Source organism: Oryctolagus cuniculus, chromosome 1 (genome assembly GCF_051225735.1).
Source record: "Oryctolagus cuniculus isolate XC-2025 breed Fujian yellow rabbit chromosome 1, ASM5122573v1, whole genome shotgun sequence".
In the NCBI taxonomy this organism is placed as follows: domain Eukaryota; kingdom Metazoa; phylum Chordata; class Mammalia; order Lagomorpha; family Leporidae; genus Oryctolagus; species Oryctolagus cuniculus.
This window is the reverse complement of record NC_142867.1, coordinates 17010478-17082566: the sequence shown is the minus strand read 5'-3', so window position 1 is coordinate 17082566 and position 72089 is coordinate 17010478. Positions and strand designations below refer to the sequence as shown.

The window sequence follows — 72089 nt, the reverse complement described above, 5'->3', positions numbered from 1 at the left end:
ACATTCATGTGCAGGTGATCATTAGGAAATTATTGTCAATTTGGTTATCATGAAAGAAAGAAACTTGGTAGTGAGTTTTATATAAAAGTAAATGTGTTCAATTAAGTGATTTTTGTGATATTTCTTGCAGGTTTTCTTGTTGTTTTTTACCATCTGATACTTCGTATTTTTCATGTCACTCTTGCATTAACACAAAGAGAACAGATTCTCAGCTACAATTCTAACATAATGGTATCACCTTTCTCCCTCCTATGCCATTTCCCTTTCTCATTTACATGAAAGAAGAACAAAGAAATCACCTTCAGATTTGATAATTATTAATAGAATTTTTTAAAATTATAGAAGTGAAAATTATTGTTTTTTATTTTATAATATTTTAAACATTTTTCCAAATTCACCTCTAATATATATTATACACATACATAAAGACACACATATATATTATTTTTTCTTAAAATCAAAGATAATAATAGCATAGAGTGAGGGATTGATGACATTGATCACAACATGGATAAAGAAGGGTACATTGTCATTTGCATGGTATGATTCAATAACCTTGGTTGTTGGTGTATTCAAATTTTCTTTCTTTTTTAAATTTTATTTACTTATTTTTTGACAGAGAGAGTGGACAGTGAGAGAGAGAAACAGAGAGAAAGGTCTTCCTTTTGCCGTTGGTTCACCCTCCAATGGCCGCCACAGCTGGCGTGCTGCGGCCAGCGCACCACGCTGATCCGATGGCAGGAGCCAGGTACTTATCCTGGTCTCCCATGGGGTGCAGGGCCCAAGCACTTGGGCCATCCTCTACTGCACTCCTGGGCCACAGCAGAGAGCTGGCCTGGAAGAGGGGCAACCAGGACAGAATCCGGCGCCCAGACCAGGACTAGAACCCGGTGTGCCAGCGCCGCAAGGCGGAGGATTAGCCTAGTGAGCCGCGGTGCCAGCCAAATTTTCTTTCTTTGTGCCTCTATTTTGGAAAAATATATGTGTGCAGAAATCTCTCCATTTCTTCTAGATTATCCAAATTCTTATCATATAGCCATTTTTAATAATTAATTATCATTCTTTATATTTCTGTGTTATCAATAGGACCAGCAGAGACCAGTCTGTCATGCTAGACTGCAGGAATGTGTCTAGGGCCTCTGGAAAGAAGATAGGCAAGAACTTCTTGCAAGCTGGTTCTCTCTCAAGATGGCATCTCCCCACCACAATCCATGCTCTGTGGAGTGGAGGAGGGAACCACACAGGATCTCTCTCTGAAGTCCAGGATTGCAGAGTACTTAAGAGAACACTACTTACCCCGCCTCTGCTCTGTGGCAGAAAGATTCGTCTCTGGGCAGGATCAGTAGGTGAGAGATGGGCTCGCTTACCATGCTCCTGTTCCCTGCTGCCTCCGATGCTCTTCCTCAGGCACTGACAGGTAAAAGTGGCTCCTTTGGACTGTCTCAGTGGAGGAGGGAGACACTGGACTTCTCTATTTGCCCATCTTCTAACTGCTAATAGAATTAATTGTATTAGGACACTGAATGCATACATACATATCTATTACTCTTAAAGTATACTGATAATTCACTCAATAACTATTTGCACTATCTATAAGCAATATTTATTCTCTGGATAAATTGCTCTGAGTTACAAACTTGAGTTTATACTTGAATTCTAATGAGTCAGGTCAAGTTATTTTACTTGATTTACATTTGTACCATTTTCAGCAAAGTTTTGGAAATAAAAGAAATCTACTTTTGAGAAATGAAAACTAATAAATATGTATAGGTTTCCAGAAAGTGCTCAAAGGCAGCAATAAATGGACAGAGAACATACATGGAAATAGGTACAAGGGAATTCTCTGCTGCCTTTTAAGTTTCTGCAATCTTATCTTTCTCCCTCTCTCTTATGCCCCCTCATTCATTCTCTCTCTCTCTCTCTCACCTCTTGAATATGTATCTCTGTTTCCTATTCTCTTTCTATTTCTAATTTTCTGTCTTTTTGTTCCTAGGCTCCAATGTCCTTTCTTTTTTGCTTTCCCATCTATTGGCCTCTAATCTCTAAAGAAGGAAAAAAAAAAACAAACCTTACTTTCCTTAAAATTTATAATATTTATTCAATAATTTTTAATAAATTTAATCCAATATTTAGACTGTTTAAGAATGAGCTTACTTTTTATATGTATCTGCATATTAGGACATAGCTAGCATATATATATGTTGAAATATTGCGCTGTATTCCATAGAAATAAGCATGCTTTATGCTGATCAAACAAATGAAAATGAAACCAAAAAAACCTGCAGCTTAACTTAGAATTTGAGTTGTGTGCCACCTTGTGGTAAATTTGCATAAGGGCAAATTAATTAAAGAGTAAAGCTTCAGAAATTCTTTTGCTATAATTATACTCTTTTTAAATCTTTGATAAACATTTAACGTGTATACATTTCATGAAGTAAGGTGCAAAATTTCAGCATACATATACATGTTGAGAGACTATCTTTGAAAGGTCTGAACGGTGTTAAGAATAATAGTGAGTGTCTGACAATGGTCAGTTTTGTACTTCTTCCAAATAAATGTTCAAACATCCCAAATCTTCAAGCAGCACAGATGCGGAAGCTTTGGCTGCTGCCCTTAGGAATGGTCTGAGGCATAGTTACTCCTGATTTTAACCCAAATATTATTTCTAACTCTTGTAGTTAACAAAACCGTATTGTACCTTCCAGTTTTATGTTTCCCTAGAGTGCAGCACAATTCTAAGGCCACAGGGCTGCCCGTGAACTTCTTTGGGGGATGACTTCTATTACCAGAGGACTGGCAAGTTACCAACATCAAATGTTATCTGCTAAACCAAAATTAACGGAATATAGACATAACCCTCGAAATCTCTACTGTTTTTCTTGCAAGAATATCTTGATATACTTTTATCTTTCCTACTCCATGAGGCTTTAAAATTTACAGTTTTTTTTTTAAGTTTATTTATTTATCTGAAAGCTAGGTTACAGAGCAAGAGAGAGAGACTTAGAGACAGAGAGGAAGATATCCTTCATCTGCTGGCTCACTTCCCAGATGGCAGCAAGGGCCAGGGCTGGGCAAGGCTGAAGCCAAAATTCAGGAGCTTCTTCTGGATCTCCCATGTGAGTGGCAGGAGTCCAAACACTGGTGTCATCTTTTGCTGCTTTTCCCAGGCCATTAGTAGGGAGTTGAATGGGAAGTGGAGCAGCTGGGACTCCAATCATTGCCTATATGGGATGCTCACTTGTAGGCAGTTGCTTTACCCACTGTGTAACAATGCTGGCCTCTATAAAGTTAGCTATGAGCTTATCTGGGGACTGTTTTATTTTGTCAGCACAACTTTCATGGGACTTTAGAGGGGCTCTGGCTATATTAGGTACACCTTTATTTGAGAGTTTATTAAGTGAATATGGATCATGAAGTATTAAGGTGAAAGTTATTGTTTGTGGAAAATATGAGAAAATAATAATACAAAGAGAACATGAGTCAATACTGACTTTTGCTGACATAGAAATCACATTACTTGCATTTACACATACATTTATCCACCACTCCATCTGAAATTATTTCCTTTTTACAGTGGGATATATAACTTTTCTTGTAGTGAAATCTGCAAATCTCTCATTTATCTTAAATATTTATTTCACCTTTGTTTTTAAAGATATTTTTGCAAGCCTTGATTTGAGGTTGATGATTTTTGTTGAAAAATTTTTATTGTATAAATGTGTATGCCTAATTTCAAAAGGTTTTTGCACCAAAATAATTTTTTAATTGAATTTTTTCATGAACTTTTGAAATATCTTATACTTAAGGCACAAAACATGATGTTCTGACAAACTTACCATAAGATCAATACTACAGTCAATCAAATTATCAAATATATTATCTGACATAGTTACTCTTCTCTTGTTTGTTTTTGTAAGCACATTATTGTCCTAGCAAAAATTCTGAATACAGTATATTAACTATAGTTCTTACATTGCATATTATATTTCTAGATTTTTTATCATGTGTGTCCTTACATGTATTCAACCTTGTATCTATTGATCTACATGTCGTAATCTCCCCCCATCCTTCACCTCACACATTTGATTTTCTGTATTTTTGTATTTTTGTGTACAAGTTTTTAGAAAAGATTTCATACATAACTGAAGTCATGCAATTTTGTGTGTGCTTGACATAGCTTTTAGCTCTGTAGTTTATTGGGTTATGTTTATTTTTTCTTACAGGAAGTCACTGTCATCCTTACCTTTATTCCTCTATATATAAAATATCTTTTCTCTTTGGCTACTTTGAAAATTTCCTCTTTATCATCTCTTTAAACAGGTTTATTGTGATGTATCTTTTCCTGAAGATTTCTTCAGGATTTTGTATTCTGATTTGTTGGGTTTTTGGATCTCTGGGTTTATAGTTTTCAGCAAACTTTAGGTATCTTTCTATCCTTTCTCCTACCTTAAGTTTTGAGGATTTCAATCACTGTAGTGATTTCAATCACTGTAGCATTCTTGATTTGTTTTTCAGCTTTTTCTCTTTGTTATTTAATTAGTTAGCTTTTATTGTTGTACATTCAAGTTCTCTAATCTTTTCATCTGCAATGACCAGGCTTCCTTAGTATCTAATTGCCTTTGAATTTGATATCTTAGGTGTTTCCAACCTTAATAATTGTATTTTCTTCTTTTAATTTACTCATAAATTTTGGATTTATTTGTAGTGCTTGCATATTTTAAAAAGTACACTGCCACATATCTCTATTTTATCTATCTATCTATCTGTCTATCTATCATTCTATCTATCCATCCATTCACACAGCACAGGTTGACAACGTGTTCCTTAACCTGAGAGAAAGTACTGAGCCATTAGAAATGTTTTACATCATCATCACTTCCTAGTACTACCTGTTTTTCTTTTTTTTAAACTTTTATTTAATGAATATAAATTTCCAAAGTACAGCTTATGGATTACAATGGCGTCCCCCCCGATAACTTCCCTCCCACCCGCAACCCTCCCCTCTCTCACTCCCTCTCCCCTTCTCTTCAAATTAAGATTCATTTTCAATTATCTTAATATACAGAAGATCAATTTAGTATATATTAAGTAAAGATTTTAACAGTTTGCACCCACACAGAAACACAAAGTGAAAAATACTGTTTGAGTACTAGTTATAGCATTAAATCACAATGTACACACATTAAGGACAGAGATCCTACATGAGGAGTAAGTGCACAGTGACTCCTGTTGTTGACTTAACAATATGACACTCTTGTTTTTGGCGTCAGTAATCACCCTAGGCTCTTGTCAAGAGTTGCCAAGGCTATGGAAGCCTTTTGAGTTTGCTGACTCTGATCATATTTTGACAAGGCCATAGTCAAAGTGGAAGTTCTCTCCTCCCTTCAGAGAAAGGTACATCCTTCTTTGATGACCTGTTCTTTCCACTGGGATCTCACTCACAGAGATCTTTCATTTAGGTCATTTTCTTTTTCTAGGATGTCTGGGCTTTCCATGCCTGAAAAACTCTCATGGGCTTTTCAGCCAGATATGAATACCTTAAGGGCTGATTCTGAGGCCAGAGTGCTATTTAGGACATCTGCCATTCTATGAGTCTGCTGAGTATCTCGCTTCCCATGTTGAATTGTTTTCTCCCTTTTTTTATTCTATCGGTTAGTATTTTCAGATACTAGTCTTGTTTATGTGATCCCTTTGACTCTTAGTCCTATCATTATGATCAATTGTGAACTGAAATTGATCACTTGGACTAGTGAGATGGCATTGGTACATGCCACCTTGATGAGATTGAATTGGAATCCCCTGGTATGTTTCTAACTCCACCATTTGGGGCAAGTCTGATTGAGCATGTCCCAAATTGTACATCTCCTTCCTCTGTTATTCCCACTCTTATATTTAACAGGGATAACTTTTCAGTTAAATTTCAGCACTTAAGAATAACTGTGTATTAATTACAGAATTCAACCAATAGTATTAAGTAGAACAACCCAAAAAATACTAAAAGGGATAAACTATTAAGTTGTTCATCAACAGTCAGGGCAAGGGCTGATCAAGTCACCATTTCTCATAGTATCCATTTCACTTTAACAGGTTTCCTTTTTTGTTTTCGGTTAGTTGTCATCAATCAGGGAGAACATATGATATTTTTCCCTTTGGGACTGGCTATTTTAACTCAGCATGATGTTTTCCAGATTCCTCCATTTTGTTGCAAATGACCTGATTTCATTAGTGTAAGGAAAATATTTTCTATCTCAAGGAATATCAATTTAAGGCCACTTGTAGAAGTTGCCTCTTGATGCCCTTTTTAACTAATGATCCATTTTTTCTTCTCATTTTCTAAAACTTTTTTCACCATTTGTGCTTTTTTTTTTCTTTTTCCCTTGTGCCTTTGTGTATCTGAGGCACCTAACAACTCCAAACCTTTCTCTCTGGTTATCATATAAATGGAGGGATAGAAAGTTCACATATATTTTTAATGTGAGATAACTCAGCAAGATAAATTCTAGGAGCTATGAATACTATGAATTTAGCAAAGATTAAACCTGATAAACAATTAGAAAGATTGCTAATAGAGAAAAGTGACCTTGACAACAGAACACTACTGGAGAATGCCAGCTTTTCTGTATCCAAGTAACAATTCTGAGTAGAGTGTTGTATACAGCAAAGAAGTATTATTCTTTCCGTGTTTTTAAATGTTGTCATAAGAAAACAATTTTAAGTTGATGCACATGCTAAGATTTTGTTTGAAAAGTTGTGCAACTGCTCCCAGAAAGTGTTTACAGCAAACATGGAAAGAAGGAGATCAACTATTTATGTTCTGGGATTGAAAGATAATGTCAGCCAGCGCTGTGGCTCAATAGGCTAATCCTCCGCCTGTGGCACCAGCACACCAGGTTCTAATCCTGGTCGGGGTGCCGGATTCTGTCCCAGTTGCCCCTCTTCCAGGCCAGCCCTCTGCTATGGCCCAGGAGGGCAGTGGAGGATGGCCCAAGTCCTTGGGCCCTGCACCCGCATGGGAGACTAGGAGAAGCACTTGGCTCCGGGCTTCGGATCAGTGCGATGCACCGGTCGCAGCGTGCCGGCCATTGGAGGGTGAACCAACAGCAAAAAAAGGAAGACCTTTCTCTCTGTCTCTCTCACTGTCCACTCTGCCTGTCAAAAAAAAAAAAAAAATAATAATGTCATATGTGTGGGACAGGTATTGTGTAAAGTAGACTGAGTAACATTGTTCCCTTTTTATTTTTTCAAGCTGATAACATTTTATTAAAGCTACATTAAATTTGATGATTCCATTCATTTGACAAAAAACTAACAAAAATATGCAATGCACTATAATAGGCACAGAACAATGATGCTTATAACACAGCAGGTAATATAGTGGTAATAACATGTTACTAATTATAAATTTTGTTGGTTTTTTAAATTAGAAACTGATATTAAAATACTTTAAAAATACGAAAATTATGTTATGAAAATTAAAAGCCTCATCCGTACTTCATGAGTTCTACAGAGTGCATATTCATATAGTGATCTGCACAGTCTACATGTAAAATGGTCCTAACACCATGAAAGTTCCCTTATGTTTATTTTTTAATATATATTTTATTTAAATTATACAAGTTTCATATATTTCCTTTATATCAATATAGGAACATGGTGGTACTTCCCCCAGCCTCCCTCCTGTCCATGCTCCAAACTTTTCTCCCCTCCCCCTCATATTCCCACTCTTAATTTTTACAATGATCTTTTTTTAGTACACTTAATACTTGTATAAGCAAAAGAGTTCAATAAATAGTATGTAGAGAAAACAAAACAAAGCAAAACAAAATATTGTTCCTCAACAAAAGAGATAAGTGCTATAAACCATCATTGATTGTCAAAATGTCTATTTCACTTCAATACATTATATTTAAACTACTTTGTTCATTACCTCTGATCAGGGAAAACATATGGTATCTGTCTTTTTGGGACAGGCTTATTTCACTCAGCATAATGGTTTCCAGTTGCAACCATCTTGTTGCAAAATACAGGATTTCATTTTTTTTTTTTTTTTTACAGCTGAGTAGTTATCCATAGTGTATGTACACAATAATTTCTTTATCCAGTCATCAATTGATGGACATTTGGGTTGATTCCTTATCTTGGCTATTGTGGATTTCACTGCAATGAACATAGAAGTACAGATAACTCTTTCATGTACTGATTTCTTTTAGTTTGGGTAAATTCCCAGGAGTGGGGTAGCTGGATAATACGGTAGGTCTATATTCAGGTTTCTGAGGTATCTCCATACTTATATCTCCATGCCTTCATACTCCATATCTTCCACAGTGGTTGTGCCAGATTGCATTTATACCAACAGTGGATTAGGGTACTATATTCCCCACATCCTCACCAGCATTTGTTGTTTGTAGATTTCTGTATGTAGGCCATTCTAACTGGAATGAAGTGAACCCTAATTGTGGTTTTGATTTGCATTTCCCTGATGGCTAGTGATCCTGAACATTTTTGAAGTGTCTGTTGGCCATTTGAATTTCCTCTCTTGAAAAATGCCTGCTCAGAGGCTGGCGCCATGGCTTACTGGGCTAATCCTCTGCCTGCTGTGCTGGCACCCCAGATTGTAGTCCCGGTTGGGGTGCCGGGTTCTGTCCTGGTTGCTCCTCTTCCAGTCCAGCTCTCTGCTGTGGCCCAGGAATGCAGTGGAGGATGGCCCAAGTCCTTGGGCACCACACTCACATGGGAGACTAGGGGGAAGCACCTGGCTCCTGGCTTCAGATTGGCGCAGTACACTGACTGTGGCAGCCATTTGTGGGGGTGAACCAATGGAAGGAAGACCTTTCTCTCTGTCTCTCTCACTCTCTAACTCTGCCTGTCCAAAAAAAAAAAAAAAAAAAAAAAAAAAAAAAAAGCCTGCTTAAGCTCTTTGCCCATTTCTTAACTGGATTGTTTGTTTTATTGCTGTTGAATTTCTTGATTAACCCTTTATCACTTGTGTAGTTTGAAAATATTTTCCTTATTTTCTTGGTTGACTCTTTACTTAACTTAGTGTTTCTTTTGCATTGCAGAAGCTTCTCAGTTTGATGTAACCCCATTTGCCAATTTTGGCTTTGATTGCCTGTGCCTTGGGGTTTTTTCCAAGAACTCTTTGACTATGCCAATGTCTTGTAGGGTTTCCCCAAAGTTCTCTAGTAATCCAATGGTGTCAGGAAATGGATTTAGGTCTTTGATACATTTTGAATGGATTTTTGTGTAAGGTGTTTGGTACAGGTCTAGTTTCATACTTCTGCTTGTGGAGATCCAGTTTCTCCAGTATCATTTGTTAAAGAGACTGCCATTATTCTAGAGATTGATTTTAGCTCCTTTGTCAAAAATAATTTGGTTGTAGATGCATGGATTTATTTCTGGTGTTTCTGTTCTGTTCCATTGGTCTACAAGTTTGTTTTTGTGCTAGTAACAGGCTATTTTGATTATAACCACCACGTAGTATGTCTTGAAATCAGGTCTTGTGATGCCTCCAGATCTGTTTTTGTTGTATAAGATTGCTTTAGCAATGTGGGGTCTCCTTTGTTTCTATATGAATTCTACCATCCTTTTTTATAGATTCACAAAGGACATTGTTGGTATTTTGGTTGGGATTGCATTGGTAGTATGGACATTTTTGATGTTGATTCTTCTGACCCATGAACATGGAAGATTTTTCAATTTATAATGTCTTTTAATAATTATTTAGTGTTTTATGATTTTCATCATAGAGACCTTTGACATCTGTGGTTAAATTTATTCCAAGATATTTTATTTTTTGGTAGCTACCGTGAATGGGATTGATCTTAGCAGTGCTTTCTCAGCCATGACACTTTCTGTGTATACAAAGGCTATTGATTTTTGTGTGTTAATTTTATATCATGTCACTTTACCAAACTCTTCTATGAATTCTAATTGTCTTTTAGTGGAGTTTTTGGATTCTTTAAAGGAGCATGTCATCTGCAAATAGGGATTGTTCAATTTCCTCCTTCCCAATTTACATCCCTTTGATTTCTTTTTTCTTGCCTAATGGCTCTGGCTAAAACTTTTAGTATTATGCTAAATAGCAATGGTGGCAGTTGGCATCCTTGTTTGGTTGTGGATCTTAGTGGTAACGCTTCTAGCTTTTCCTCATTCAATAGGATGCTGGCCATGGGTTTGTCATATTGCCTTGATTGTGTCGAGGAATGTTCCTTTTATACCCAATTTGCTTAAGGTTTCACCATGGGAGGATGTTGTCTTTTATAAAATGCTTTCTCTGCATCTATTGAGATAACCATATGGTTTTGTTCTGCAGTTTGTCAATGTGACATATCACATTGATCGATTTGCGAATATTGAGCCATTACTTCATACCAAGGATAAATCCCACTTGGTCCAGGGGAATGATCTTTCTGATGTGATGTTGGATTTGATTGGCTAATATTTTGTTGAGGAGTTTTGCATCTATATTCATCAGTGATATTAGCCTATAGTTCTCTTACTCTGTTGCATCTTTTCCAGGTTTAGGTATTAAGGTGATGCAAGATTTGTAGAAGGAGCTTGTGAGGATTCCCTCCTTTTCTGTTGTTTTGAATAGCTTGGGAAGAACCTGAAATTAGTTCTTCTGTGACATCAGTGCAGCCATGCAGTCTTGGGTTTTTCTCTGTTGGGAGAGCCTATTTTTTTAAGATTTATTTATTTGTTTGAAAGTCCAAGTTACAGAGGCAGAGAGAGAGAGATAGAGGTCTTCCATTTGATGGTTCATTCCTCAAGTGGCTGCAACACAGAGCTGGGCTGATCTGAAGCCAAGAGCTAGGAGCTTCTTCTGGGTCTCCCACGCAGGGTACAGGGACCCAAGGCCTTGGGAAATCTTCTAATGCTTTCCCAGGCCATAGCACAAGAGCTGAATCAGAAGTGGATCAGCCGGGACTCAAACTGGTGCCCATATGGAATGCCAGCACTGAAGGTGGCGGCTTTAGCCTCTACACCACAGTGCTGGCCCTGGATAGGGAGGGTCTTTATTACTGATTCAATTTCAGTCTTGGTTGTTGGTCTGTTTAGGTTTCCTATAGCTTCATGACTTAATTTTGGTAGATTGTATTGTTCTAGGAACCTGTTTCTTCTAGGTTTCCTAGTTTGTTGGCATATATCTCTTTGTAATAATTTATGATGATTCCCTTTATTTATGTGATGTCTGTTGTTACATTTCCTTTTTCATTTCTAATTTTATTGATTTGGTTTTTTTATCTGTACCAATTGTGTATTGATTTTGTTTATTTTTTCATAAAACCAGCTTTTCATTTCACTGAATTTTTGTATTGCTTTTTTGCTTTCAGTTTTATTTCTTCTCTAATTTTAATTATTTTTTTACTCCTACTAATTTTGGCTGTTTGTTGTTGTTTATCTATGTCCTTGAGTAGCACTGATAAATAATTTATTTGGTACCTTTCCAGTTTTTTCATGTAGGCACCAATTGCTATGAACTTCCCTCTTAACACTGCTTTTACTGTATCCCATAGGTTTTGATATAATTTATTGTCACATTCATTTGTTTCCATAACTTTTTTTGATTTCTCTTTTGATTTTGTTCTATGACCCATTGTTCATTCACCAACATGTTGTTCAGTCTCCATATTTTTACATATGTTCTAGAGATTCTTGAGTTGTTGATTTCCTGTTTTATTCCATTGTGGTCTAAGAAGATGCATGGAATAATTTCGATTTTTTGAATTTGCTGAGACTTGCTTTGTGGCCTAGCATATTGCCTGTCTTAGAGAGTGTTCCATGCACTGATGAGAAGAATGTACATTCTGCCACTGTGGGGTGAAAAGTTCTGTGGATATCCACTAGGTCCATTTTTTCTATAGTGTCAATTAACTGTGTGGTTTCCTTGCTGATTTTATGTCTGGTTCATCTGCCCATTGCTGGAAATGGGTATTGAAGTCCCCTGTTTCAATTGTGCTGGAGTCTATATCTACCTTTAGATCCATTGACATTTCTTTTAAATAGCTAAGAACCTTGAAGTTGGGTGCATAAATATTTATTATAGTTACATTTTCCTGTTGAAGTGATCTCTTAATTATTACATAGTGACCTTCTTCATCTCTATTCAGAGTTTTATGATGAAGTCTATTTTTTCTGATAATAGAATGGCAACTCCAGCTCTTTTTTGGTTTCTGTGAGTATGGAATATCTTTTTCCATCCTTTTACTTTCATTCTGTGTGTATCTTTGTTGGTGAGATGTGTTTCTTGTATACAGAAAATAGGTGGGTCTTGTTTTTTAATCCATTCAGCCAGTCTGTATCCTTTAACTGGAGAGTTGAGGCAATTTACATCAACTCAAATATATGGTTTCATATGGACCATTCTATGATGAATTGAAAGAGGAGGAGAAGATTCTGCTGTGGTTTATTGACAAGGCACAATACATTATCATTTATCTTAAATATTATCTGCCCAGGATGGTTCAATTTGATGATGGCCTGAAATGTAAGTAGCATAAGGGAATTTTAGCTAGTGGCAAGTCCAGAATAGTAAACATTTTTTTTCATTTTTTATAGAGGAAGATATTTCCTGGATCATGGGTATGTATCGATTCAGGTTCAGTAGCAAGTGCTTGAATTATTGATCAAGGGTCTGGATGAAAAAAATAATTGGAAAAGTGGTCTGGAAAATATTCACATGAGTAGATCTGTCAAAGTGGAGTTATGCAAAAAGATCTGTTAAAGTGAGCTCCAGTTAGCAAACATCCACTGAAGAGTAGGCTTTAAATATTCATGTGATGTTGATGAAATATTCTCTGTTGCAATCCATCCTGAGGATCTTCTAATGACGACACAACATGCACACATGTGGAGTGTCTGTAGTTGTAAGGACTGGTGTGGTTTCCAATTGTAAACACTGACCTGCCTTTATCCACTTCTGAATATCAGTTTTCTGGTATCAGCTTCCATGCTTGAGCACTTAATAAAACATCCGCCCTTGGGGGAACTGTTTTCCACCTGATGACAGGTTCATTATATCATATCTCTGACACTTGAAGTTGGAAGCAAGTTTTTCTTATCAGAAATGATAACTACTTGGGGCTTTCACTGTGGCGTAGCTGGTAAAGTTGCCGCCTGTGGTGCCGATATCACATATGGGCGCTGATTTGAGTCCTAATTGCTCTACTTCTAATACAGCTCGCTGCTAATATGCATGGGAAACAAGCAGAGGATGGCCCAAGAGCTTGGGCTCCTGTATTTACGTGGGATACCCAGAAGTTCCTAACTCCTGGATTCTGATCTGCTCAGCTTTGTCCAGTGGGGACTTTTGGGGAGTGAAACAGTGGATGGAAGATTCTCTCTCTCACTGGCCCTACCTCTTGCTTTCTCTGTAACTCTGACTTTCAGATAAAATAAGCAAATCTTTAAAAAAAGAGAGAGAAATGATAAATGATTTAGATATAGGTCTGTTTTCTGTCTATTCTCAGCTTCTACCTAGTACAATATTTAAGTGCTTGCAAACTATCTAATAACATCAACATAATATCTTATAAACATTGCTAAGAACATGGTAACTTTTGAAGGCAAAGAAGATGTGGAAGTGTTCTTATGATTTCAGAGTTCACTGAGTTTACAGTGTTAACTTTCAGCCACAAGCAGTAAGGCTGAAAAAAGAGAGAAAATACCTGCTAAGAGCTCTGCTAAGGATTGTGCTGGAAGTCAGCTCGGTGAAGTTGTGAGATGTTATCCTCTGGATTCAATAGATGCAATATGTACTGAACCAATTCCTAACATATGTCATTGTGTGATCTAAGAGGTGAAGTTTTCTTTTGTAAAACTCTCAGGAACTCAGTTCCCTTGAGCACCTGGTTTTTGGAAAAAAGTGACCCAGGTTGTTGGAAGAATATAACTCTTCTGGTCTGTAGCACTTAGGCCAAGATTTCCTTGCTGGATATCAGTTTTGGGTCACTCTAATCTCTTAGAGGTCCTTGCAAGAAGCTCCTTCATGGTCAAAGCCAGCAGTCATTGATGGAATTCTTGTACTTCACATCTATCTGAGTAAATCTTCTGTAATCATCCAGGGAAAGCTACCAGTTATCAAGGAGTTTATGAGATTTGATTGTTTCCAACAGTATTACTTAAAGTCAGCAGATTAATAAGCTTAATTACAGTTTTGAAATAATCTTTTTTGTTTTTTTTTTAAACTTTTATTTAGTAAATATAATTTTCCAAAGTACAGATTATGGATTACAATGGCTTTTTCCCCCAATAACTTCCCACCCCCCCCGCAACCATCCAATCTCCCGCTCTCTCTCCCATTCCATTCACATCAAGATTCATTTTCAATTCTCTTTATATACAGAAGATTAATTTAGTATATATTAAGCAGAGATTTCATCAGTTTGCACCCACACAGAACATAAAGTGTAAAATACTTTTTGAGTACTAGTTATAGCATTAATTCACATTGGACACACATTAAGGACAGACATCCCACATGAGGAGTAAGTACACAGTGACTCCTGTTGTTGACTTAATAATTTGACACTCTTGTTTATGGCGTCAGTAATCTCCCTAGGCTCTAGTCATGAGTTTCCAAGGCTATGGAAGCCTCTTGAGTGCGCTCACTTCGATCTTATTTAGACAAGGTCATAATCAAAGTGGAAGTTCTCTGCTCCCTTCAGAGAAAGTTACCTCCTTCTTTGATGGCCCGTTCTTTCTACTGGAATCTCACTCACAGAGATCGTTCATTTCGTTTTTTTTTTTTTTTTTTTTTTTTTTTTTTTTTTTGCCAGAGTGTCTTGGCTTTCCATGCCTGAAATACTCTCATGGGCTTTTCAGCCAGATCCGAATGCCTTAAGGGCTGATTCTGAGGCCATAGTGCCATTTAGGACATCTGCCATTCTATGAGTCTGCTGTGTGTCCCGCTTCCCATGTTGGATCATTCTCTCCCTTTTTGATTCTATCAGTTAGTATTCGCAGACACTAGTCTTGTTTGTGTGATCCCTTTGACTCTTAGACCTATCAGTGTGATCAATTGTGAACTGAAATTGATCGCTTGGACTAGTGAGATGGCATTGGTACATGCCACCTTGATGGGATTGAATTGGAATCCCCTGGTATGTTTCTAACTCTACTGTTTGGGGCAAGTCAGCTTGAGCATGTCCCAAATTGTACATCTCCTCCCTCTCTTATTCCCACTCTTACATTTAACAGGAATCATTTTTCAGTTAAATTTCAATGCCTAATAATAAATGTGTGTTAATTACAGAGTTCAACCAATAGTATTAACTAGAACAAAAAAAATACTAAAAGGGATAAAGTATTAAGTTGTTCATCTACAGTCAGGACAAGGGCTGATCAAGTCACTGTTTCTCATAGTGTCCCTTTCACTTCAACAGGTTTCCTTTTTTGTGGTTGGTTAATTGTCACCAATCAGGGAGAACATATGATATTTGTCTGCACCTTAATGTTTATTGCAGCTCAATTCACAATAGCTAAGACCTTGAATCAACCCAAATGCCCATCAACAGTAGACTGGATAAAGAAATTATGGGACATGTACTCTATAGAATACTATACAACAGTCAAAAACAATGAAACCCAATCATTTGCAACAAAATGGAGGAATCTGGAACACATCATGCTGAGTGAATTTGAAATACTCTTTCCATGTAATACAATGTAGGTGTGATATATTACGATATTTATAGTCCAAGACTTAGGGCATGAAACTTGGTGAGCATTGTGGCAGTAAGCTTACCATAGTGATTAAGGAGCTTTGAAAATTTTTGGTTTTAGCACCAGAACCAGAGAATGTAGAATTTTATTTCTTAAATGAGAATGGTTTTACTCTTTCTATTAAGTAAGCCATGTTTGCATACTCTACCAAAAATCTTATCCATAGGAAAATTCACATTCCCTAGGCCTGGTAGAGAACATTAGATTGAATATCAATGTTATTTTAATAAATTCAAAATTTTGTTTCAAATAAATATGATCTTCATCAAATATCTTTATTTTATTTAAAAGATTTATTTATTTATTTGAAATTCAGAGCTATGCAGAGAGAAGAAGAGGCAAAGAGAGAGAGATCTTCCATCTGCTAGTTCACAATTCAGTTGACCGTAATGGCCAGAGCTGTGCAGATCTGAAGCAGAAGCCAGGAGCTTCTTCTGTGGATCCCACAGGGTTGCTGGGGCCCAAGGACTTGTATCATGCTTCACTGCTTTCTCAGGCCATAGCAGAGAGATGGATGGCAAGTGGAGCAGCCAGAACTTGAACCAGAGCCCATATGGATGCCAGTGCTGCAGGGGGCGGCTTTACCTATAGTGCCACAGCACCAGCCCCCATCAAATATCTTTCACAATCAATTCAGTAATAACGAATTATCCACATGCATGAGCATGTGAAAATCATATATGCGGACTTAAAATGGGAAAAGGAATTTCAATTTCAGGTTTGTGTACTATGTTATTGTATTACATTGTTCTGATATACCGTTACATCACTTTAGAGACTGTGATCTAAATGCTTTATCTTTGAAATGTTTCTAAGTTTGCTAAGCTACTTTGTAGAACAAATTACATTGGTGAGTTTCTAATAATAACAACAATAATAATTGTAATAATAAATTCTTAACATATTCCTTATTACATGTGAGAAATAGATATTATTATTTTATTTATATATGAAGACTGAATTCCTGTAAGAAATCAATAGCTGGTTAATGGTAGATATGGAATTCAACCTCATACATCCTGTTTTTCTGAAATGATAAACATTCCTGGATATCTGGTAAACATACATCAAATAAAATTTTCTCTTATTCTTTTGAATATTTACTATATTTATAATTTAGCTTCAACATTATGTTCCATTTGCGCCCTTCAGACATTTCCTGTAGCTATTTACACACATGCACACACATACACTTGAAAATGATCATTCTTTACTACCATATTTCTGACATCACAATTAAAAAGATGGATTATATGGTCAGTGGATTTAAGTCAGTGAAGCACAATTATAAATGTAGTTAAAGAAAAAAATAAATAATTGAAAGTGTATGTTCCTTTGATATCTTCAAATAATTAAATCTATGAAAAATTTTTCAATAATTTTCTTTGCTGTTGCTATGGAATTTCAGCTATGAATGAACTATTTGATTTGGAGAAAATACATAGCTGATAATCCTTAATTCCAAGGAACCATATTTGAGAATTTTATGTGAATCCTAGGCATAATATTCAAAAATCAAAATGGTTTAGAAATACTCAGTACATCGTTTTATTTTCTGTGGTTTTATATATGTTTGTTTAGTTATTTGAAAAGCAGAGTTATCTAGTGAGAAGGAGAGACAGAGAAAAAGATCAGCCATTTCTGGTTCATTCTCCAAATGGCAGCTATAGCCAGGACTGGGCCAGGCAGAAACCAGGAGCCAGGAGCTTCTTCCAGGTCTCCCATGTGGGTAGCAGGGATCCAAACACTTTGGCCAATTTCCGTGGCTTTTCCCAGGTCATTATCAGTGAGGCAGATCAGAAATAGAGCATCCTGGACATGAACAGATGCCCGTTTAGCATGCTGACATTCCTGTTAGAGTCTTAACCCACTATGCCGCAACATTATCAGCTATTACTGTCTTTAAATTGAATATTCAGAAATATTTATTAAATGCCTACTATGTATAAAGTGTGGAAATGTAGTCATATTATTGACAGACATTCCTAAGTTAGCATATTGTGCCTAAAATGTGTTATGTAAAAAGTGTATTCAGATTGGTCATAGTCATTGTAATGTCAGTGAACTATCTTAGCAGAAGTGAAGTTCTGACTTATATATTATTTGCTTCATTGTCTTTTCAAACTATCTACTGTTGCTCAGTGGAAAAATTAGTTGCCTCATATCATAGGGTCATTGAATGCACTAAACTTCAAAATCCTTTAAAATTTTGGAACTTTATAATGTTCAAAATTATTGCTATTACCCTTGCCATTATAAAGTGTAAATTATTACATAAAGGAGAGAAAGAGTAGATCTAATTTCACTTTTTAAATAATCTATTGAGAAGTTGGTAGAAGAACTCTAATATTAAAACCAGAATATCAGACTATAAGAATAAGGGGAATCAAGTGATCTGGATAAATGAAGTATTGGAAATACAATGGAATGACGGGGTGTGGACTGTGGTTGTAGGAAAGATAGTAAAAATGAGGATATGCTTTATGGAAATGAAGGCATTTAAGTTTGACCTTAATCATGTTAAGAACAAATAAATGCCTTTAATATGTTTTAATTTTTTAACATTTATTTGAAAGGCAAAGAGACAAAGAGGGGGAGAGAACGCCCATCCACTTACTTACTCCCCAAATGCCCACAAGGACCAGGACTGAAGCTGGGAACACAGACCAGGTATCACAAAGGGTGGTAGGAAGCCAATCACTGGGGCCTTCACCACTGCCTGTCAGGGGCTGCATTAGTAGGGAAATCAAGCCAAGAGACAGCTCCAGGAAGCAAATCCAGGGACCCTGATAAGGGTGATGGGTGTCTTAATTGCTGGCTAACTGTCTACTCACATGCATTCAATAGTCATAGATGATCAACCTCATAGTGGAAGCAGAGAAAGATTATATATAATACAATATAAAAGGTATATAGGTTATTTGCATACACACACATAACTTAGAACTTGACCTTTGCTCTTGTGTGTACTATAGATCATTTATCTCTCCATCCTTCTATCTATAATATAAAAGGGTTTATTTCCTGGATAAATAGTGAGAAGACTGCTTTAAACTTTTTAGTATGTTTAAAGCAAATTAAAATAATTTGAAAAAATGCATTTGAAAAACCAACAGCAAGTTAAAATCACAACAGCTTATTTTTACACGTATCCAAGAGTTACCATGGGGATTATCTACTGGGGTTGCATCCAAGTCCCTTTTCAGGTCCTTTAAATGCTCCTTTCAGTGCTACTTGCAGCTTCTCCAGGAGTCTCTGAGCCTTCAAACTTTGTTTATTCTGGGGAAAGAAGAGAGAAAAAAGCAAAAGACCCACATACAGCTGGGTTTCCCCTGAAATTTTGTGATGTAACTTTGAGTACATATAATATTAGTTTTTTAAAGTATGCTTATTTGAAATATATGTGAAAGATAGATACAAACCACAAAGCTTCTTTATTGTTTTTCCTCCTAATTATCTATTTATTACATTGGATTAGGATGGATTTCTTTTACCATTTTTTGGTCATGAGTTCAAGAAATGAACATATCACTTCGAATACTGACTGGAATTGATTGAAAGCAAGCATGTGAGTTCTTATAATTTTATTTTCCTATTTCCACATTTTATTCTTCCTTCTTATTTTCCCATGCTTAATTTTAAGTAAAATTAAGTAAAGTCATCTTTTTGAATATTCCTAGAATCATCTATTTTTATTTCTGATTTTCTGAGAAAATTATTTTTTATGAATGTGTATTCTGACAATTTTTTGTGGCTGAGAATCATTTTATGATCTTTGTATTCTTCTAGTTTATTTCATTACTTAATGTTTTAATAATGTACCAGACAATTTCAAGCACTCTGTTCTAATATCAAATTGACACTGAATACTATTCAAATTTGTGACTGTCTAGGAAAGGAGGCTGAGAGAACTGTGGCATGGGTTACTCTACTTCAGATAGAAAAACAATGATAAAAATTATAAGTGTTTGAAACATCAAATAAGTTAAGCAATAGCAGAATAAAATAGGAAGTCAAATACAGAAATCAATTTTGGTAAATTAATTGTTGCACTATTTAGTAGATCAGAACTTAAACATTAGTTTTTTACAGCTGAGAGAATTTAGGAAGGTTGCTGAGGAAATAGGTAGCCATAGAATTTGAGGGGCTTTTCCTAATTCACATAATGGGAGTGCAGATCAAGACTTGTGTTAATCTTTTGCCTCAGTGTATCATCTGCTGTGCAAGATTTTACAATAGTCTCTGACAGTTAGCTTAAATGTGTGCATTATAGCAAATTATCTTAGTGGCCATATTTGGAGATGTTAGAATTATAAAAAAGGTCTATTTCTTTAACAAAGATTTTATATATATATATATATGTGTGTATACACACACACACACACACACACACACACACATATATATATGAGATCTTCCAAGAATTCATGAAAAAGCATATTATGAAAATGTTATTCATGGGTTCAAAATTTTTCATTAACACAAACAATGGCCACACATATTAATTTCTTACCACAATACATTTATCTTTTAGCTACTTTCCACAAACTTTTGAATTTCTCAACACATACAAAATAAATTCAATAAAATCACAGAATGAGGCCGGTGCCCTGGCTCAATAGGCTAATCCTCCGCATGGAGCACCAGCACACCAGGTTTTAATCCCGGTCGGGGCACCAGATTCTGTCCCAGTTGCCCCTCTTCCAGGCCAGCTCTCTGCTGTGGCCAGGGAGTGCAGTGGAGGATGGCCCAAGTGCTTGGGCCCTGCACCCCATGGGAGACCAGGATAAGCACCTGGCTCCTGGCTTCAAATCAGCGCGGTGTGCCGCCACAGTGCGCTGGCCACAGCAGCCATTGAAGGGTGAACCAACGGAAAAAGGAAAACCTTTCTTTCTGTCTCTCTCTCTCACTGTCCACTCTGCCTGTAAAAAAAAAAAAAAAAATACAGAATGAACAGGTAGAATATACGGATATGATTAAAATGAAAATTTCCTAAAGCTTTTTATTTAATTATGTCTCTTTAAAAATATGTCTCTTTATAAAAGATAGATAGATATGCCTTTTGGATAAATGTGTTACTTTGATTTCAGTTTTCTAATATGTGAAATGGGAAATTTTATTGCCTACCATGCCTCCTAGTGCTCATTTTAGGTTTTAGTAGAGATTAAATACCAAAATGCTTAATAACTTCTGTAGAAATTTATTTAGTGGCATGCTACACTCACAGAGAAAATTAATTCCCTGAGCTTTCTTTGTTTACAAATGTCATGGAAATTGTTAGAGTAGTAATACTTCTTAAACAGATAATGAATGAAATAATACTTAGTTAATTCTGAGAATGTACTAGATACAAATATGTATGTACAAATTTTGTGTATGGGTATTTTCATTTGATTCCTACAAGAATCCTCTGTGGTAGGTCAGCTTTACAGATGAGATAGCCAAGGTACAGAGTGTTATGTGACTTGTCTGAGACTATTAGCACTTCAGTGGTAGACCACAGGTTGGAACCCATGGATTCTACCTTGAGAACTCTCACTCATGGCAAAAATCTGCCAGCCTGTGAACACAATGAACAGTTTTATTTTAAGAGCTGAAAGTTGGTGCTGTTTTTTTAGAATGTTCTATGAGACTAAGGAAACTAAATGGCCTTGAAAATCAGAGGATGAATATTTTCCTTTATTTTTTCCCCTTTTTAACAAGTGTTGCTGTGGGGAATATATCCTCACTGTCCCTTTGGATTTCGTCCAGTGTAGATTTTATTAATGGTCTCCTTACAACAGACTTGGTAATTTTCAGTCGTCAGGAGCTTTAAGTACAATCATATCTCCATTTAGCACACATATTTCATATGCATGACCCACCTTGATATTAAGGCATCTTTCTTATCTGTTGCACATGAATATTCTATTTCCTTTAAAACTATAAAAAGAACTAGTGTGAGTTCAGCAAAGCAAGGAGCCATAAAAAGCAAATGATAAATTGAGTCCTTAAGATTATTTATTAGATTTAACTGATCATCTTGTAATTTATTCAAAGTACATCAGGAATCTAAAAGTCTAATGAGATTTATACAGGATTTATTCAACAGGCATCAGTAATCTAAAAATCTAATGAGAGTCATACAATTTAATGCATATAAAATCCAAATTCAGTTAGAGGTATAAAATGAAATACGTATATTATTTCTATTATTGTCAAATGTTTAGATAATTTCCTTTTCAAATAAGAACAGGGTCCCACATATATACTCTGAATGTTTTTTGGGTGGATTTCTAGGCCAAATGCTTATTCCCTCAATCATCATCAAATTTTATACTGATAGGCTTTTTAATTTTAATTTTACAGAGCTGATAGATGAAACTAGTGTCTTATTCTTATTTGCATTTTCCTGATTCCAATCAGCTTGAGAATTTTTATATATTCTCTTAGCCAATTATAATTTTCATTATGTATATTCTCCATTCAAATATGTTTCACTCTTAAATTTGGTTACTTATGTTCATTTTAATGATTTCTAAAAGTTATAAATGCTTATTGCCATTCTGGCAGTCTTGAAAATACATTACTCAATATAATTTTGTCATATAGAATATTTAAAATCATTATGTTTTATTTATGAATTTGTGGGTTTTTTTGTGCTTTGTAAAAACATTCTACCAGTCGAGATATAAATCTATTCTCCTAATTGTTCTTTCAATATTTATTCTTGTTTTATTTGATATTTTTGGATCTTTCAACATTCTGAAATACATTTTTTTGTGACTAAGGAGATTTTTCAGACAGAAATTTGTAAGTTCTAACTGAATTACCGAAAAGTTTATTATTTTGAAATGTTATTTTAAACATCAACTGAAATCCACTACCTTATCTGTTTACAACTGTCATTGGAACTGCATTATGTCTATTGTAGCACTTCTTTAGTGGCCATAGGCTTATAATGCCCTTCAATATCTGTAAAGCTATGCCTATCCTCTTTGTTCTTCCTTTAAAAAGTGCTAAATTATGACAGGTATCAATTATCTGTTCATTTTGTTTTTTTTTTAATGATTTATTGATTTATTTGAAAGGCAGAGTTACAGAGAGGCAGAGAGGAGGGGTAGAGAGAGAGAGAGGGAGGGAGAGAGACAAAGAGGTCTTCCATCCGCTATTTCACTCCCCAGATGGCTGCAACAGCTGGAGCTGCACTGATCTGAAGCCAGGATCCAGGAACTCCTTCCGGATCCTCCACATTGGTGCAGGGGCCCAAGGACTTGGGCCATCTTCTACTGCTTTCCCGGGCCATAGCAGAGAGCTGGATCAGAAGTGGAGCAGCAGGAACTTGAACTAGTGCCCATATGGTATTCCGGCACTGCAGATGTCGGCTTTACCTGCTATGTCTCAGCTCAGTCTCCTCATTTTGGAATATTCAATTTTTCTAAAAGCTTTTTCAGGTTTTGGTTTTAATTATTGATATTATTGCTTGGCTTGTAAAGAACTAACTTCTTTGAATCTGTACCCTCCTTAATCAAGAGCCATAAACAATGAAAAATCTGATTTTTATTTTTATATATCTTCCAATAAAATTCTATATTTGAAGTGAGGCTTCCATTTTTAAGGACATTATTGTTGACTCAAAGTTTAGAATTACTTTTAGTTTTGTATTAATAATCATACCACAGCTCAGGTTCATTGCAATTGGGCTTATGTTTATGTGACAATAGATATTTTTGAGATTTTGCATAAAATCACTCTTAGGTCCACAGATGGAATTTAATCACAGGTCCATGAAGTCTCTAAAATCTTATGAAAATCCTATCAAATTGTCTTTGTATGTCAAATGTGGTTTTTCTAAAACATTTCGTAGGAACAACATAAAAGGCATGATTAAGTCATTCTAATCTTTTACAACAATTCTGACAAGTTTGCATCAATGTGCAGGTTTTATTGTTTTTAGAAATACTAGCCACCAAGTTAGTAGTACTTGGAGAAAGGAAGTGAGATATACAGTGTCATATTTTTTGTTAAATATTTTCTTTTTTAACTGAAATATTCTAGGGTTTGGCCTATGGACATATAATAAGAGTGATAGAAAAAACGGTGGTTCAATTCAAAGATGTACAAGGTTGTGAAATTGATCAAGTGAAGAACTCTGGATGCAATTTGTCTCTCCATGATGTTGTCATAAAAGTAGATATGGAGAACAGAACTCTCAGAGGAAAATGATGATGACTCCTGGATTATACTGGAAAATGAACTGAGAAATCAGGTAAATCCCAGGAATTCATAGGCACATTCGAAGCCCATACAAGGAACTACCACTTCGCTTGTTGTTCTTTGCTTTCCTCCACTTTAAAAAATGATCATGAAAACCAAAGGCAGTTTCTGAGTTTGTTCCCCAGAGATATTTCAATAACGAATCCATTTAAGTGTAAAGATATAACATTTAAGGTAATGAGTCCATTGATTGTTGATAACACAATATTTAAAATGATGAGTCTGTTGAAGTCCATTGACACTACCAAACTTTAAGGATTTAGCATAGTTTCAGTCACGGTGAAGGACTGAGAATTACAGTATCTTTCCTACATTTGAATGACAGAAAACTTTGTCAGTTTTATACATACTGGATATTTAAAAGCTATTCTTAATCTGTAATGCTGAAATTGCATCTCAAACTGAAAACTATGCTTCGATTTTTAAGTATTTGCCCTCTCATTCAGTGTGAATGAGTGTGAGACTTTGGAGTTGATCACAGTTACAATTGTTATTTATTTGTGCTAATATTGTTACTCTGCGTCTGCTGTAATGAACTGTGCTTGTGAGTAGAGATTATATATATTTTGTTTATTAGTATCTATATCATTGGTTACATTGATTGAATGATAGGAAATCATCCACACATATTTATGGAATATGAGAGAACTTTTAAAAGTTCGTGGAAAGTGGACTTAGATTTATTTTGGGATAATTTGTGAAATCCATACACAAGTAGATCTTCATAAGGTTCATGAAATGTATGCTATGAAAAAACTATATATGGATTCCAAATCTTTTGTATCATTTTTCTATGATCTGTTTGAAGTGTCCTTGTAATGTGAATGACTTTGAAAATATGTCGATGACTCAAAATGGCTAGTATTTCAGGCATAATAACTTCAGTTCCTAAATAATCAAAACTGCCAAAGTAATGGAAAAGGAAAACATCACAGAATTTATCCTTCTGGGACTTTTTCCTGGTGAGAATGGAAAGGCTGCTGGCTCTGTGCTGGTGTCCCTTTGCTATTTGGCAATTCTCTCTGGAAACCTACTCATTCTTTTCACCATCAGGGGCAGTCACCTCGGTGAACAGCCCATGTATTTTTTCCTCAGCCACTTGTCATTCATGGATGTTTGCTTCACTTCCACAGTTGCTCCTAAACTGATCATAGACCTGTTGATTCAGCTGAACACCATTTCCTACAATGGCTGCTTGACACAGATGTTTTGCGCTCACTTTTTTGGTGCTACTGAGATATTCATCTTGGTGGCCATGGCTTATGACCGTTATGTAGCCATCTGCAGGCCACTTCACTATACGGTCATCATGAGCAGAAAGGTGTGCTGTGTCCTTGTGATGGCTTCTATTACTGGAGCTTTTATCCATTCACTCATGCATGTAGTGATTATTATCAATGTTCCCTTCTGTGGCCCCAATTGGATAGATCACTTTTTCTGTGATGTATTTCCCTTGTTGAAGCTGGCCTGTACTGACACTAGGCTCTTGGTTATTATAATCATCACCACCACAGGGGTGTTGTCTATTTTGACCTTTGTTGCCTTGGTTATTTCTTACATCATCATTCTGAACACCCTGAGGAGCCACTCAGCCAAGAGCCGCCGCAAAGCCCTCTCCACCTGTGGCTCTCACATCACTGTTGTGTTCATGTTCTTCTTGCCCCTCATTTTCACCTATGTCCCCATGGCTGATTCTGTTAGTGAAGACAAGGTGTTTGCTCTATTTTACACCATGATTGGCCCCTTATTCAACCCCCTCATCTATACATTGAGAAACACAGATATGAAGAGTGCTATGAGGAAAGTGTGGTGCCAAGACAAATGGTTTGAAGGGAATTAAAGACTCTTGTTTGGAGTGCTTTGCTGAACGAAATTCTCTGCACAAAGTGGATTTGATCCCTGCAGCAGGCACAGAGAAATTGTGTGCTATTATAAAATGTTACAGCCTTTGAAGAGAAAGACCCCTAACCTCTATCTTTCTGTTACTCGACTTCTCTGAGCCTCTATGCAAGGGGTATGGATCAGATAATTTCCAGGGCGCTCCCAGCTCTGACATTCTGGAACTTATTCAGTCCTATATGATTCTAGGCATAATGAGCTATAATACTATTACCTGGACAAATTAAAAAGACAGCATGGTTTGGATAATGTTGACTGAGACATCTGTCATAATGAGAAGCCCTAAGTGCTTCGTTTTTGAGATTTCCGTTTCAGTAAAGAAAAGACATGAAGAATATGTATGTTATATATTTTAACTCTTTACACTGACAAATTATGTTTTTCACACTGTAACTGGTAGAGTTTATGGTAGTTAGTCCTTAGTATCTAACTGGTGGTGTAGTCTAGCAATTAGAATTTTCAAACTGAGGTAATGATATCTGCAAGATGATATAATAGAAATATCTGGCACTCAGCCACCACCCACCCCTTGAGCTTCAATTTGGCAAATACTCATGTCCAGAAATAACTTCACATGAGCTATGCAAAACAAGTGAGAGACTGTAGCATCTAAATATGGCACAGAAATAGCAAAAGATGTATTGTAAAAGGTAGGAAAGTTGGTTTTACTTTACTACTTCACTCCTCCCCTAACCTGGGTGCCATGGAACGGAAAGTGATCCCCTTCCAGTAAGAGAAGACCTGGCCTTTGTCTCAGACTCTAATTTTGGGCCTAGCCCATTAAAACCCAGGACTATGCAGAGCCCTGTGGCCTCAGACTCTAGTTAAGTACCAGTACCAGTGGGCAGAGCCTCTGGCTCACTTTAGTGCCATTATGAATCCTGCAGACCCAAGGTCCAGGTTACCTGGAGGACAGTCTTAGACACTTCCCTGCCGTCACTCCAATATAATGGTGCCAGTCTCTACACCACCCCCTCTACCAGGCCAACCTCAGCTCTAGAATCCTTACTGTTTCCTTACCATTAGGCTGATGTTCACAGACTCAGCCTTCAAACTGATGACTAGATATGTAAACTCCTAGCTAGTACCCATATACTAAGTCTCCAAGTGTGTTCCTGTCTTAGGCAGGATTCTGCAGGCTCAGACTCCAAGCCTGCCCCATAGCTCCAGGTTTCAGGCTTACTCCAGTACCAGACTGTCCCACATGGCCATAATCATCAGACCGTAACCAGATCTAGTCTCCATGCTGATCCATATGGATAAAAACTTTTGAGAGGGTAGCTATCGTCTGAGTTTCCAAGTTCTCCCTAGAGTTATAATGGAGCTTGTGGATACAGGTTCTAGGCTTTAGGAGGTTCTGGCCATACTCCAGTGGAAGGTCAGCACCCCTGGCCTCAATTTAGTACCAGTGGACACAAGCTCCAGGTCTCCCCAGAGTCAGGTGTATCCTTGGGCCCCATGCTCTAGGCCAGACCCTGGAACCACAAGATCAATAGCTATAGTCCAAGCTTGTTCTTGTAGACTCTAACATTGGACCTTCCCCTGAAACTCAAGTTCTAGGACCAACAACTTCCAGGTGATTCTTCACAGACTTAGATTCCAGGGCAGCACCCACATGCACCATATGCAAGATGACCTCAGTGCATTCAGTCTCCCTGGAAATCCCCATAGCTCCAGGCACTAGACCAAATTCTGACAGGCCCTGGAATCCATTCCAGTCCCCACATAGCCAGGCTCCATGTCTGCCAAGCATCAAGCCGATTTTAGATTCTAGGCTAGTACTCATGTCCCTAGTTTCCAGACTGCATTTCTACTGGACCCCAGTGTCAGGCTGGTCCAATGTATTAAGATTCTAGGGTCATTTATGAAGAATCAAGATGCATACCAGATACCATGAATGCAGGAATCAGGTTTTCCCCTGAGGACTACATCGCCAGGCTTGAATAAACAGTAAGCTTCCTATTTAAGTGCTCAGAAACACTTGCAGACTTAAATTCAGTGCCAGATCCTATGTACCCAGGCTCTAGGCCAACTGCTATGCACCTTCTTAATAGGTCTATCCCCTAAGAAACCAGGCTCCAAGTCCTATCTTATGGGCTCAGGCACTAGGCATATCTTCCCGTGGGATGAGAGACCAGGTGAGCTTGGTCCAATGATTCCAGCATTAAGCTTGCCTTTGGACCATTACAGAGCATTTGACAAGAATCTTGCATATACTTTCTGATGTAGGGTATGCATAGATAAAACCACTCTGCAAAGCCTAGAATAAATCCCTCCTTCAAATGAAGATACAGATATGATGCTAGAGGAAACAAAAACAAGAATTGTAAGTCCAGCAAATGTGAAGAATAGTTTCCTAGTAGGAGACCCCCCACCCCCAAATAGATATATATGAACTGCATGATGGACAACTTAAAACCTTATCCCTCTTAGTATTTTTTTTGTTTGTTCTACTTAATACTTTTGGTTGAATACTGTAATCAATACACAGTTATTCTTAAGTGTTGAAACTTAACTGAAAAGTGATCCCTGTTAAATATAAAAGTGGGAATAAGAGAAGGAAGAGATGTGCAATTTGGGACATGCTCAAGCTGCCTTGCCCCAAACAGTAGAGTTAGAAACATACCAGGGGATTCCAATTCAATCCCATCAAGGTGGCATTTACCAATGCCATCTCACTAGTCCAAGTGATCAATTTCTGTTCACAACTGATCATAATGATAGGACTAAGAGTCAAAGGGATCACATAAACAAGACTAGTATCTGAAAATACTAACCGATAGAATAAAAAAAGGGAGAAAACGATCCAACATGGGAAGCAGGATACACAGCAGACTCATAGAATGGCAGATGTCCTAAACAGCACTCTGGCCTCAGAATCAGCCCTTAAGGCATTCGGATCTGGCTGAAAAGCCCATGAGAGTATTTCAGGCATGGAAACCTAAGACACTCTGGCAAAAAAAAAAAAAAAAAAAAAAAAAAAAAAAAAAAAAAAAAAACCAAAATGAAAGATTTCCGTGAGTGAGATCCCAGTGGAAAGAACAGGTCATCAAAGAAGGAGGTACCTTTCTCTGAAGGGAGGAGAGAACTTCCACTTTGACTACGACCTTGTCTAAATATGATCAGAGTCAGTGAACTCAAAAGGCTTCCATAGCCTTGGCAACTCATGACAAGAGCCTAGGGTGATTACTGATGCCATAAACAAGAGTGTCAATTTGTTAAGTCAACAACAAGAGTCACTGTGCACTTACTCCTCATGTAGGATCTCTGTTCTTAATGTGTTGTACATTGTGATTTAATGCTATAACTAGTACTCAAACAGTATTTTTCACTTTGTGTTTATATATGGATTCAAACTGTTGAAACCTTTACTTAATATATGCTAAGCTGATCTTCTGTATAAATAGAATTGAAAATGAATCTTGATTTGAATGGAAGTGGAGATGGAGCGGAAAGGGGAGGATTGCGGGTGGGAGGGAAGTTATGGGGGAGGGAAGCCATTGTAATCCATAAGCTGTACTTTGGAAATTTATATTCATTAAATAAAAATTAAAAAAAAAAACTCAAAATAATTGTTGTAAAGCAGCTCAGTGAACATTAAGGAAATACAAACAATGATGAAAGTTACAAAAATAATGAAGCGTTAAAATGAAAAAATTAACAGCGAGATTGAAATTATACACAAGATTATTTTAAAAAGTCTGTGACAAAAAAGGAATTGAAAGATAAGTTTGATATGAGCTATATTTTTTAATCCATGTGCAATGTTTATAGCATGCCTATTTCCACAAACATTTTGAAGAACTATTGCATATTTCAAAAACAAATTTTGAGGCTGAAAAATACAATAGCGATAATCAATAGGAAAATGCAGAAAGCAAAGTAAAGGATCTGGGAATTCAAAGACAGATTAATCAAAAACACTTGTATGGAATCAGAAGAGAAAATAATAACAATGAGAAGGAATGTAGGGACTTAAGAAACTTAGGAGACAGCAGCATCAAAAGATTAATTATTTGAATCAGTGAAGTAAAAATGGTTAAGAAAGATGGGGGTACAAAGCTTACTAAGAAAATAATGGCAGACAACTTTGTTAATTTGGAGAAAGATTACTTGGGTAATGCATTCATTGAAAGAAATAGTGGCCTTCATTGAAAGAGCATGCACAATCATTCCAGGAGTATGGAACTAGGAAGTGGGTAACAGATAAGGATAAGTAGAAAAGGAAGAAGTATATCGGACTCCCAAGTGCCCAGCTGATCCTGATGGTAGCAATAATCAGCAAGTTATCCAACAATGTTCCCAAAAAGAAAAGCAAAAATGCAATGAAAATTATTGTCTTTCTAAAAGGATCCTGTGTCAACCCTAGCAGAAATAACTCAATCATATTATTACTCAGCTTCATGGCTTCATGAATGAGGAGATGGAATGAGTGTGAAGTGGTTTATTTGCAAAACACAATGCATTTGATTTAATTATTTTCTGTGAAATTATGGCATATTTTAAGCAAATGAAGTCATGGTGCTCTTAGAGATTACTGAATATGTAAAGCAACAGTAAATATTACTCATTGAGTAATTCTGGTTACGTTTTCTTAGTAAATTATCTAAACAAGCTTGCTTTGCCAATTTTAAAAGGTTTCTTTAGCGTTAATTTTTGAGATGCTATATTTTAAATTTGCATCATAAGAATTAATACTATGCTGAATGTGAAGTTTCACAAGTATAAAGTGAGAAAACCCCAGTTTAATGGGAACTAATATACATTAAATGTTTAAATAATCACAGATAATTAACACTATAGCAGCATAACATTCTTAACTGCATCATAGAATATTATGGGTCACAAAAAAGATTGTAAATTTGTTATCTTTCTGCTACAAATACAACCACTTTTTAGTTTTGACATGATCTGATTAATTTTACCACTTTTATGTTTGTAAAGTTAAGAAATATGGCTTCATTTTATTGTCCTTCATCTTTTTCATATTAAAGTCTTAGGGTTCATCTCTTAAAGGTGTCAGTTAGAACTCAAAAGGCTTGGCAACTCATGACAAGAGCCTAGGGTGATTATTGATGTCATAAATAAGAGTGTCTATTTGCTAAGTCAACAATAGGAGTCACTGTGCACTTTATCCTCATGTAGGATCTCTGTCCTTAATGTGTTATACAATGTGAATTAATGCTATAACTAATACTCAAACAGTATTTTACACTTTGTGTTTTGGTGTGGGTGAAAACTGTTGAAATCTTTACTTAATTTATGCTAAATTGATCTTCTGTATATAAAGAGAATTGAAAATGAATCTTGATGCGAATAGAATGGGAGAGGGAGCGAGAGATGGGAGGGTTGTGGGTGGGAGGGAAGTTATTTGGGGGGAAAAGGCATTGTAATCCATAAAGTGTACTTTGGAAATTTATATTTATTAAATAAAAGTTAAAAAAAGAGGCATGGTAATGAGTAACTGACTTCATTCATTTTGCCTTGATTCTGTTCAAATTCAATGATTATTAATTTTTAAATGTAATTTTCAACAGATTTCTTTTCCAAATTTGAAAATAAAAACTGACATGAGGTTTGCTTTCCAAAATTAGACTGTTCTCCAAATTTTCTATGCAAAGTGATGTTGGAAGGAACATTTTGGAAAGTAAAAATATGGACTAAATTTTCATGTCTTAAGTATAAAATATTAACAACAACAAGAGTCACTGTGTACTTACTCCTTATGTGGGATCCTTAATGTGTTGTCCAATGTGAATTAATGCTGTAACTAGTACTCAAACAGTATTTTACACTTTATGTTTTTGTGTGTGGGTGAAAACTGATGAAATCTTTACTTAATATATACTAAATTGATCTTCTGTATATAAAGAGAATTGAAAATGAATCTTGATGTGAATGGAATGGGAGAGGGAGCAGGAGATGGGAGGGGTGCGAGTGGGAGGGAAGTTATGGGGGGAAAAGCCATTGTAATCCATAATCTGTACTTTGGAAAATTATATTTACTAAATAAAAGTTTAAAAAATCAAAAAAGAAATGTGTGATTTGGGGTAAGAATATTGAACTGTAAGGTAACTGAGTCTTTATACCTTAATCAGCACAACAAACTCATTTTTCTTTGTTCATTTAAGAGAGCCATCTGTCATAAATATTGATATTTGAAAAATAACTAGGAATTGAAAATAAGAAAATGTGAAATCTCTCTGTTTCCACTTATCTATGATTTTGGCCACCCATTGTGTGTAGTTTCATATAGTGTTATCAGTATTATTAATGTTCTCATTTGCAGGATAAGCTTATTTCTTATTTTCTTTTCACTTGAACATATAGTTTTAAGATAAAATAAGGAAATAAAACATAAGAAGAAACATAGGATTATTTAGCATGGTGATAACTACATGTCTTTTAAAATTATTTAATCAAGAGCTTCGGAATTAGCTCCTCAGCATCACTTGCAGTTTTGAGGTCCATTTCAAACTACACGAGTTTCAGGTAAACATACTACTTAATCATCTATTTATGGACATCTTTCAGAAACGTTCCATGGGGCCCCTCAGTACATTTTAAGGTTTCCTTTTGACTCTTCAATGAAATTATTTTATTTTGTAATTTACAGTGTCGTGAGATTGAGAAAAGAGACCAAATGGTTCTCAAATCAATGAGTATTTATTGATCTGTTATAATCTGAGCAAATTCAAGATGTGTCAGTAGCATAAAGAAAGTTAGTAAATACTTCTGGTGGGATTTGGAATAGAAAGATAGAATACAGGATTAAAAATAGACCAGTGCAGGGTATTCAAAATCATCTTGCCCTCTGCCTCTTTCCAGTAATGCCTTTCCAACTCTAACTGGCTCCACCTTCTGGTAAAACAGGATAGTGCAGCTGAGAAATATACCCTATGTGGCTGTCATTTACTGCCTCGTGACAAAGAAATCCTCTCTCCTGCTTTCCAAAGGCTTTCTTTGTAGCTCTTCATATAACAGTACATATTACTGTTTACTGCGTAAGAATGTATGGCGTTAGTTTTAATTCCCAGAATAAGAATACGGGCAAACTAAACGTTTTCAGGATATTATTCCCTGGGCCGGCACCTTGGCGCAGTAGGTTTATCCTCTGCCTGCGGTGCCGACATCCCATGTGGGCACCGGTTCTAGTCCCAGCTGCTCCTCTTCCAATCCAGCTCTCTGCTATGGCCTGGGAAAGCAGTAGAAGATGGCCCAAGTCATTGGGCCCCTGCACTCGCGTGGGGGACCAGAGAAGCTCCTGGTTCCGGATCGGCACAGCTCTGGCCGTGGCAGCCATTTGGGGAGTGAACCAGTGGATGGAAGACCTTTCTCTCTGTCTCTCCCTCTCATTGTCTGGAACTGTACTTCTCAAATAAATAAATAAAATCTTTTTTTAAAAAAAGCATATTATTCCCACACTTCAAATTAAAGGCCTTCTATAAGTGGGCATCCAGTAACTGTCTTTAAATTCTGCATTCTGCCCTGCCTCTGAAATATAATAGCGTTTATCTCATTGTTTTACTCTGATCTTATTATAAAACCCATTCAGATCATCAATTTACTGACACTTTCTATCTATACAATATGTTGGAGAGACAAACATGATCCTGGTTTATAACTTTAGGCATAAAACAAAGCGAAAACTACACAGAAACCTGAGATTTATTTTTACAATAATCTCGTAAATCATTTCTACAATATAGAGTAGTGTGTATATATGTGTGTATATATATATATATATATATAGTATATATCCTATATAATGAGGGAAAATTCATTTGGTAAGAATTTGGACTCCAAAACATGTAAGAAACTCAAGTCTACAGCAATAAAGCAAGCAGCCTGTAGAAAAACTGAGCACATGACCAGAACAGACATTTCTCAAAAACAGACATAACAATGGCCAACAAGTATGTGAAAGCATACTCACCATCAATAATAATGAATGGAATGAACACCCAACCGCCATGAGTTATTATATCATACTTGCTTGGATGAAAAATATAACAAGTATTGGTGAAAATGTGAAGAAATTAAGATCCAATTTTACACTGGCAGGAATGGTAGCACACTATGGAAAGTGTGAATTGTCCTAAAAATAAAGTTATATATTTTCTAGCAATCCCACATATAAATATGCATTGAAATATTATCTACATAATTGAATATTATATATAATTGAAATGAAATATCAAAGAGGTAGCTGTCCTCCCATCTTATGTGCAACATTATTCACAATAACCAAGATAAAAAATAATTGAGTAAGCAGCTGACTGTAGGGCCAACTCTGTGGTCAGTAGGTTAAGACACAGCTTACAATGCTTCATCCAATATCACAGTGCAAGTTGGAGTCCTCAGAAGATAGTAGAAGATTGATTGTACAAGTACTTGTTTCCCACTCACCAAGGATGGCAATGAGGATGGGGTTCCTGGATCCTAGCTTCTATCTTACTCAGTCCTATGTCTGTGATTGTTTCAACAGTGAATTAACGGAGGATTCCCTCTCTCTCTCTCTCTCTCTCTCTCTCTTTTTCTCTCTCCCTCTATCTCTTTCACACGTATATACACACTCACACCCATTCTTTCTCTCTTATGACCATTTTCATTTTGTGATTATTTGCTTTTAGACTTTCATAGAGCATTTTAGTTTCAAAGAAAAATTAAATTTAACATGTGGAAGGTTTCTTTTTTAAAAAAAATTATTTATTCCAGCTGAAAGTCAGAGTTACACAGAGAGAGAAGGCAGGAGAGATAGAGAGAGAGAGAGAGAGAGAGAGGTCTTCCATCCACTGGTTCACTCCCAAACTGCCGCAATGGCAGGGGCTGTGCCCTTCTGAAGCCAGGACCTTCTTTCAGGGCTCCCACGTGGGTGCAGGGGCCCAAGAACTTGGGCCATTTTCCACTGCTTTCCCAGGCCACAGCAGAGAGCTGGATCAGAAGTGGAGCAACAAGATCTCAAACCGGCACCAATATGTGATGCCAGCACCGCAGGTGGTGGCTTTACCCACTGTGCCACAGCGCCGGGCCCTGGAAGGTTTCTATACACATTTCATTTCCAAACATGCTTGGCTTTCTCCACTATCAATATGCCACCCCTCAGTGATCCAATTGATACATATAATGCATCTTTATTGACACATCATTGTCACTCCGAGTCTATAGTCTACATTTGCGTTTTGTCAGTATTGTCAATATTATGAGTTTTGAAAAATGTACAAAATGGAGTAATCTGGAAAACATCATGCTGAGTGAAACCAGCCAGTCCCAAAGGGACAAATATCATACGTTCTCCCTGATTGATGACAACTAACCGAGCACGAAAAAGAAAGCCTGTTGAAGTGAAATGGAGACTATGAGAAACGGTGACTTGATCAGCCCTTGCCTTGACTGTTGATGAACAACTTAATACATTATCCCTTTTAGTATTTTTTTGTTCTACTTAATATTATTGGTTGAATTCTGTAATTAATACAAAATTATTCTTAAGTGTTGAAACTTAAATGAAAAGTGATCCCTGTTAAATATAAGAGTGGGAATAAGAGAGAGAAGAGATGTACAGTTTGGAACATGCTCAATCGGACTTGCCCCAAATGGTAGAGTTAGAAACATACCAGGGGATTCCAATTCAATCTCATCAAGGTGGCATGTACCAATGCCATCTCACTAGTCCAAGTGATCAATTTCTGTTCACAATTGATCACAATGATAGGTCTAAGAGTCAAAGGGAACACATAAACAAGACTAGTGTCTGCTAATACTAACTGATAGAATCAAAAAGGGAGGGAACCATCCAACATGGGAAGCGGGATACACAGCAGACCCATAGAATGGCAGATGTCCTAAACAGCACTCTGGCCTCAGAATCAGCCCTTAAGGCATTCGGATCTGGCTGAAGAGCCCATGAGAGTATTTTAGGCATGGAAAGCCAAGACACTCTGGCAAACAAACAAACAAACAAACTAACAAAAAAACCGAAATGAAAGATCTCTGCGAGTGAGATCCCAGTGAAAAAACACGTCATCAAAGAAGGAGGTACCTTTCTCTGAAGGGAGGAGAGAACTTCCACTTTGACTACGACCTTGTCAAAATATGATCAGAGTCAGTGAACTCAGGGGGCTTCCATAGCCTTGGCAGCTCTTGACAAGAGCCTAGGGTGATTACTGAGGCCATAAACAAGAGTGTCAATTTGTTAAGTCAACAACAGGAGTCACTGTGCACTTACTCCTCATGTAGGATCTTTGTCCTTAGTGTGCTGTACATTGAGATTTAATGCTATAACTAGTACTCAAACAGTATTTTTCACTTTATGTTTCTGTGTGGGTGCAAACTGTTGAAATCTTTACTTAATATATGCTAAACTGATCTTTTGTGTATAAATAAAATTGAAAATGAATCTTGATGTGAATGGAAGGGGAGAGAGAGTGTGGGGTGAAAGGGACGTTATGGGGGGAAAGCCATTGTAATCCATAAGCTGTACTTTGGAAATTTATATTCATTAAATAAAAGTTAAAAAAAAGAAATACTATTTTCAAGGTCAAAAGAAAAGAAAAATGTACAATGCCTCTATCTAATTTAATTTCAATGTCCTAAAATTCCTCAGTGAACTATGTTCTTCCCTTCCTGCCCCCAATCACTCTAATAAATTTTTTTACTGTTTTCATAGTTCTATATTTTCTAAAATCTCAGAAAGTTGGAACCATACATTAGGCAATGTTTATTTAGGTTGGATTATTTCACTTACTTTTATTCATCTAAGTTAATTCCATGTCTTTTCAAGGCTCCACAGCTCAACTCTTTATAATGATAAAGTGATGTTTTTATATCCTAAAAAAATCTGTTATAAATTTGAAAGATCGTAAGTTGAACAATCATAAATCCAGATGCTCCTCTACTTATGATGGTGTTTGATCCTTATAAAATTATTTTTGAGAAAAAAAATTAAGCGGAACCATTTTAAGTCAAAGATCATCTGTATACTACTTCATTATCTGTATGTCACAGACTACATGCACTCATTAACAAAGAACATCATAGAGCAATGATAGACATCCATGCATGGTTTTGCATGGATATGGTTTCAGCTCATTTTGTTGGATACCAAGCAGCATGATTTCTGGACCAGAGGGTAAGTGTACGTGTGCTAGTTTAAGAAAGTTTCAGTTTCCCAAGGTGTACCATTTTTCATTACCAGCAGCAACTTGTAAGTGTCCCAGTTGTTTCAAATATCTCCATGCATTTGTGTGGTTGAGTGGTTTTATTCTGATTGTTCTAATAGGCTGTAGCAGTAACTTCTATTGTTTTAATTTGAAGATCCTTAGTGCATACAATATTGACGATATCTTTATATGCCTATTTGCTCATTATGTGTTCTCTACCAATTGTACTATTTTAAATCACTTTATTTTTGAATACTGTCTTCCAAAAGTGTATGTGCAAACTATCATGGAAAATCAAGGAGAGAGAAAGATAGAAAAGGACTTGAGAGGAGGATAACATCACTAAGTGTTCAGTAATCCAATCTGTTAACAAAATTTGTACTTACAACACTTCAATAAGCACTTGGGCCATCTTCTGCTGCTTTCCAAGGCACATTAGTAGGGAGCTGGATTGGAAGTGGAGGAACTGGGACTCAAACCACACTCCGATAGGGGATGCCAGAGTTTCAGGTGGCAGCTCAGCCTGCTGTGTCACAACTCTGGCCCCATATCTTTCTTATTGTTGAACATCATTTATAAGATACCAATCTATAATGATGCTCATTTCACCCAACTTATACTTGCTGCACAACTAGACAAATATTTCTCTCTTCCCTTCACATTGGGGATATTTAAAGTTGATAATGCAATGCGTGAAACGCCTGGCACATGTGCCTCAAATACTCCTTTTTTACATTTTTAAGTGACACCAAATGTGCTTGACATTCCAATAAGTTTTATTTAATTCCATTAAAATAACACTAAAATATTTTGTTAAATTTTATTTCTCATAATAATTATAGATTAAAGACTCTGAGTGTGCAGTAAAATGCTGTTAGTAATACGTGTTTCATAGTGGAAACTATTTAGCTATTTACTTTAAAATCCATTTATGATGCATGTAGCACACATTAAATTTGACAATGATTTTCAAACTTTATAAATACCATCTACTTAAATGGACAAGCCAATATGGAACAGGAATTCTATTCATTTCTGATTCACACACTAATAATTGGGCCTAACATTTCATATACTTTTCCTAAGTTACAAGTCTATAATGAGAAGAGCCTACATTGGAATTAAAGTTTTTAGATCTCATACTCTTAATTATTATATTCTCCAATTCACCATAAAGCTAAAATAGTTCAATTCATGATTATTGCCTCAACATCCCAATATTTTCTCTTTTTTGGGCCATCGTAAAATGTTTGAATTAAGAGATAAAGTACAGAGGCAATAATTACTGACATATAGAACTGGCATAAAACCATAATTCTGATAAGCAAAGTAAAAACAAACTAACTAAAACCCCAAAAGAAAACAAATAAAAAATTTAAATAAGTTTTTTCTTCTACTTTTCAATTTCTCATCTGGGAAAATAATACCTAACTTTGACTATTTTAGTGAGATATCACATGGGTGTTAAAGTCATAAGTCTTGGACACATTAGATACCCAACTTAGTCCTAAAATGCAGGAATAATTAGGATCTATCATTTATCTTTTAGATCAGTCACACATAGGGGGGTTAGTCACTTCAACTTTATCTTTTGGATATATATATATATATATATATATATATATAGTGTCTTTTACATTATGGAATAATTTTAATTCATTTCCCCACATTTATTTCAAATGTAAAAGTTTATTCATTTGGGAGGAAGAATAAGATGGAAGGAAAGAGAGAGAGAGAGGGCACAAGAGAGAGCTGCTATTCATTGGTTTACTCCTCAAATGCTTAGGGGTTAGGCCAGGTCAAAGCTAAGGACCAAGAATCCAATTCTGGTTCTCCCATATGATTGGTAGAGATCTTAATATTGGGCCATCATCTGTTGCCTCCCAGTGTGTTAATTAGCAGAAAGCTGAGTTAGTGAATGATGCCAGAATTTGAACCCAGACACTCTGCCATGTGTTACAGGTGTCCCATCCCAGGTCAACCACTAGTTCAAACGCACAAAACTTTCCAAGTTTTCAAGAACTACATAGCTACTTCTCATTCTGTTTTCTGATCTGGATTTAGTCATTTACAATTTTCTTATTTCTTTCATTCATCCTATTTCCAACTATTCCTCTGAAATGTAAATCTGCATAAAATCTATATAAGATATATATATATATATATATATAGAGAGAGAGAGAGAGAGAGAGACAAAGAAAAAGGTCTTCCTTTTTCCATTGGTTCACCCCTGCAAATGGCCACTCACAGCCTGTGAGCTGCACAGATCCGAAGCCAGAAGCCAGGTGCCTCCTCCTGGTCTCCCATGCGGGTGCAGGGCCCAAGCACTTGGGCCATCCTCCACTGCCCTCCCGGGCCACAGCACAGAGCTGGACTGGAAGAGGAGCAACCAGGACAGAATCCGACGCCCCAACCGGGACTAGAACCTGGTGTGCTGGTGCTGCAGGCGGAGGATTAGCCAAGTGAGCCATGGCACCGGCCAAGATATATCTCTTGCTCTCTCTTGTTATTTTTATAATGGAGAGTAGGCAAGTTTTGTGATTAAATCATCACATTTCCATTTTCTGCTAAATATATATCTCTACATCTGCATGGCGGATCAACTTTTGGACTCTCATTTTCTTTTTGCCCTGGAAAACAAAAATAAATGAATACACACAAACTTTATTTTATGGAGTTGGTTTTAGAGTTATTTTTGTTAGGAGATATGGCTAGAATTGGTAAGATTTTACCATTCATTAATGAGGAAAATGATTAAAAATTAAATGGGGTCTTGTCACAGTCACTAATGATACATGTACTTTAATAACTGAAAGCCATTTTAAGGTGCACAATTTAACACACAATCTGCACTTCAAAGCAATGGCTAATAATCTGTTCTGCTCACTTTGGGTGTTAATATACATTGGCAATTCCATATTGTGAATCTGTACAACTCCTTTATTAGGACAGCTTGAATACAAAGAAAGTGGATTTCTGCAGCAATAATAGGTTCTACGTCACCCTACTAAGTAAAGAGAAATGTCATACTTTCTGAATTTCTATAGAAATTTCATTTATTTCAGTGATATCTAGCTTTTTTTTCAAGTTTCAAATATTTTATTTTCTTATTCATACAGTATGAAGTTTTCTAAAGATATCTAGCTTTTAAATACAACTGATTATTCCACTTTGGTGTCAAATCAGTTTCTACTCTTCTGCTTTTCAATCACAGATGATATGTTTTATCTCTAGCATATTTAAGTTGTTAAATTTAATTTAACTGGCATCTATTATTTTACTTCCCAATTTCTTAGATTCTTAGACTTCTGGTGTTGAAATTCAAATACACTAATCACATAAATTGCTGAATATCTCAAGGCTTTGTAGTAACACATTTAAAACTATCTAGTAAATAATATGTTAATTATCTTAGTATCCAAAAGAAACTATAAGGAAACATTAGCATAGATTATCATTATATAAGAAATGATTTTGATACAAAATTATGGGATTTGTCATATTATCTAGTGATAAAATGGAACAGGTGGCCTCAATGTTGAATGTTAAGGAAGAAGCTCAATAGTTTATTTGAGATATGTTATAGAAGTATTCAAATATAATCTAGAATTGGGTGCACATTGTTTATGGTTTCTGAAGTATTGAAGAATTTTGATTATATAAATGTCTTTTCTTTATCAAACCAAAGTGTAAATAAAGTTGGAGGTGTAGTACACAGTTAAAAGTGCTAAAAGTGAGCTCTCATGAAAACTAAGAGCCGTTTTGAATAATTTAGAGATGCTAACAGTTTCTCGTAAGAAACTGAGAAAAAACTGAGAACTATACATTATCTCATGAGACACCAAGAGATGAGATTAAAATGGAAAAAATGAGAAAGAGAGAGTGAAAGAATGACTGGCATATATCAAAAAATTTCTTTATCTTTCAGCATTACAGCTAAACATCAGGTAATTAGATAGTGAACTCTAGGTGCTCCAAAATGGCTGAAGTTTTCAAAGGAATTTTTATTACATATATTCTTGGGTCTCTTACACCTAGTTTCAAGTAACATAAAATGAGCTAATATTCACTCACACATATCTAACACTGATTAAATTATGCATCCTTTTGCATTCATGTTCAAAATAATAGCACTGCCAAAAACGTATGTATGCATGCACAAAAATGATAAAACAAATTTAGATAACAAATGACAGACAAAAGCATATTTTCTTCAGATATAAATGGATTTGAGACATCAATCTTTTGGTTTTTTATTTGACAGATAGAGTTATAGACAGTGAGAGAGAGAGACAGAGAGAAAGGTCTTCCTTCCATTGGTTCACCCCTCAGATGGCTGCAATGGCACTGCTGGACTGCAAGAGGAGCAACCAGGACTAGAACCTGGCGCCCATATGGGATGCCAGTGCCACAGGAGGAGGATTAACCAAGTGAGCCGCGGCTCCAGACCCCGAGACATCACTTAAAAAGAGAGATTGAATGAACAATGGGAAATGTTGCCAAGCAGGCTCTGCTATCATGTGGTTTCCAAAACCATCCAATTACAGCCTGTTGCCAGGCAGTTTCTGCTGCCAGTGGCCATACTGACATGGCCTTCTCATTCTACCACAGGAAACTATACATTTTTTATGATTTTTATGATTAAATTTTGACTTTTATTCACACAGCCTAGAATTTTTCTGCTTGTACAGATCAAGTAAGGGTTTAGTAAGCTTCCTGTTTCACATCTGGGAATACCATAGCCAAACAGTCAAAGCCACTAATCTGCTCAATTTAGTTTAGATTGATTATTGCTTTAACTTTCTTATTCATTTTGGTAACCAAACCCACAATGCCTTTGGAGGATTGAGTGTTGCCACCACATTTCTGTTATCCTGGAAGCCAATTACTCTTGCTGAATTTAGGTTTCCCAATTCAGTAACCACAGTACCCACTGTAAAGTCTGGTCTACCAGGAAGAGTAAGCATGCAACACTTCAAGGATGCCAGGTGTCCTTTTACGAGTTGTTTTTCACAGTCATGATGAAGGTAATATCCTTTAGACTCTCCTGGATTGTGTAAGTACATCTTAAATCATAATAGCACCTTAACATTCCACTTTCTCTAAGTGTTCCTAATGTTTAGACTGAGCGAAGCTCAGCATTTTAGTACTCTCAGAGCAGACTAACTTACAGCCCTTCTTTCCACCAAGGAACCATTCATATCCCTTTTTAACTTTTAGACCAGCAACATTCAATGAAGAATCTTTACTTAACTGAACCCATATCAATAAAGTCATCCATGATTATGTATGACCCTTATTATCCTTTATCACATGTTCTTGGTTCTCAGTCTTTGTAATTTAGAGTATAAAGCACCTACTTATAGGTCACACTTAGTGTAATCCTACCAATACTTCAGTCTAGTGGGTCCTAGAGAGATTCAGCACTTTTGTCAGGGTAATAAAGGAAAGTTAATACAGTTTCCTAGGGTGATGGAGAGTTATTCCTTCAGGTGGGGAGAGAGAACACTCACACTGGTGGAAGGAGGGCACTTCCTTGAGGGATGTAGAAGCCGCTTTCACTGACAGAGAAGATGCATCTATCTATGTTGCGTCTTCTCAGTTCTCTCCTCTATCCAGTTTCCAAGTCAGAATATGGATTTTATTCGTGATCCCCCTCTGTCTTGATCTTCACTCTATCTCAATTGTTCTTCTTACAACTTGTGAATAATGTAGGAACTCTCTCTTTCTCCTCAGGTGTCAGTTTGGGCTAACTAGATGCAGAACCTGAGATGATGACATATGAGAGAAGGAACTGCAGGAAGCTGACTGTGGTGGGATCAGGAAGACGGTAGTCATAACTGAAGTCTGTCGGAGCCTTGGGAGCTCTGGAGTGTACATTACACTATAGGACTGACCCCATCAGGATACAAGGGACCAGACTTTTTGACCCATATGTCAGGCATCCACAGGTACTTCAGGGGCCCTGAGGTGGTGTATATAATTCCTCAACTGAGGCAGCTTTCATTTTCTTTGGTGAAATTGTTCAGAGAAGAGTGGGTCTGTGAGCTATTAGAAGCCTTGACTCACAGCATGCGGGGCTTTAGTGCATGGGCCAGATGGAGGCGACACACTCTGCATCCTCACTAGCAGGACCAGAGTTCAAACCTCTAGCTTTTCACCTTCAAATCATTCAATAAACATCTGCTCTCCTACTGCTAGCTTTTCCTCCTTCATACTTCATTGTAGGTAGAGTTCTCATTCTCAAAAGCAACTGCATTACCCTCTTGCTTAAACATACTTCCAGTCTTTCCCCCCATAGTCTTTATCCTGAAGCCTTCACAAGATGAGACTCTTACTCATCTTCACTTTTCTTATATTTCCAGTCTCTCCTTAAAATTTTTTTTAAACTTTTATTTAATGAATATAAATTTCCAAAGTACAGCTTATGGATTACAATGGCTTCCCCCCCATAACGTCCCTCCCACCCACACTCTCCCCTTTCCCACTCCCTCTCCCCTTCCATTCAATTCAAGATTCATTTTCGTTTCTCTTTATAAACAGAAGATCAGTTTAGCAAACATTAAGTAAAGATTTCAACAGTTTGCTCCCACACAGAAACATAAAGTGAAAAATACTGTTTGAGTGCTAGTGATAGCATTAAATCACAATGTACAGCACACTAAGGCCAAAGATCCTACATGAGGAGTAAGTGCACAGTGACTCCTGTTGTTGACTTAACAAATTGACACTGTTGTTTATGGCCTCAGTAATCACCCTAGGCTCTTGTCATGAGCTGCCAAGGCTATGGAAGCCCCCTGAGTTCACTGACTCTGATAATTTTTAGACAAGGCCATAGTCAAAGTGGAGGTTCTCTCCTCCCTTCAGAGAAAGGTACCTCCTTCTTTGATGACCCGTTCTTTCCACTGGGAGCTCACTCGCCAAGATCTTTCATTTAGTTTTTTTTTTTTTTTTTTTTTTTTTTTTTCCCCCAGAGTGTCTTGGCTTTCCATGCCTAAAATACTCTCATGGGCTTTTCAGCCGGATCCACATGCCTTAAGGGCTGATTCTGAGGCCAGAGTGCTGTTTAGGACATCTGCCATTCTATGGGTCTGCTGTGTATCTCACTTCCCATGTTGGATCATTCTCTCCCTTTTTGATTCTATCAGCTAGTATTTGCAGACACTAGTCTTGTTTATGTGATCCCTTTGGTTCTTAGTCCTATCATTATGATCAACTGTGAACAGAAATTGATCATTGGAACTGGTGAGATGGCATTGGTACATGCCACCTTGATGGGATTGAATTGGAATCCCCTGGTATGTTTCTAACTCTACTTTTTGAGGTAAGTCAGCTTGAGCATGTCCCGAATTGCACATCTCTTCCCTCTCTTATTCCCACTCTTATATTTAACAGTGATCACTTTTCAGTTAAGTTTCAGCACTTAAGAAGAATTGTGTAATGATTACAGTATTCAACCAAAAGTATTAAGTAGAACAAACAAACAAAAAATACTAAGAGGGATAACATATTAAGCTGCTCATCAACAGTCAGGGTGAGGGCTGATCAAGTCACCGTTTCTCCTAGTGTTCATTTCACTTTAACAGGTTTTCTTTTTGGTGCTCAGTTAGTTGTCACCTATCTAGGAGAACAAGTGGTATTTGTCCCTTTGGTATTGGCTTATTTCACTCAGCATAATGTTTTCCAAATTCCTAACAGGGATCACTTTTCAGTTAAAAAAATTTTAATTACTTACATATTTTAAAGGACTATAGTAAAATACTTCAACATTTAGTGTAATAACATCAAATCCATCTCCCTCTTCCCCATTTCCTTATATTTTCTTTGTGTTTGGAGCCTACAAGCTCCTCTTTCAGTTTTTTATACAAAAATATATTGTATTAACATGAACTATAGCCATTCTGTTTGTGTACAGCGCAACACTAGAATTTATTTTTCAACCTCCCTCTAGCCTCTCTACCCTACTCTTTCTGCCCTCCATAATCACCACTTTTGGTTTGAATTGACTTTTTGAAACAAACTAACACAAAAGAGATAGAACAGGTGGTACCTGTCTTTTTGTGTCTTGATTATTTTACTTAGCATAATGATCTCCAGGTCCACCTACTTGGCTACAATATCAGGATCACATTATTTTTATGATTGAATAATAATTCATTGTGCATATATAGCACATTCTCTCATGTCTTATCCTTACACTTCCTTAATGTCCAGCTTTGTACCTGATAAACAATAAGATTTCTTTTTTCTTTTTTATTTTTTTGCCAGAGTTAGACATGAGAGAGAGGCAGAGGGAAAGGTCTTCCTTCCGTTGGTTCACCCCCCAAGTTGCTGCCACGGCTGGCATGCTGCGCCGATCCGAAGCCAGGAGCCAGGTGCTTCCTCCTGGTCTCTCTTGCGGGTGCAGGGCCCAAGCACTTGGGACATCCTCCACTGCACTCCCAGCCACAGCAGAGAGCTGGCCTGGAAGAGGAGCAATCGGGACAGAACTAGCGCCCCAACTTGGACTAGAACCCAGGGTACTGGCGCTGCAGGCAGAGGGTTAGCCAAGTGAGACGCGGCACTGACCAACAATAAGGTTTCAATAAACTGTTGTTGAATGAATAGCTGAATGAACCACCATCATGTGGAACTGATGTGGCTTCTTGCATGCACTGTTGCTCTTGGCTTTGTTTTAACATCCCTCTGACAGGAATCCTCTGTTCCCACCTCATGTCTGTTCACTTTACTGATCCCTGTTTATCCTCTGAGAACCAATTTTTTAAACACTTTCCATCTTGGATCTCCTGTCCCAACACACGTACACCTACAAGGTTTCTGTTGAGTCTACCTCCAAAATGCATTCATATTACCCTGTCCATCTAACCCTTTACAACCTGAAGCAGTGGATTTCTGCTCCCAATCTGGCAGTCTCTCAATAGATCTTAAACTTTGTGAAGGCACAGCCTGTTTTTTTAAAATTCATCACTAACTCCTCAATATCCAGATTATCAACATGTCCAACACCTTGACTCAAAACCACACATTTACTAGTAAGTGAAGGATGGAGGAATTCAATTGAAGATAATCCTCCTAATTTTTTTGTGTGTGGTAAGAATAAATATATTTCAAAACATCTTTTAATGTGAAATGCAATCACAAAGAAACTGATTAACAGAAATATACAGTGAAAAGCCTACATTTATAGGATAAGTTTCTTGAGATGAAGAAAATGTCAAGATAAAGTATTGGCTCATTTGCTGGAGATCTGTTTCAAATTATTTCACATTTCTCAGTTTTTTTGGAAGCTTATTTATTTATTTATTGAATGGCAAAGTTACAGAGAGAGAGGGAGAGAGAGAGAGAGAGAGAGAGAGAGAGAGAATCTTCCATCTGCTGTTTCACTCCCCAAATGGCCAGGACTTGGCCAGGCCAAAGCCAGCATCCAGGAGGTTCTTGCAATTCTCCCATGTGGGTGCAGGAATTCAAGCACATGGGCCATCCTCTGCTGCTTTCTCAGGCACATTACCAAGGAGCTAGATCAAAAGTGAAGCAAAGTGGAGCAGTCATGACTAGACCCACTGTCCGTATAGGATGTCAGAATTGCAGGCAGTGACTTTTCCAACTATGCCACAGCACGAGTTTCGCATTTCTCAGTTTACATCCAACGAATGACACATTATTGTTTCTCTAACAGGTCAAGCTAGAATTCTGCTCAGAGTCTGAATCAGATAAAGGCAGAAAAAAATCCTTAATCAGCCCTTTTATACTATAAGTTTTAATTAATTTACTTATGTACCTTTGTAGATTTGTTTATATATTTAATATTTATCGGATGCCAGATGTTGCATTACTTTGTGGAAAATATTATTAGCTAGCAAGAAAGCACTTTATGGAACATGACTATTTATTTAACAAGTAGGAATTCAAACATTCAAATGTCCTTGTATTTGCATCACCATTCTTTCTGGTAGATTAGCAAAACAACTTCTGTGACATGAGGAAAAAAATTATTCTGATGCCCCAAGGGCATTTGGAAACATTGATGAATTCATTAATTCATTAATTCATTACCTAGAATTCAGATTTTAAATTTTCCACTGGTTTATAATACTTATAATACTTATAATGTGCTTAGATATGTTACAGTTACTGGAAACCTATTAAGCAATTGTATGTAATAAACTAGTATTTACTGTGTCTATACACAGTCACTTGTTAAAAAGATAACTAATATTTTACTGAACTAATGTTTGCTACCATTATTTGCCCTTTTCTCATTATTGACTGGCAGCATATCATAGCAGGTAAGAGCATGGTCTAGAATATTAGTCATATTTTGGTTATTTGGTTATTGGTTCTAAAACAAGTTTGACATCATTTACTTTATTTCTCTTTCCTCACAGATAAAATGTAGGTAATAGGCGTGCTTACTGCTTTGGATTGTTTTTAAGATTACTGCTCAATAATCACATATTTTATTATTTATTTTATTATTACTAGAAAGTGCATAAATACATATCCATGGATGAAAATAGCAAGACTCAGTCTCACTTTAGTAAAATCTTCCAAATATGAAAAGTGATCCTGAGTAAAGTTTTCTCTCCTTTCTTGCACAGATCCCTGCTTCTCTCAATGAAGAATCTGCAAATCAAAGTTTTTTTTCTTTATACAACAAACATTTCTTGCCTAGACCATTTGAAATATTTTTCTGATCCTTTCCTCACTTTAATTAATATTGTACTTTAGCCATATTTATTTGTCACTGGAAATGGCTTTGCTGGTAAGCAATTTTCTAATAGCATTTTTCATCTGGGTATTTCTCAAAGTATATATTAAGGGATTTAGCATGGGAGTTATCATAGTGTAGAATATAGCAACTACTTTATCAAAGGAAAAAGCAGCCGCAGGTCTCATGTATACAATTATGCAGGGAACAAAGAATAAGACAACTACTATAATGTGGGAGACACAGGTGGAGAGGGCTTTCCGCCTTCCTTCCAAACTCTGGGTCCTTAGGGAGTGCAGGATGGCCACATAGGAGACCAACAAGAGAAGAAAGTTCAATAGACAGATGAACCCACTGTTAGCAGCAACAAAGAGTCCAAGAGTATGGGTGTCTGTACAGGCAAGATTGAGCAAAGGATTCAGATCACACATAAAGTGATCTATGATGTTAGGGCCACAGAATGGTAACTGGAAGATGAAGAGAATCTGTATGGTTGCATGAAGAAAGCCACCCACCCATGGCACCCCTGCTAGGAGTCCACACACCCATTGGTTCATGATGGTTGTATAGTGCAAGGGCTTGCAGATGGCCACATAGCGGTCATAAGCCATCACAGTTAGCAGGATAACTTCAGCACCTCCAAAGAAATGTTCACCAAACACTTGAGTCATACATCCATTGAACATGATGGTCTTCTTTTCATGGAGTGAATCTGTGATCAGTTTAGGAGCATTGACAGAGGAATAGCAGGCATCAATAAAGGAGAGATAGGCCAGGAAAAAGTACATAGGGGACCTCAACAATGGACTGGCAGTGATGATGACCACAATGAGAACATTTCCTACCATAGAGATGATATAGATAAACAAAAACACAAAAAATATTATTTTCTGAATGTTTGGATTCTCTGTAAGCCCCAGTAGAACAAACTCAGTCACATTGTTCCTATTCTCCATGTATTTCATGTGAAAATTAATTAAATTACCTGAAAGAAAGATAATAAAATCTTTAATTTAGTAAGCTGACTCATAATCATAAATAATTCATTTTTGGATTCTGTTGAGTTGTGAGATCTTACAATATCTTTTTTCTGACAATGAAATACAGTGCTCTAAGTTCTTTAGGATTATTCAATTGCCTTCTGGGTGAACATTCTCCAAAGCATACGCTAGAAGAATTTTTCTCACACAAGGCAGGAGACCATCTGAGTATACTTGATTATCTGAAAAAAACTATAAGCTTTATTTGACTAGTAGGTTGTATGCATAGTGACAGCTAATCCCCCTTCCCAAAAATGAGGAATGCAATGATGGATAACGGATGCAATTGCCAAAGATGTTAATCTATAGAACCTTGTCACTGCTCAAGAAATGGGGAACCATTAAAGCTAATTGAGAATATGAGTGCAAAGATGACTAGGAATTTGAGGAAAGTGGAATCTTGGACATTAATCCAGTGAAGGTCTTTCTGTGTCTTGGATGAAGTGGATTAAGGTTTGCTAAGGTAGAGGATTGGGGGATAGAGAGACAGAAATTCTAGCCAAGAAACTGTGTAATACTGACATAAAAAGTGGAAAGGTTTCATGATGGAGATATAATGAAAGATACAAGACCAACTGAAGAATAATTCCTAACACTTGATGTCTATATTTATAACTTTATAATTGTAATAATAGAAAACGTTTAGTGATTACTTTGGGCTAGGTGCAGTACCAAGTGCTTTGCAGACATTATTCCTTTCAATATTTTACAACTTGGGTGGGTGACATCCCATTCATCTTACAAATAAGGAATTGGTCTTAGAGACTACTGTTTTTAGTTATAACAAAAAGGGAACATTAACAAATTTGCTAAACACTTAGTGTTTTCTAATCCTGTTTGTAGATACTTGGTGATTTAATCATGGATAGTAAGTGGCTACTCATATCATTTTTTATCCTTATTTTACTAGTAATATAAGCACAGCAACATTAAGAATCTTGCCCCAGAACAAGTAGCTAATAAAGGCAGAACCAAGAAAAAAATCTCAGGTTGTTTTGATTTACTGTTGCCTTCCAAAGTCTTAAACTATATTTTTTTCCAAATTCTTCTTATAATGTACATGATGCTTATTACAACATTGCTTCAATAACAAAGGTTAAATAGAAAGAAAAAAATCAAAATATCAGTTATGAGTCTGTTAAATGGCTAAGTAAATTAAAGTTTAGCAACACAATACAACACAACACAATACCGTGCAACTGTCTTAAATGAGGCAAAGATATTAACATCACTCTGATATTTACAGTAGGGAATATTGAAAACACATATTTAATAGTAAGGAATTTTCTATATAAAGTATTGTTTATACATTTAATGGACTATGGAGGAAAACTATGAAAAAATAAGTGAAAAATAGGATTCAATTCATTACCCTCTAATACACATGCATATAGAGCACAAAACTAATAAAATATCCCTCAATTCTAGCAGTGGTTATCCTCCATATAAGTAATGGTATAAACGTTTTTAGATGATTATTTATCCTTTCTGTTTTTATTGTTATATGGATCATATGTATTAGTAAGCATGGTGTTAACATTGCAAAACAGTGTCCTATTAATTACATAGTTTTTTATTAGGTACTTACTGAATACCAGGCACTTGCTTTCACAGATGTTATCTCATGCAATTAAAAGGATAAAACAATGATTTAGCTATTTATAGAAGGAAAAATGGAACTCCAAAAATTAACTGTCTTTCCCAGATTTACATGTATAGAGAGGGACAGGACCAATGCGCCTCTCTAAGTGATCAGGTCGGCCCAGCCCATGTGATGACTTCCTGCACTTTCATTGGGCAGACCCCTCTACAATCCCTTTTCCCTCACAACTGCACATCTGCAATTTTCTATGGTTTTACAGGAATTGCCAGTTGTGTACTTAACATTGACATATATCCTACACTTTTACCACAAACAATGATGAGCTAGTAATCTTTTGAAGTGATCAGGATAATATACATATTTTAGCCTATTTCAAAGACATCTTTATCTGAAGCAACTTCATGAGGAGACATGTACAAATATAATGACATATTTCAACTTCCAAATATTAAGAAAATGTGTGGGTGTTTTTTGTATTCCTGGAAAGACCCCCTTAATTTTGCCTCTCAGTTATAGTTCCTCTCTCTCCAATACCCTTCCAAATCAGATGCCCCAGACACTGCTGAAAAATTTTGAAAACAACTATTACAGAGATTAAATATTTTAGTTTGAAAATCACAAATACAAGATTAGAATCCTGCTGCTACAATCCTAGTTCTTCTATTACCTGGGGTACAGATATTGACACTTCACACAATTGCTGCACTGTCAACATGAAAACAATAATACAACCTCACAGGTTGTTATGATAATTGATTAAGATAATGCATATGAACACATCCGCCATGGTGCTGGAGACACATGCAGAACTTTCATTTATTTATATAAGAGTGCATGGGCTCAGTAGGTAGGTAGAATTGACAGAGCAGGAACAAAGACAAACATTTATCTGTGCAATAAGTTCAAGAGGGAAGAATCACCTCCAAGTTCTTGTTAAAAAAGTTTTTTTGTTACAGAGGCTCATAACCTACTGCAACTGATCCCAGATTTCTGAGGTTGTATTAGACTAAACAGTTAATTATTTATGTCATTTAATAATAATATTTTGAGATTCTGTGTGTGAGAAGTTCATTTAAATTTTGCTTTCAGCTTCATGATTGTGTCAATAACAAAAGAAAATTTCTGGTATCAGGGAACTGGCTCTTACAAATTGCTTCATCCCTGAATCTCAGACTGTCTAGTAGTAAATTCAGTTAATTATAATTACTATCTTTTGAAAAATTGGGATGATAAAGGTAATGATTCCAGTATATAAAATATTAATCTTTAATAAGTATCAGCATTGTTAAAAAACTTACCTTAATAGTCTTAGATAATCCAGTGATGTTTGGGGGTATTCAGAAAAAATCTCATTTCCAGAGGGAACTCCTCTTGGAATACAAAACTTTCAAAATGAAAAATAGTATATACTTGCAAGAAGACTATTCAGATAATTCAATATCAAGCTAGTAGTTGTTAAGGAAGTGTCTTTGTCAGTATGAATGCTCCCTGCTAACCTAAAGACTGAATATGTTTTCATGAAAAATATTGATATTTGCAAGCATAATGTATTCACTTGATACTTCATGGAGAAGTAATCATTATGTTATTATGGTCCTTTTGGACAGAAGATAGAAAGTTCTGAGGGCCAAATGAATCACTCTCTCTGTAATGAAACTTGTTCCGGGGATGTGAAATATGACAAAAGAATAACAATTTCCATCTTGTACTACAAGGAGATTTACAAAGGCTTCTATAAAGATTTGGGAACTTTGTGTTGTAGGTGTTTCTTTGTCTCCTAGGAATTAATTATGTCCTTTGATGGAAAGTCTTTGTCTTAGAAGTAAAATACCTACTCTGGAGAGACAGGTTGAATCACCCATTTTTAATGGGGAATTCTATTTCCTCCTCTTGGAATGTAAGCATGTGAGAGTTCCCTATCTGAACCTAAGTTGTTTAGAGAACTGGAAGCAACGTTAGTAGCATGGTGGAATATAGTGTATGGGTCCCTCTGATGTAATTTCTCTATTGAAGTGTGTCACAGAGGAAACTTCTGTTTTTCTGGTCAATATTAAACGTTTCTTGGAGGTGGGCATTGTGGCACAGTGGTTAGCCTCCATTTGGGGCACCCATCTCTCATTTTGAAATGTCTAATTTGAATCCTGGCTACTCTGCATTTCTGATCCACTTTCTTGCTAATGAACCTGGAAAAGAAGTAGATAATGGTCCAAGTACTTGATTCCCGCTACCGTGTGGGAAACCAGGACGGATTTTTTTGGCTTTTGGCTTTGGCTTGACAACTCTGGTTGTCATGGACACTGGTGGAGTTAACCAGTGGATCGCTCTCCCTCTCTTTCTATCTCTCTCTCTTTTTCTCTGCATGTGCCACTCCAGTTTTCAAATAAAGAAATGAATCTTTAAAAATTTAATAATTTCCCAAACTCCTTGATTGCTTGAGCAATAAAACAAGTGAAAGCTTACGGTTTTTTTTTTTTTTTTTTTTTAAGTAGTTGACTCCAAAAGTTGTCTTTCCCCTTTCTCAGAGTATTTCGAAAGTAGCTAGAAGCCGGCACCACGGCTCACTAGGCTAATCCTCCGCCTAGTGGCGCCGGCACACCGGGTTCTAGTCCCAGTCGGGGCCCCGGATTCTGTCCCGGTTGCCCCTCTTCCAAGCCAGCTCTCTGCTGTGGCCAGGGAGTGCAGTGGAGGATGGCCCAAGTGCTTGGGCCCTGCACCCCATGGGAGACCAGGAGAAGCACCTGGCTCCTGGTTTCGGATCAGCGTGGTGCGCCGGCTGCAGCACGCTGGCTGCAGCGGCCATTGGAGGGTGAACCAACGGCAAAGGAAGACCTTTCTCTCTGTCTCTCTCTCTCTCACTGCCCACTCTTCCTGTTAAAAAAAAATTAAAAAAATGAAAGTAGCTAGAGACTCCAATAATCACCAAATGGAAGTTATCTCTGGGACTCCTAGGCTGGTTAGTTTTGGACAGTAAGCAGAAACACAAATTTGGAAAGACTTCTAAAACCCAAGAAATTACTTGATATTGTTACTTGACAGTGTTACTTATTTTACAGATATTCTAGGAGATATGTAGTGATAAACTAGGGTGGTATTATTTTTATAGAAGGCTTTTATTTAATAAACATGAAATCATAATTACAACTTTTGGATTATGTGGCATTAGTTTAAAATTTTCCAATGACTAATGATGGTGCAAATTTTTCCCACAATTTCATTGGCCATCATTGTATTTTCTTTTGTGCACTTTTTACACCTTTTCACAATTTAAAAATAAGAGTTCTACAGCAGAAAGAGTGGCCATCAAAGAGGTACTTTTCTCTGAAGGGAGGAGAGAACTTCCACTTTGCTTATGGCCTTATCTAAATACTGATAGAGTCTGTGGATTCAAAAGACTGCCTAGGCAGCTCATCTCAAGAGCCTTGGGTTGTTACTGACGTAATACATGAGTTTGAATTGTTAAATTAAAACAGGATTCACTGTGCACTAACTTTCCATGCAGGACATCTGTCCTCAATGAGCTGTATTATGAGAGTTAACTGTAAAGCTTGTTCTCAAACCGTTTGTGTATGTGTGTTTTGTGGGGAGCAACTGAGACTAGACTAAGTTACTGGAATTAAGACTTATTCTATGCATCTGCTCTCCCACAAAATGGCGCTGGGGAGGAGTAAACTTCTACGCAGCTGCCTCTCGCCAATTTGACTGATGAGCTGCAGGAGCTGATCCTGCTCCTGATTGGAGGAGAGCAGCGTACTCGGCGTGTGGGTAGCAGAGTTGGGATTGGTGAAAGAGGACTATAAAGGAGGAGAGAGACAACATGTACCAGGAACACCTGAGGAACACCTGAGCAGCCCCCAAGAGAGCCGGCCAGCGGTGTGCCGCTCCTCCGCGGAAGCGGGGAAAGTGGCAGGGGGTGCCGCCCCTCCACGGAGGTGGAGGGGTCGGCAGCCAACCCGGGAAGGACCAGCAGCAAACCCGGGAAGGGCCGAGCAGACAAAAGAACAGCGCAGGGTCCAGTGTCGTTCCTCCATGAATGGGGGAGCGACATGTTTGTGTGCGAATTGTTAAAATCTACTTAGTATAGAGTTGGTCTTCTGTTTATAAAGTTAATTGAAAATGAATCATAACGGAGAATGGGATGGGAGTGGGAGTAGGAGGTGGGAATGGGAGTGGGAGTAGGAGGTGGGATGGAGGGGGGGAGGGGGAGGGTAGGTATAGGGGGAAGAACCACTATATTCCTAAAGTTATACTTATAAATTTGTACTCATTAAATAAAAAAATTTCTTTGGGAAAAAAAGGGTTGTGGTTCCTTCTAATGTAGATGTAAGTATTTCTATACATTAAAATGTAATATTTCTTTCATGTACATGGTATGTAAATGAATATATATTTGCATAATTTACCCATAGTCTGAGGACTGTCTTTTCATTTATTAAAAGTTGTCTTTTGAGGCATGTGCAACACATCAAAGTCAGTGTATATCTCGTATTCACAATCAAATGAGTTTGGAAGTAAGCACATACGTACAGTAGTGTCACCTCAATCCACTTCATAAACCTATCACCTGCAAAGACGTCTTCTCATATTCTAGCTCATTATGTTATTATATTGAGAGGCATAGACATTGAGAGGGAGAGAGAGAGACAGAGACAGGTGGGACTCTCATTTCATCCCACAACTATGACATTTCACTAGAAAGAGAACTGAGAGTTGTTGCCTATATATTATTTTATTATAAAATTTTAAAAGTATATTATGGACTACTGACATGACATATAAGAATTATACTTTTTTAGTATTCCACTGTATTGCGCCTACAATTCCCACCATCTCATGGGCATTTTTAAAGAATTATATATAAAAACAATTCCATAAGATTAATTTCTTATTGATTTAATGAGTGTAAACAATGAAGATAAATGCCTCCACGCCTTAGGATTTTGGTTATAAAGACAGAAGCCGCTATTTTAAGTTCCTCCATTTCCAAAAAGGGAAAGCGCTAAAGGGTACTGATGCATCTTACAGAATACCCAGTGTTTGGAGACAGAATGGGGGGAACTACACAACCGGGAATTGAATCTGGTCTACAGCAAGGAATTACTTCAGATGAAGAACACTTACTTCTTTATTACTGGCAATGAGGGGAATATGTCAGGTGAAATTCTGAAACTGAAACTAAATCATGATATTCTATGTGGGGGGGGCAGGGGGAGGTGATTCTTTTTTTTTTATTTTTTTATTTTTTTGACAGGCAGAGTGGACAGTGAGAGAGAGAGACAGAGAGAAAGGTCTTCCTTTGCTGTTGGTTCACCCTCCAATGGCCGCCGCGGCAGGCGCGCTGCGGCTGGCGCACCACGCTGATCCAATGGCAGGAGCCAGGTGCTTCTCCTGGTCTCCCGTGCAGGTGCAGGGCCCAAGCAGTTGGGCCATCCTCCACTGCACTCCCTGGCCACAGCAGAGAGCTGGCCTGGAAGAGGGGCAACCGGGACAGAATCCGGCGCCCCGACTGGGACTAGAACCCGGTGTGCCGGTGCCGCAAGGCGGAGGATTAGCCCAGTGAGCCACGGCGCCGGCCCGTAGGTGATTCTTAAGTAATAAATCAAGAAAGGTCAGGGGCTTGAATGATAAAAAATGGATAAGAATTCCTTTATGTGAAATTAGTTGCCATTGCGCCTTTGATAATCAAACGCATGAACTCTGTGAATTTCTCATGGAGGTTGTCAGTCTATAGTTAATAGGCCGTTAGATTTTTGCAGCATTATGGTTATAAACTGAAAGCATGTCATTGTAAAAAATTAAAAGAAAGAATAAAAAAAGGAAGGAGGAAGGAGGGTGGGAGTGTGGGCTGGAGGGAGGGTAATGTGGTTAGTATCATTACGCTCCTAAATCTGCATATATCAAATTTGTTCAACTTACATAAGTAAAAAATTGCAAAGAAAAGTTATACAGTAAAAGTAACCCTGACATTCATGGGTTTTTGTAAAGATGATATAATTTGTACAAATGCAAACACTATGGAATCACAAATACTGGTTATATATTTTTTATTTATCTTTATTTGAAAGTCAGAATTACACAGAGAGAGGAGAGGCAGAGAGAGAGAGAGAGGTCTTCTATTGGATGGTTCACTCCTCAATTGGCTGCAACGGCTGGAGCTGCGCCAATCTGAAACCAGGAGCCAGGAGTTTCTTCCAGGTCTCCCATGTGGGTGCAGAGGCCCAAGGACTTGGGCCATGTTCTACGACTTTTCCAGGCCACAGCAGAGAGCTGGATGGGAAGTGGAGCATCTGGGTCTCGGACCAGCTCCCATATGGGATGCCAGCGCTTCAGGCCAGGGCGTTAACCTGCTGCACCACAGTGCCAGCCCCCAAATATTAATTATATTTTAAATGTTACTACTTTTTAGTACAGTTTTGAATCATTCAATGACATTGTAGACATTCTATAAACATTTGCTCAACTATCCAAAAAAATAGAGTCATCTATATTTAAACTTTATAAAATTTCGACTAACGATGTAGGTTTCAGTCTAGATCTGCCCCCTCTAAGGATGGGCAGACTGCCACAATGACTGTCTCATTCAAATTATCCAATGATGGTTACTTAGGCAGCCCTTACAAAGCAGTAGAACTCAGACTTAATACAGCTGAAATCTTGGAAGAACTGGGATCCAGATGAACTAAAAGAATTAAAGCAATTTAAGTTTTCTCATCTCAGAGTGACTATTTATAATGTATTATAGAACATTTGGATTCTAAACACATCCCTGAAAGGTTGTAAAATTTAGGGACATTGGGCTATTCATACTAGGCCAATGAGCTTGTTCCTCTTTTCTCCTCAAGCACACCTTCCAGTTATTCAAACCTGTCTGAGTTTATACTTTTTTTACTGAGCACATATTACTTGGAAATCTGATATTCATAGTGCTGCCTTTGTTCATGTTTAAATAAGATAAATCAGAATACTTAACCCAAATAAACTTTGGTTGAGCTCAAGATATATTAGTTAGAGGTGTATTCAGCAACTTGAATAGTTTTTTTTTTTAACTTTTATTTAATGAATATAAATTTCCAAAGTACAGCTTATGGATTACAATGGCTTCCCCTCCATAACGTCCCTCACACTGACAACCCTCCACTTTCCCACTCCCTCTCCCCTTCCATTCACTTCAAGATTCATAATCGTTTCTCTTTATGTACAGAAGATCAGTTTAGCATACATTAAGTAAAGATTTCAACAGTTTGCCCCACACAGAAACATAAAGTGAAAAATACTGCTTGAGTACTAGTTATAGCATTAAATCTCAATGTACAGCACACTAAGGACAAAGATCCTACATCAGGAGTAAGTGCACAGTGACTCCTGTTGTTGACTTAACAAATTGACACTCTTGTTTATGACCTCAGTAATCACCCTAGGCTCTTGTCATGAGCTGCCAAGGCTATGGAAACCCCTGAGTTCACTGACTCTGATAATTTTTAGACAAGACCATGGTCAAAGTGGAAGTTCTCTCCTCCCTTCAGAGAAAGGTACCTCCTTCTTTGATGACAGGTTCTTTCCACTGGGATCTCACTTGCAGAGATCTTTCATTTAGTTTTTTTTTTTTCCCCCAGAGTGTCTTGGCTTTCCATGCCTGAAATACTCTCATGGGCTTTTCAGCCAGATACGAATACCTTAAGGGCTGATTCTGAGGCCAGAGTGCTGTTTAGGACATCTGCCATTCTATGGGCCTGCTGTGTATCTCACTTCCCATGTTGGATCATTCTCTCCCTTTTTTATTCTATCAGCTAGTATTTGCAGACACTAGTCTTATTTATGTGATCTCTTTGGTTCTTAGTCCTTTCATTATGATCAATTGTGAACAGAAATTGATCACTGGGACTAGTGAGATGGCATTGGTACATGCCACTTCGATGGGATTGAATTGGAAACTCCTGGCATGTTTCTAACTCTACCGTTTGAGGTAAGTCAGCTTGAGCATGTCCCGAATTGCACATCTCTTCCCTCTCTTATTCCCACTCTTATATTTAACAGCGATCACTTTTCAGTTAAGTTTAAGCACTTAAGAAGAATTGTGTATTGATTACAGTATTCAACCAAAAGTCTTAAGTAGAACAAACAAAAAAAAATGCTAAGAGGGATAACATATTAAGCTGCTCATCAACAGTCAGGGTGAGGGCTGATCAAGTCACCATTTCTCATAGTGTTCATTTCACTTTAACAGGTTTCCTTTTTGGTGCTCAGTTAGTTGTCACCTATAAAGGAGAACAGGTGGTATTTGTCCCTTTGGGATTGGCTTATTTCACTCAGCATAATGTTTTCCAAATTCCTAACAGGGATCACTTTTCAATTAAAATTTAAGCACCTAAGAATAATTGTGTGTTAATTACAGAGTTCAACCAATGGTACTAGAACAAAAAAATACTAAAATGGATAAAGTATTACATTGTACATCAACCATCAGGACAAGAGCTGATCAAGTCACTGTTTCTCATAGTGTCCATTTCATTTCAACGAGTTTCCCTTTGGTGCTCAGTTAGTTGTCACCAATCAGGGAGAACATATGATATTTGTCCCTTTGGGACTGGCTTAATTCACTCAGCATGATGTTTTCCAAATTCCTCCATCTTGTTGCAAATGACCGGGTTTCGTTGTTTTTGACTGCTGTATAGTATTCCATAGAGTACATGTCCCATAATTTCTTTATCCATTCTACTGTTGATGGGCATTTGGGTTGGTTCCAGGTCTTAGCTATTGTGAATTGAGCTGCAATAAACATTAATGTGCAGAAAGCTTGTTTTTTTGCCAATATAATTTCCTTTGGGTCAATTCCGAGGAGTGGGATGGCTGGGTTGAATGGTAGGGTTATATTCAGGTTTCTGAGGAATCTCCAAACTGACTTCCATAGTGGCTTAACCAATTTGCATTCCCAAACAGTGGGTTAGTGTCCCTTTTTCCCCACATCCTCTCCAGCATCTATTGTTGGTATATTTCTGAATGTGAGCCATTCTAACTGGGGTGAGGTGAAACCTCACTGTGGTTTTGATTTGCATTTCCCTGATTGCTAGTGATCCTGAACATTTTTTCATGATTCTGTTGGCCATTTGGATTTCCTCTTTTGTAAAATGTCTATTGAGGTCTTTGGCCCATCTCTTAAGCGGGTTTTTTGTTTTGCTGTTGTGAAGTTTCTTGATTTCTTTGTAGATTCTGGTTATCAACCCTTTATCAGTTGCATAGTTTGCAAATATATTTTCCCATTCTGTCGGTTGTCTCTTCACTTTCCTGACTATTTCTTTTGCAGTACAGAAACTTCTCAATTTGATGCAATCCCAAATGTTAATTTTGGCTTTGACTGCCTGTGTTTCTGGGGTGTTTTCCAAGAAGTCATTGCCGGTACCTATATCTTGCAGGGTTTTTCCAATGCTCTCTGAAAATTTGATGGTGTCAGGTTGTAGATTTAAGTCTTTAATCCATGTTGAGTGAATTTTTGTGTAAGGTGAAAGGGAGGGGTCTTGCTTCATGAATCTGCACGTGGAAATCCAATTTTTCCAGCATCATTTATTGAATAGACTGTCCTTACTCCAGGGATTGGTTTTGGATCCTTGATCAAATATGAGTTGGCTGTAGATGTTTGGATTGATCTCTGGTGTTTCAATTCTGTTCCATTGGTCTATCCATCTGTTTCTGTACCAGTACCATGCTGTTTTGATTACAACTGCCCTGCAGTATGTCCTGAAATCTGGTATTGTGATGCCTCCAGCTTTGTTTTTGTTGTACAAGATTGCTTTAGCTATTCGAGGTCTCCTGTGTCTCCATATGAATTTCAGCATCAATTTTTCCAGATCTGAGAAGAAGGTCTTTGGGATCTTGATTGGCATTTCATTGAATCTATAAATTTCTTTTGGGAGAATGGACCTTTTGATGATATTGATTCTTCCAATCCATGAGCATGGAAGATTTTTCCATTTCTTGGTATCCTCTTCTATTTCTTTGTTTAAGGTTTTGTAATTTTCATCATAGAGATCTTGAAAGTCCTTGTTTAAGTTTATTCCAAGGTATTTGATTGTTTTTGTAGCTATTGTGAATATGATTGATCTTAGAAGTTCTTCCTCAGCCATGGCATTGCCTGTGTATACAAAGGCTGTTGATTTTTGTGCATTGATTTTATACCCTGCTACTTTGCCAAAATCTTCTATGAGTTCCAATAATCTCTTAGTAGAGTTCTTTGGATCCCCTAAATAAAGAATCATATCATCTGCAAAGAGGGATAGTTTGAGTTCTTCCTTCCCAATTTGTATCCCTTTAATTTCTTTTTCTTGCCTAATAGCTCTGGCTAGAACTTCCAGAACTATATTGAATAGCAGTGGTGAGAGTGGCCATTCCTGTCTGGTACCAGATCTCAGTGGAAATGCTTCCAACGTTTCCCCATTCAATAGGATGTTGGCTGTGGGTTTTTCATAGATTGCTTTGATTGTATTGAGGAATGTTCCTTCCAAACCCAGTTTGCTTAGAGTTTTCATCAGGAAAGGGTGTTCTATTGTTTCAAATGCTTTCTCGACATCTATTGAGATAATCATATGGTTTTTTTCTTCTGCAGTCTGTTAATGTGGTGTACCACATTGATTGTTTTGCGCACATTAAACCATCCCTGCATACCAGGGATAAATCCCACTTGGTCTGGGTGGATGATCTTTCTGATGTGTTGTTGCATTCTATTGGCCAGAATTTTATTGAGGATTTTTGCATCTATGTTCATCAGGGATATTGTTCTGTAATTCTCTTTCAATGGTGCATCTTTTTCCGGCTTAGAAATTAAGGTGATGCTGGCTTCATAGAAAGAATTTGGGAGGATTCCCTCTTTTTTGATTTTTCTGAATAGTTTGAGAATAATTGGAGTCAGTTCTTTAAATGTCTGGTAGAATTCAGTAGTGAATCCATCTGATCCTGGGCTTTTCTTTGTTGGGAGTGCCTTTATTACTGTTTCAATTTCTGTCTCAGTTATGGGTCTGTTTAGGTTTTCTATGTCTTCCTGGTTCAATTTAGGTAGGTTGCATGTGTCCTGGAATCTATCCATTTCTGATAGGTTTCCCTGTTTGGTGGCATACAAGTCCTTGTAGTAATTTCTGATGATTCATTTTGTTTCTGCGGTGTCTGTTGTTATGTTTCCTTTTTCATCTCTGATTTTATTGATTTGGGTCTTTTCTCTTCTTTTTTTAGTTAGTTGGTCCAATGGGGTGTCAATTTTATTTATTTTTTTCAAAAAACCAGCTCCTCGTTTGGCTGATTTTTTGTAATTTTTTTTGGATTCAATCCTGTTGATTTCTTCTCTGATTTTAATTATTTCTCTTCTCCTACTAGGTTTGGGTCTGGTTTGCTGTAGGTTTTCTAGATCCTTGAGGTTAATTGAAAGCTCATCTATTTGGTGCCTTTCCAATTTCTTGATGTAGGCACCTATTGATATAAACTTTCCTCTTAACACTGCTTTTGCTGCATCCCATAAGTTTTGGTATGTTGTGCTGTTATCCTCATTTACTTCCAGAAAAATTTTGATTTCTCTTTTAATTTCTTCTATGACCCATTGTTCATTCAGGAGCATGTTGTTCAATCTCCATGTGTTTGCGTATGCTCTAGGGATTCCTGAGTTGCTAATTTCCAACTTCATTCCTTTATGGTCTGAGAAGCTGCATGGTATGATTCTAATTCTTTTGAATTTGCTGAGACTTACTTTATGGCCTAGTATGTGGTCAGTCCTAGAAAAGGTTCCATGTACTGCTGAGAAGAATGTAAAATCTTTACCTGTAGGATTGAAAGTTCTTTAGATATCTGTTAGATCCATTTGGGCTATACTGTCGTTTAAATCTACTGTATCCTTGTTGATCTTCTATCCTGTTGGTCTGTCTATTTCTGAGAGTGGAGTATTGAAGTCCCCCAGTACTATTGTATTGGGGTCTAAGTCTCCCTTTAAGTCCGTTAACAAATCTTTTAGATAAACCGGTGCCCTGTAGTTAGGTGCATATACATTGATAATTGTTATATCTTCCTGTTGAATTTATCCCTTAATCATGATATAGTGTCCCTCTTTGTCTCTCTTAACAGTTTTTGTGGTAAAGTTTATGTTGTCCAATATTAAGATGGCCACGCCCACTCTTTTTTCATTTCTGTTGACATGGTATATCTTTTTCCAGCCTTTCACTTTCAGTCTGTATGCATCTTTGTTGGAAAGATGTGTTTCTTGTAAGTAGGAAATAGTTGGGTTTTGTTCCTTAACCCAATCTGCCAATCTGTGTCTTTTAACTGGGCAGTTCAGGCCATTCACGTTCAATGTGACTATTGATAAGTGGTAACTTTGCCCTGCCATTTGCCAAAGATAAGTTCTAATATATGCTTTGAATTCCCTGTGATCTTTTGCTGTGAGGTTTCCTTCCCTTACCTTCTTTCATATTGATGACTGTGTTTCTGTGTTTCTGTGTGCAACACATCTTTAAGCATCTTTTGCAGGGCTGGACGAGTGGCGACAAAGTCTTTCAATTTCTGTTTGCTATGAAAAGTCTTTATTTCACCTTCAATCACAAATGATAGCTTTTCAGGATATAATATTCTGGGCTGGCAGTTTTTCTCTCTTAGTACCTGGGCTATATCTCGCCATTCCCTCCTAGCTTGTAGGGTTTCTGATGAGAAGTCAGCTGTGAGTCTGATTGGAGATCCTCTGAGAGTAATCTGACGTTTCTCTCTTGCACATTTTAGGATCTTTTCTTTATGTTTCACTGTGGAGAGTTTAATTACAACGTGTTTGGTGAGGATCTCTTTTGGTCGTGTTTATTAGGGGTTCTATGAGCTTCCTGTACTAGGATGTCTCTGTCCTTCTCCAAACCTGGGAAATTTTCTGCTAATATCTCATTAAAAAGGCCTTCTAATCCTTTCTCCCTCTCCATGCCTTCAGGAACTCCTAGAACCTGAATGTTGGGTTTTTTTAATAGTATCCTGTAGATTCCCAACAATATGTTTTAGATTTCTAATTTCCTCTTCTTTTCTTTGGTCTGACTGTATCCTTTCCTGTTCTCTGTCTTCTAAGTCCGATATTCTCTCTTCTTCACCCATTCTGTTTGTAAGGCTCTCTAATGTGTTTTTCATTTGATCTATTGAATTCTTCACTTCATTATGATTTCTCGTCACTATCACAGTTTCCTGTTCTACTAGTTGTTTCATTTCATTTTGATTCCTCCTTAATATTTCATTTTCATGAGAGAGATTTTCTATCTTGTCCATTAAGGATTTCTGTAGTTCAAGAATTTGTTTTTGAGAACTTCTTAATGTTCTTATCAATTTTTTGAGATCTGCTTCTTGTATTTCTTCTATCACATCATCTTCATAATCTTGAATTGGGGTGTCTTTTTCATTTGGGGGCGTCATAGTGACTTCCTTGTTTTTATTACCTCGGTTTTTGCGTTTGTTATTTGGCATATTGGAGATATTTGGTTTCTTCACTGTGGTGCTTTTTCTTATTATACTATGACTCTAGATTAAGTGGACTGTCTGTTTTTGATGGAGCCTTAGAGGCTTGAGATGGGTGTGGCCTGAGAGCTCTGTTTGGTGTGCCAAAGGTGACACTCCCAGGTTAGGCGTGGTAAACCTCTCTCTCTCTTTCTTTCTTTTTTTGATTCAAAAAGGAGGTAATTCTGCACAGCTGAATGAAGCTGGAGGTAGTTAGCAGGCAAATGATGTACCCACAGGAGCCAGAGATCAGAAGCTCTTTCCCAAGGACCACACAGGGAATCTGTTCTGCCCTCAGAGTGGGCTCAAATTCTCCTTCAGTCTCCCACTGGGTTGCCAAAGTTACAGAATTGTAGCATCTCTGGAGAGTACTCACATGAATTCCGTGAGTTCTCTCCCCCACCGTCTCTTTTTTCACAGTCTCAATTCAGTAGCACCACAAATTTACTAGGTCCTAATCTCCTGTTAATTCACCCCACCCAAAGTCAGGTTTTTCTGCTAGGCTCAGGGCCGGTGCAGACCTGAGGTCGCTCTGCTTATGACGTATGTCCAAGATGGCGCCTGCTCTTGGTCTTGCTAGCTCGCCTTTGAGAGGTGAGCAGAGAGAGAGAAACCCGTGTCCGTATCAGTCACTTTTTTTTTTTCTCTCTCTCTCTGTTCTAGTTAGCCTGGTGAACTTTTCCCCCCGGGGTCGTTCCCTTTAGTCTCCTCTTTCCGCTTGCCTGCCGGTGTTTCGGGCTATTGAGGTTCGGCTCACCTCGCGTTCCAGCGCTGGTGTGTTGAGTCTGCCACTGGTGTCCCAAACTGTGGGCTCCCACGCTCTCCCACAGGTCCTGTGAATCACTCGTTCTGGAAGAGTTTCTTCTGCTGTTTCTTCCCCTACTCTTTCTTGAACCTGCAGTATCTCCACTTTTATTAAACTGTCTCTCCCTGGACTATCAGTGTGCTCCCTTCCTATTCCGCCATCTTACCTCCTCAGCAACTTGAATTGTTACCATGTGTTATACACATAAATATGTTATGTGTTATTTCCAATGAACTGTTCCATAACACTAATGTTCATAAGCAAGTACACAATACTTGTCTTTAAGGCTTGGCTTTACTCTGGTAATTTGAGGCAAATTCAAATCCGTGCTTTACCTAAATAACATTGCTGTATTTAATCAAAATTCTCATTCGGATGGCTTAGAATTCTGACTAATCTACCACATTTTCTGGAATTTTATTTAAAAAGGATTAGGAAAGAGAATAAAATAGTTGCTCTGGAAAACAAAAAGAACACATACTTGAGATTATTGAAAGGTGTTCAAACTTGACCTTCAGTAGGGAAATTTGTGTGTTATGTCTATCATTGAATTCAAAGTAATTTGAAGTGCACTATCTATGAAGTAGGCATTCATAAGGTCATGTGATAAATGAGCATGTTCTATAAATACTTATAATCAATAACAATAATGACTTATAAATAATGCAAATTTTCAGTGAAACCATAAAATTACACACAAATGGAAATATGTGTGTATCTAGCTAATCTTAGAAGTTCTGAGGCACTTAAAGTCTTGTAGTTTTACTGTAATTTATGATGCATGAGTAACATAACTTAAAATTATTCCAAGTAATAGTAAATATAGTGATATAATTACTGTTATCTTTTGATATTTTACATTTTAATATCATTGATTGATAGAACTGTGCCAGTGATTAAAAATTGTCTCAATTAGTATAATCCCAGTTACATAAAAGTGTCTGACTATACAAAGAAAATATCTGCAAAGCAATGCTGCTATCAATTTAATAACAGTCAGTTTCAGGTCCTATAAAATATAATTTATTATTATATTTTCTCAAGACTCCTAACTTACCTTAATTTTAATTATATTATTTGAAGTAAAAAGTAGTAATTTCAACATTCTCAGTGTTTTCTAAATGAAGCTGGATAATACCTACATTTCAGCCATTTATATACTACTTTAATAATTTATAAATCTATTTCTTGAGAAATTGCCTTGACACATTTTAATTTTAATAATACACTCCAAAACTCTGATTTTTTTCTTTTTGGTCTTGTCTCATTGCCAAATGCAAACTTCAACAGCTTCCTGTATGTTTGAATTTCTTCCAATATCAGCTATGTACTGAGAAAACACTAACACTTGGCAGTCATGGGATATTTTAATATTTCAGCTGTGCTGATGGAAGTCATGCACGGCGGGTGGTAATATCACAACATTTATTAAACATGACAATAGGTCTGAAAAAAAAAACAAAAAAAATATTTTCTCCTAGTAATTAAAATATTGTACTTTCAGATATGTCTCTCCATACACCAATGTGACACTCTCATGATTACTGCAATTTTATTATAAGACTTTAAATCAAGTAATATAAAGCCTTCAATTTTACATTTCTCCATTTTAAGTCCTCCCGGATTCCATATAAGTTTTAGAATTTGGTTATCAATTTCTATAAAACACCCTCCAGGTATTTTGATTGGGATTTCATTGAATCTATATTAATTTGGGATGAAGTGCCCTCAATAACACTGGGTCTTTGAATATATGCACATAGATATCTTTTTTTTTTAATTTTTGTACTTTTTTTTTACCATTGTTTTCTTGTTCTCAGTGTGCAGGTCTTATATTTCTCAAGTAGACTTTCTTTTATGACTTATTAACACATTCAGATATATGTCCTTTTTTTTTTTTTTGACAGGCAGAGTGGACAGTGAGAGAGAGAGAGAGAGAGAGAAAGGTCTTCCTTTGCCAGGTCTCTCACAAGGGTGGCATGCCCCAGACACTTAAATTATCCTCAGCCACTCTACCAGGTGTATGAATGGAGGGTTGGCTTGGAAGTACAGAAACTGAGAATCAAATCGCTGCCCATTTGGGATACCATTGTCACCTGGGTAGCTTACCAGCTGTGCCACAACGCTGACCACTGGGTTTAAGTCTTATTTCATTTTGAGTTTATTTCTAAATGTGATGTAAGATATGGTTCCAGTTTCATTCTTTGAAAACAGATATCTAGTTTTTCTAGCACCATTTATCTAAGAAATTGTATTTCCCATTTTTTTCTATCCTTGGTGTCCTTTTGGAAGGTCAGTTGATGTTATCAGTGTGGATTTTTATGTGATCTCTGTGTTCTGAACTACTGTTTTATATCTGGTTTCATGTCAGTGTCAAATTATTTTGAATTCTGTAGGTTTGTAACAAATTTAAGAGTAAATTTTGAAGTGTTACACTTGCAACATTGTTCTTTCTCAAGTTTTCTCTGGTTATTAGGGTCCTTTCATGTTCTATACAAATCTTTGGATTATTTATTTTTGTGAAAAATGTCATAGGCATTTTGATAGGAATTGCATTGACTTGACTTGGTAGATTGCCTTATATAGTATGGTCATTTCAGCAATATTGTTATTCTAAAACATGGAGTTATATTATTTTTCCATTTATTTTGTCTGCTCTATTTTTAAATCAGATTTTATTTATTTTTTTTTTATTTTTGACAGGCAGAGTGGATAGTGAGAGAGAGAGAGAAAGGTCTTCCTTTTGCTGTTGGTTCACCCTCCAATGGCCGCCGCAGCCAGCGCACTGCGGCTGGTGCACCGTGCTGATCCGAAGCCAGGAGCCAGGTGCTTTTCCTGGTCTCCCATGCGGGTGCAGGGCCCAAGGACCTGGGCCATCTTCCACTGCACTCCCGGGCCATAGCAGAGAGCTGGCCTGGAAGAGGGGCAACCGGGACAGAATCTGGCACTCCGACTGGGACTAGAACCCGATGTGCCAGCGGCGCAAGGCGGAGGATTAGCCTATTGAGCCACGGTGCCAGACTTAAATTTTTCAATGTATAATATTTATACTCAAACAATTTTATTTCTAAACATTTGTTTCTTTTTAATATCATTAATATTAATATTAATATTAATATTTAATATCATTGTAAACATGATTTTTTAAAAAATGTGTTATGGATAATTTATTATTAATGGTTAGAAATGAAGCCCAATTTTGTGTTTTGATTTTGATATTGAAACTTTATTTAATCTGTTGATTAGTTTTTATATTTTTGTGAAATCTTTAGAGTGTTCTATCCACAAGATCATGTTACTTTCAAATAGAGTTTACCTCTTCTTTTCCCATGTAGAGAATTTTTATTTCAGCTCAACTCATCAGGGCAGCAGAAGCCCTAGATCCCAGACCCCAACATCACTATGCCTTGCAGCAGACCGTGGTGGGCAGGACAGCTGGGGTAGTCCCTAGTACTCTGTAAATAAGGAGGTGTGCCCCATTGGAAACAAGAACCTTTCTCTTTCCCACTGCCTCTCCTTCCTTGAACACTTGAAAAACATCAGATTGTGGTTGGGTTCCTGTGCAAGCACCCAGTCCATCAATGGAGGCTCAGAGCTCTCTGCACAATGAGGACACATCACATAGTGGGGTCAGAAGGGGACATTATGGAGTGAGTTGATGCTCTGAACAATTCACAGACCTGGGTGGGAAAATGTGTTAGTTAAGATTATGTGTCAGGTTGATGTGGGCCTCATGAAAATCGATTTAAATAGATTAGATATATTCACTTTTCTCCTATATTTTGGAAAGGTTTATTAAATATTGTCATTATTGGCATTATTCTGTAAATGCTTTGTGAAATTTACCAGTGAATCCATTTGCAGTTCTTTGTTGGAAAAGTATTGATTTACTGGTACATTTTCCTTGTTTGCAATTTCTATGTATATTACAGCTTTCTCTTTTTTCTGTATTCAACATTGGTGTGTTTGTTCTTACTAATTAAACATTTTTACGTTTTCAAGTTGGTTAACGTATTTTAGTTCATAAGTCATTTATGCTCTTTCTCTTTACTTCTGTGGTATTGATTGTATCTAGTAATTTGTAATCCATTTCTGGTTTTATTTGAGTCTCCTTTTTTTTTCCTACCTAAATTTGTTCACATTTTCAAAGAATCATCTGTAAGTTTCTTTTGTTTTGTTTTATATACATATTTTTTTCTTTTCTCCATTAGGTTTTTTTCATTCCTATTCTTAACATTTCCTTCCATTTGCTATTTAGACATTAATATATTCTTTTTCTAGCTCTTTGAGTTGTAAAATTGAGTTGTTCATTTGAAGTGCTTATTCATTGTTTGGTAGGCATTTATTGCAATGAACTTCCCTCTCAGTATTACTTTTGATGCATACTGTAAAGATTAAATAAATATGTTCTAATTTTTCTTTTGATTTTTTTTTGATGCAATGCTTATTAAAGACTATGTTTGGTTTATATTAGCTGTTGATGTTTTATTTTTTGAGAGAAAACCTTCTAGTTTCATTACATTGTGGTTTCAAAGTTTCTTGGGATGATTTCAGTTATATTGCTGTCTGTTTTTTCCATCAGATATGTCCATATGAGCCTTATATACATATCAATATGTGAATATATATATGTATATATATGTACTTATATAAGTGTGTGTGTATACTTGTAGCTATCGTTATAGTGTATACATAGTTGTATATATGTGTGCTATATATAATTTTTGTGTTTTCATTACACTGTGATCTTATTTGTTTCTTGAAACAATGTTTTTATTAAAGTCTATGATATTATTATACTCCTCCCTACTCTCTTATGGTTATCACTTGCTCATATGGTTGTCTTTTGCAACAGGTATCTTTTTCCATCATTTCACTTCAGCCTATATGTGTCATAAATAATAAAGTGGATCTCTTAAAGACATCATGTAGTTGGATCACATGTTTTGTAGCCACTCAGACACTCTGTAAGTTATCATGCAGTCAAATGATTCCCACAGACACAGCCACAAGGCTCCCACAGTCACAGGGTACAGAGGATCTCTCTCTGCCCTGTGAACCTCTCCCATTCACAGACAGATCAGAGTGATTTTCAAAGCCAGCTGCCTGCATGCGCTCCATCTTGGTTGTTGGAGCCATGAAGCCTGTGATATATTGAGTGTCTGGAAACACCTCACAGTCCTATGTGGGTGTCCAGCCCTCTGTCAACTCTCTGAGCCAGACTCAAAGTCAGTGGAGAATGCAAATCAACACATCAGAGATGAAAATGGAAATGTAACAACAGATACCACAGAAATGAAAAGAATTATCAGAAATTACTATAAAGGGCTCTATGCTAAAAAACTGGGAAACCTAGAAGAAATGGATAGAATCCTGGACACATACAAGCTACCTAAATTGAGCCATGAAGAGATAGAAAACCTAAACAGACCCATTACCCAGACATGGAATGACAATCACTTTAGTAGCACTTTGACCTCAGAATCAGACTTTAAGGCATTCTGAGAAGCCTACGGAAGCATTTCAGACATGGAAACCAAGATACTGTGGCAAAAATATCCTACATGAAGGATCTCATGAGTGAGTCCCCAGTGGAAAGAAGTGGTCATCAAAGAAGGATGTACTATTCTCTGAAGGCAGGAGAAAAATTCCACTTTGCTTATGGCTTTGTCTAAATACTGACAGAATTTGTGGATTCAAAAGTCTTCCATAGCCTAGACAGCTCATGTCAAGAGCCTCGGGTGACACTGATGTCATATTTAAGAGTGTTAATTGTTAAATTACAGCAGGAGTCACTATGCATTAACTTTCCATGCAGGATCTCTGTCCTCAGAGAGTTGTATTATGAGAGTTAACATTAAAACTTGTTCTCAAAGATTTATTTCATTTTAGTGTATTAAGAAGAGGATATTCTTATGTCTCATAAGTTTTAGTTATGCCTAAGTGTCCAACTCCATTGCTTGTTTTCTTAGGTGCTCCCTAATTAATGATAAAACTTGTTTCAAATACTTACTTCCTTTTAATGCTTTTATTTATTTATTTATTCATTTTTAATTTTTTGACAGACAGAGTGGACAGTGAGAGAGAGAGACAGGGAGAAAGGTCTTCCTTTTGCCGTTGGTTCACCCTCCAGCGCACTGCGCTGATCCGATGGCAGAGCCAGGTACTTATCCTGGTCTCCCATGGGGTGTAGGGCCCAAGCACTTGGGCCATCCTCCACTGCACTCCCGGGCCATAGCAGAGAGCTGGCCTGGAAGAGGGGCAACCGGGGCAGAATCCGGCACCCTGACCGGGACTAGAACCCGGTGTGCCGGCACTGGTAGGTGGAGGATTAACCTAGTGAGCCGCGGCGCCGGCCCCTTTTAATGTTTTAAATGGAGAAAATTCTTTTGTCTCATAAGTATATTTATGTCTAAGTGCTTGCAAAAGATGTATCATTCTCAGGTGCTTTTCTAAAGTTAATAAAATTTCTCCAAAAAAAAAAAAAGTGAAATTAACTTCAAGATGCAATGACTATGAACAGCCCTTGTCTTGACTGTTGAGAAAGTTTTCTTTTCCCGTGCAAATGGTTAAACTCTTTAATTAGTATAGAGTTCGTCCTCTGTGTATAAAGTTAATTGAAAATGCATCTTAGTAGATAATGGGACTGGGAATGGGAGAGGGTGGGGGGTGGAAATGTGGGTGGTAAGGCAGGTATGGTGGGAAGAATCACTATATTCCTTGAATATAAGGTCTCTTTGGGAAAAAAAATAAAAAATGATGTCTGAGTTGGGTCTTGAAGGATCAGTGACAGTCAAAAATATAAAGAGTGAAAGACATTCAGTATGGAGAGAACTATAAACATACTCATATAAATTAAGTTTTGAAAATTAATATCTTCTGGGGCCAGCACTGTCGTCTAGTGGGTAAAACCACCACCTGCAGTGCCGGCATCTCGTATGGGCACTGGTTTGAGACCCGGCTGCTCTACTTCCAATCCAGCTCTCTGCTATGGCCTGGGAAAGCAGTAGAGGATGGCCCAAGTCTTTGGGCCCCTGCACCCATGTGGGAGACCTAGAAGAAGCGCCTGGTTCCTGGCTTCGGATCTACACAGCTCCGGCCGTTGCAGCCAATTGGGGAGTGAACCAGCTTTGGAAGTCATCTCTCTCTCTCTCTCTCTCTCTCTCTCTGCCTCTCCTTCTCTCTCTGTGTAATTCTGACTTTCAAATAAATAAATCTTTTAAAAAAAGAAAATTAATATCTTCCTAAGAGGAGGAAATGAGTTGTATTAAATATATAAAAAAACTGATTTTTTAGTGAGATCTCACATGGATCATGAACCAAAGACCGCAATTCATACAACCTGTTCCCATTTCTACTTACCTTCCTTTTTTTCCATTACCCAAGGAGAGATAAAGACAAAACT

The 72089-nt window shown here is 37.1% G+C and overlaps 2 protein-coding genes across 2 annotated transcripts; one reads left to right on the top strand and one right to left on the bottom strand.

The window, feature by feature from the left end:
- Positions 1–24892: 24892 nt before the first annotated feature.
- On the top strand, positions 24893–25819 carry LOC100356088 (olfactory receptor 4P4-like). The gene has a single exon (XM_002708889.4). The coding sequence runs from the start codon at positions 24893–24895 to the stop codon at positions 25817–25819; it is 927 nt and encodes a 308-aa protein (XP_002708935.3).
- Positions 25820–47774: 21955 nt separating this feature from the next.
- LOC100356344 (olfactory receptor 4C46-like) lies at positions 47775–48713 on the bottom strand. Its single transcript, XM_017349619.4, has one exon. It carries the CDS (start codon positions 48711–48713, stop codon positions 47775–47777), a length of 939 nt encoding a protein of 312 aa, XP_017205108.4.
- Positions 48714–72089: the final 23376 nt, after the last annotated feature.

Coding starts and splice junctions, on each gene's coding strand:
- LOC100356088 (XM_002708889.4), top strand. CDS start 24,893: ATGGAAAAGGAAAACATCACAGAATTTATCCTTCTGGGACTTTTTCCT.
- LOC100356344 (XM_017349619.4), bottom strand. CDS start 48,713: ATGAAATACATGGAGAATAGGAACAATGTGACTGAGTTTGTTCTACTG.